Source organism: Musca vetustissima, unplaced genomic scaffold (genome assembly GCF_032173495.1).
Source record: "Musca vetustissima isolate MV318-11 ecotype Yass unplaced genomic scaffold, APGP_CSIRO_Mvet_v1 utg13924, whole genome shotgun sequence".
Lineage (NCBI taxonomy): Eukaryota > Metazoa > Arthropoda > Insecta > Diptera > Muscidae > Musca > Musca vetustissima.
The window spans coordinates 5,030-77,118 of NW_026874053.1; the positions used below are offsets into that span (position 1 = coordinate 5,030).

Sequence of the window (72,089 nt, forward strand, 5' to 3'; positions counted from 1 at the left end):
AAACGCAGCTGAGCTTCAATCCACAACGATTTGAAATATTTATTGGTATTTACTTGGGAGATTGACTGGTGGCGGTTCTTTTTTCTTTGTCGAGTGGTCAGCACACGAGTTTTGAATTTTGGCTTTTTTTCATCATTTTATTGTTGTTGACGTTTGGTGTGTCAACAGCGATTATTTTGTTTTTAAAACTAAATAAATATTTAATTATTTATTTTATTTTGAAGTAGTTTTGGTTTTTCGTCAGCCACTATGGTTGCACAGTGTTTTGAACTGAGAGCAAAAAAAAAAATATGTATAAACCAGTGAGCGGAGCAGTATAGTCGAACGGGGCCGACCATACGATACCCTACACAACTACCACGGAACTCTAACTTTCTGCGGATTTTTATTCCGAGCCTGGGCAATATTTCTTGATATTTGCACTCTTTTTACCGATTATAGATCAACAACACCAATTTCTAAGCCTAGCATATTTTCCAACATTTTTTTCCTCAAGTGATTTTTTATGCCATAAAATAAAAAATTTGTCACTTTAGGTTTTGGTTGATTTGATCCTCGATATTGACCGATCATCATCTAAACAGGCGCTCTAAGTATTTGGTCAGATCCCCTTCACCTTGTAAAATATGTGATGTGCTGCATATAATAATTGCCTCTAGAGCAAATAGAAAATCTGACAAAATTAAAGTTTTCTGTTCATTGCACCCCCTGAATGAAATCTCGACTTCATCGAAAAGTATAGGCGTCGTCCTTGACCATAATCGGAACTTCATGTACAATTTCAAAACGATCAACGCGACATTTCCGTCCTCCAATGGAGTAATAGTAATACTATGCACATAGTCACCTTTACCTATCAATTTGAAGGTCAACAACTCCTCATGATATACTATCAATTTCTAGGGTATATGTCCTTCAGGAGCAAGTATATACGCCCCAGAATAAAAATTTTGTAATTTTTCCCAGAAAAAGTCAGGGTCCATTTGACCCGCTAAATATTGACCGATCTTTATCAAATCAGGAATGCTTATTCTTTGGCCCTATCCCCTTCTCCATGTAAAATTTCACGATGTTCGGACCATAACTGCGGCCTCCGGATCGACCTGAAAACCGACAAAAATTACGTATTTGGTCCATTTCATCCCCTAAATATTAAGCGATTTTTACCAAAAACAATAGGGGTTTTCATTGGGTCGAACCCATCTTATATGCAAAATTTCGTGAAGATTGGTCCATAACTGTGGCCTCTATCGTGTTTACAAATTATAATGGACAGACGAACGGACGGACAGACACACATGTCTACATCGATTCAGCTAGTCGAGATATGACGATCGGTATACTTAAAGGTGGGTCTAGGACTAATACTTCGCGGCGTTACAAACTCTTGGGGCTGCACAAAGCTATAATACCCTGACAACATAGTTGTGTGGGGTATACAAATTGCTCTTAAAAATCATAAAAAATCCACCACCATAACATTGATAGTTGTTCAACAGTTTATAAAAATATTTTTTTTTTTTTATTTTTGGCGAAATTTTTATTTTATTTATTTTTTTATTGTTTTCTCATACCCACTGTTGGTCAACATTTGCCCACAGTAGTCGCAACTTAAAGCTTCTTGACGTTGTTAAGATGTTTGTTAGTGGCCACCATTTATCTTCAGCCATGATATGGCGTTTTATAATCGTTTAACGATATTTACTTATCCGATATTGTAGTTAATTTTCGTCTACGACTTTTTTGAAGTATCTAAATGCGTTTATGACAACAAGTTATTTAAGCCTGGCTAAGACATAGATTTTTGAAAAATATTTTTTTGTAGTCTAAAGCTTTCGTTAGGAGTATGTGAGGCGTGGATTTTTTACAAAATATTTTCTCAAGATGTATATGAAGTGTTGATTTAAAGAAAAAAAATATTTTTTCAAGGAATGTATGAGGTGTAAATTTAAAAATATATATATATATATATATATATTTTCTTTCAAGGAATATATCCTCATATATTCCTTGAAAAATATTTTGTAAAAAATCCACGCCTCATATATTCCTTAAAAATATTTTTTGTTTTATTTTTAAATTCATTTATATTTTTTGTAGTCTGACGAAGTTGTGGATTTTTATACCCTACACAACTATGTTGTCAGGGTATTATAGCTTTGTGCAACCCCTAGAGTTTGTAACACCGCGAAATATTGGTCCTAGACCCACCTTTAAGTATACAGATCTTCATATCTCGACTAGCTGAGTCGATCTAGACATGTGTGTCCGTCCGTCCGTCTGTCTATTATAATCTGTCTATTATAATTTGTAAAAACGATACAGGCCACAGTTATGGACCAGTCTTCACGTATGTATGTATGTAGGATGGGTTCGGCCCAATGAAGACCCCTATTGTTTTTGGTAAAGATCGGATAATATTTAGGGGATGAAATGGACCAAAAACTTTATTTTTGTCTGATTTTCTGATTTCTCCAGAGGCCGCAATTATGGCCCAAACATCGCGAATTTTTACATGGAGAAGGTGATCGGGCCAAAGAATAAGCATGCCTGTTTTCATAAAGATCAGTCAATATTTAGGGGGTCAAATGGATCCAGACTTTTGTGTGAAAAATTACAAAATTTGTATTCTATAGCGTATATAGTTACTCTTGAAGGGCATAGACCCGATAAGTTGATAGTATATCCAAGAGGAGTGGTTGGCCTTTAAATTGATACCAATTAGATTGCCTTATGTACTCTGATGTGGGAGTTACACGTAAATATTTTCAGGAGCTTACGTATTCATATATTATTTAGTAAACCATTATCACACTGCAGGGCGGACTTAGCGGTGATCGTTTTGAAATGTTCCATGAGGTTCCAGCTATGGTCAAGAACAACGCCTATAATTTTCGATGATGATCAGATACTAATTTTGGGATGAAGTGAAACGAATACTTAGTTTCTATATATTTTTTGCTGTTGATCTCTAATCGGGCAAGAGGGTGCAACTATCACGAAATATTGCCCACACTCGGAATAAAAATCCGCAGAATGTTAGAGTTTCGTGGTAGTTGTGTAGGGTATTGTATGGTCGGCTCCGTCCAACTATACTGCTCTGCTCACTGGTTTAAAAAATATTTGTTGTAGTCTAACGATGGCATGGATTTTTTTATAAAAATAAAAACTTGCTGTGTTCTAACGAAGACGTCGATTTTTAAACATTTTTTGTTAATCTAACAAAGACCATGTTACTTTTTTTGCAGTAAAAAAATATATTTTTTGTAGTCTAACGAATGCGTGGACTTAAAAAAAATAGGAATATGTAAGGCGTGAATTTCAGGTGTAGATTTAAAAAAGTATATATATTTTTTATAGAATTCATGAGGCGCAGATAAAAAAATAAGGAATATGTATGGCGTAGATTTTTAAAATAAATTTAAAGGAATTCATTAGGTGTGGATTAAAAAAAAAATAGTTTTAAGGCGTCCTTCCCTTTCCTTCGCCAAGACTCTCTGCCCATCCCAGTAGAAAGTGTCTTGCAGACAACATCAACGAATCGTGTAAGACAATGGCAATTCCTTGAAGACACTTTGCAGACAACAACGTGAAATCGTTGACGAAATGTTCACACAAGTGTCGCAGTATTCATGCAAGACAACTTGGACGACAGGGTAAGCGATATTGTCGTTGACAACAACTTCGGCGACTAAACTATGCATAGAATCACTTTCTGAGGCGATGTATGCATGTCCGCCCGTCTGTACGCCTGTCCGCCTGTAGAAGGTAAATTGTAAACAAAGTACAGGTCACAATCATGATCCGAATTGGATGCATTTTGGCACAGGTCACTTATTTGGCCCAAGAACGAACCCTATTGAAATTGGAAAAAATCGGTTGAGATTTAGATATAGCTCCCATATATATTTTCGTCCGATTTAACGTAAATGGTGTACCAAAGTCCCTATATATCTTTTGATTTGCACGAAATTTGGCATAGAGTACTGAATTAGGTCCACAATGTGATGTGTGCCAGGTTTCGAGAAAATCGGTTCAGATTAGGATATAGCTCCCATAAATATTTTCGTCCGATTAAACGTAAATGGTGTACCAAAGTACCTATATATCTTTCGATTTACACGAAATTTGGCACAGCCTACTGAAATAGGTCTAGAATGATGTGTGTTAAGTTTCCTGAAAATCGGTCCAGATTTAGATATAGCTCCCATATATAGTTTCGTCCATTTTAAAGTAAGTGGTTCCTCAAAGACCCAAAATTAGGCCGATTGAAAGAAAATTTTGCTCAACGTACTGAAATTTCGATATAGCTTTTATATATATTTTCGTCCGATTTTTAGTAAATGGTGCATCAAACTACTCATGTTTATCCAATCGAATTGATATTTGCATTAAATTGATTTACATAATTTTGTTCCATTGTAGGAAGCAAATCTATATCTGACCAAATGAACAATTTATTATAAGTTGCAGAATATCGTGTTTATGGAATGTTGAATATACCCAAAGTGATGAAGGATATTATATAGTCGGCCCCGTCCGACTTTACTACTTTCCTTACTGGTATATACTTTCGGAAAGAATTTTCTATTTGTTTCGGTCAATGTTTCATAGTACACTCGATTCAGACTATTTCGTCAACGAAATTGTCATTCAAGAGAGTATTTTCTACTGGATGGGATTAGCTACACACACTAGTATATGTACATACTTATGTATTACTTTACAGACCGTTGGTACGCTTTGCTAACAGCAAAGTGGAAACCCAACATACCTCCTGATACAATGTTAAAAAAATAATAAAAGCTTTTATGTAAATCAAAAGCTTTTCTGTTGGTAATATATACGGACATTTGTGCTAAAGCCATTTTAATGTTGTATGGCCGTTACAAAATTTATATTTGAAAATAAAAAAAAAAACAATAAAAAATTAGATATATTTTTTTATTTTTCTCAAAATAAAAATTAACTTTATTACAAAAAAAATTTACAAAAAAGTTTATTTAGAAAATAAAAAAAATTAACTAATATCAACAATAAATATTTTTTTCCTTGTTTATTATTTAATGAGCATTTTTGTATTATTTTTATAATCTTAAATTCGTAACAAATCAAGTCTTTGCCTTTTTTTGGTGTGGTGGGAGGATGAGGTGGTTGACTGAGTTAGATGAGGCTTCTTCTATTCTTTGGGTAAATTACTGTCACTCTTCCCCCGACTATAGGGTCGTGAACTACCCAACATACGTTCCAATAGACTTTGTTTTGATTTACGTTTGGATGCCACTACCTCCTTGCACAAATCCATAAACACCTCGGCCACTTGATCCACATGATCCGCTGCAGATACTTCACTAAATTTACACTCGAAATCTTTGGCCAAGATTTCTCCCTCATCACGGCTGACCTGACGTAAATGCACCATATCGACTTTGTTGGCGACCAACTGGACCGGTGTATCCGATTGTAGATCTGATTTGGCACGTCTGATATAATTGAAACTATTGCGATCGGTAATGGAATAGACTAGCAGCAAACCATCGGCCCATTGTACCAGTTCAGCAGCATTGGGAAATTCGTCATCAGTCTGTGGGCAAGAAAGAAATGAAAGAGAGAAAAAATATGAGTTTTTATTTTGCACATGACATCATGTCGCCACAAATGGGGTTAAGGTTAAAGGGTGAATAAAATAAAAAAACAGAACACTTAAATATGTGTAAGGGCACACATATACACACAGACATATCGTGTTTTTGTTTGCTCACTTCATTCCAAACGAACAATTTGTTTGCCGTGTCAACACATCCGGCCTTGGAAAGGACATAACACATGGATAAAGGGAAAGTGATGATATATATTTATCATTTTTAACAATATATCAGTGGTGACGATATGTTGCGATTTTTAATTATAAAAATAACAAACAAGGCGTATACTTAACGGCAATAGTTATACGCACCAGAGGCCAACAAATGTTTGTCACATTGTGTGGATTAAGAAATTATTTTTTTTAAGATTTTTTTCAGAAATATTTATTTTAAATAATATATACTATATACTAAAAAAGTATTTTTTAAGAAATATATAGGGAGCAATATTTTTGAAGAATATTTTTAAGAACTATATAAGTCGTGTATTTAAAAAAAAAAAATTTTTTTTGAAGAGTACCTAAACGTATATTTTTTTATTTTTTTTTTTTTATGAAAATCTAAGGCATGGATTTTTAATGTGAATATTTAAACAAATGTTTTTTTAAGAAAACCTAAACAATTTTTTTTAATAAAATCCCAAGGTGTGAATAAAAAAAAAATTTATAAAAACATCCTTTCTTAACTGACCCACATTGTTTTAAGTGGTGTTGTTGTTGTTAATTTTAATGGTTACCTAGGTGTGTGTAAGTGTAAATGTCGATGTCATTGAAAATGTGTGGTCAACTGACAATATCCTGACATAATAACAATAAAAATTGTGACACACATACACTCAAATGAACACATACGAAATGAGAATAATGAAAGTGTTAATTGTTGCAAAGGACCTTGCTACAAATATTTGCAGTATCAACATGGGGTAAATTAATATAATTGTGAAGTCAGCAAAATAAATATGTAATCTGGAAACGAAGAGGGATTCTTGTGAGGTGACAGATACTTATGAATAAAACCAGTAAGGAAAGTAGTAAAGTCGGACTGGGCAGACTATACGATACCCTTCACCACTTGTGTAGACTCTAGACTTAATTCTGTACGTTGTGCCAAATTTCGTGAAAATCTAAAGATATATAAGGACTTTGGTACACCATTTACATAAAATCGGACGAAACCATATATGAGAGCTATATATAAATCTGAACCGATTTTGCCCAATTTCAATAGGGTTCGTCCTTGGGCCAAATAGATGACCTATGCCGACGTTCATCCAAATCGGATCATAAATGCGACCTGTACTTTGTTTACAATTTAACATGGACAGACAGACGGACGGACGGCGGACGGACAAACATGGATAAGTCGACTCAGAAAGTGATTCTATGCATATTCTCAAAAGGAACTATGTGTCTATCTCGTTTCCTTTTGCCTGTTACAAACATATGCACAAAGACATAAAACCCTGTACCACAGTGTGGTGAAGGGTATAAAATCAATATCTCCTTAAAAATATTTTTGAAAAATCCTCGCCTCTGTCTACTCCTTAAAAATATTTTAAAAAAAATCCACGCCTCTGTCTACTAATTAAAAATAATTTTAAACCAGTGAGCGGAGCAGAATAGTCGGACGGGGCCGTCCATATGATACCCTACACAACTTCCACGAAAATCTAACTTTCTGTGGTTTTATATTCTGAGCTTGGGCAATATATTGCGATATTTGCACCCTCTTGACCGTATAGAGGCCACCAAATAGTACTAATATTCAGTACAGCCCATCTCATTACTTGTCCAGATTCCTTTCAACGTGGGTTGTGTAGTGATGTTGGGCTTTCATTTGTGGCCCATAGATCAACTCGAAAAAAAACAAAAAATGAAAAATATGTCGGTCCACTTCATCCTAAAATTTGTATCTGATCATCACGGAAATTTAAAGGCGTTGTCCTCGACCATACCTGGATCCTCATGGAAAATTTCAAAGTGATCAGCGCTATATTTTCGCCCTCTAGTGTGGTAATGGGTTTATAATAATACATATATGAATACGTAAGGCCAACCACTCCTCTTGGATATACTACCAACTTCTCGGGTCTATCTATGTACTTCAGGATTAAATATATACGCTGTAGAATACAAATTTTGTCATTTTTCACACAAAATGTGTCATTAAAACAGGCATGCTTATTTGTTGGCCCGATCCCCTTCTCCATATACAATTTCGCGATGTTCGAGCCATAATTGCGGCTTCTGCTGCGACCAGAAAATCGAAAATCATAACTATTTGGTCCATTTCATCCCCTAAATATTAACCGATCTTTACCAAAAACAATAGGGGTCTTCAATGTCCCACATGCAAAATTTCGTGAAGATTGGTCCATAACTGTGGCCTGTATCGCGTTTACAAATTATAACGGACAGACGAACACACATGTCTAGATCGACACAGCTAGTCAAGATATGACGATCGGTATACTTAAAGGTGGGTCTAGGACCAATATTTCTTGGCGCTACAAACTCTTGGGGCTGCACAAAGCTATAATATCCTGACAAAATAGTTGTGTGGGGTATAATAAATTGTCGGTCCATTTCTTCCCAAAATTATTATCTGATCATCATTGGTCCTTGACAATACCTCGTTCCCAATGGAAAATTTCAAAGCGATCAGAGCTCTATTTCCGCCTTCTAGTGTGGTAATGGGTTACTAAATAATATCTCAGTACGTAAGAACATGTAAATATTTAAGTGTAACTCCCACATCCGAGTACATACATATCAATTTAAAGGTCAACCACTCCTCTTGGATATACTGATATAACTTCTCGTGTCTATGTCCGTCAGGTGTAAATCTATACGCCATAAAATACAAATTTTGTCATTTTTCACACAAAAGTCAGGGTCCATTTGACCCGCTAAATATTGACCGATCTTTATTAAAACAGGCATGCTCACTCTTTGGTCCGATCACCTTCTCCATTTACAATTCCACGAAGTTTGGGCCATAATTGCGGTCTCTGGAGCGACCAGAAAAACGGACAAAAATTAAGTATTTCGTCCATTTCATCCCCTAAATATTACCGATCTTTACCAAAAACAATACAGGTCTTGATCGGCCCGAACCCATCCTTCATGTAAAATTTCGTAAAGATTGGCCCATAACTGAGGCCTGTATCGTGTTTACAAAATATATAATGGACAGACGGACGGATGGACACACACGTTTAGATCGACTCAGCTAGTCGAGATATGACGATCGGTATACTTAAAGGTGGGTCTAGGACCAATATTTCGCGGCGTTACAAACTCTTAGGGCTGCACAAAGCTATAATACCCTGACAACATAGTTGTGTAGAGTATAAAAATCCTGGCTTATGGCTACTCCTTAAAAAATATTTAAAAAAATATTTTTAAAGTTACTACATGCAAATTATTTTTAAGAAATTCACTGCTTCAGCAGGCTGCAATTTTGTTTGTAAAATTCAAATTACTTAATTTCCAAAACCTCTCCCACCCTCCCCCACCCCTAACATCGCCTATTAAATTCCTGGAAATACATAGTTAATATTGAAAAAATAGAATTGAAAATTCCACACCACCAGTTTCTCATTAATTTTAGTCATTTAAATAAAAATTAATTCACGCGCAATAGTTAATTAAAATGTCATTTTCATAAACGGCTACTATCAATGAACTAATTTAACGGATTTATGGCCTCCAACTAAACTACTTAAAATGGTGTATGGCACAGTAATAATTATTCACCCTCCTCCAAATAGCCTCGATTAGGTTACCCATGGTAACAAGGAATTTAGTAATACATAAAAAACGCACATCCATACACATTGTGTGTGTGTATTTATTTATAATAAAGGGCGCCAATGGTGTTGATATATTGGACACACACACACATACATATCCTGCTTACCTTGGGACATGTGTCGAGTAATTCAAACAGCACCGGTTCACCATCAACCAAAGCTTCATGTTTGTATCGATTTTCTGGAATTAGTAACGCAATCCGGTCATGGAATAAATACAAAAAAATGTTTATTACATAAATAAATATTACATAGATTATTATAAAAATAGAAAACAGTGGAGAGATATTCACCATAAATCCGCATAATGGATAAAAGTAGCAAAAAAAGAAAAAAAACAAAGTTAGCTGCAGCAGTAATGGGTTAGTGAGGTACAGGACATAGCCGTGCGAAATAGTTTGCACACAGAATTAAAAACAAAACCAAAAAAAAAATGAAGCGAAAAAAATCCAATGGAGGTTCCTGGAAGCGAGAGGCGCTTCATACATGCCACTTAGGGAATATTAAACAAAAAAAAAATAAATAAATAAACGGAATAAAAACGAAATAATTGTCACGTAAACTCGTATGTGTGGCAAGGACATTTACCCACACATCGTTAACACACACACATACAATATTTAACGCAAATTTTAAATTCTTGTTAGTGGCATATACTTCACATACATTGCATTTTAAAAGGATATAAAATTTTATTGTAAAAAATGCTATAAAATATTTAGAGCTTGCAAGCGACACTAAAAAACCCGATTTTTTTCTTTAGTTTAAGCGTGACGATGTTATGGATAAATTGTTTCGATTGGCCCACCTGTTTGATGATCATATTCGCCTATATAACGTTTGGTTAGAAATCGAACAATAAGAGCTGGAAAGATGGTAAAAGAAGTAGGGATGATAAGTATTTTTGAAATTCTTTTCAAAAATCCAGTAAGGAAAGTAGTTAAGTCGGACTGGGCCGACTATATGATACCCTTCACCACTTTGGGTGTATTCTACATATGTAAACTAACAGACGTCGCCTGTTCGAAGGAACATTGACGTGAAATTGGACGAACTTAAATATGTGACCGACTAACATCAATTCCTAGACATGTCATTAATTTATATTAATTTCAGTACGTTGTGTCAATCGGCCTAGCTATGGGTCTTTAGTGCACCATTTATTTCAAATCGGACGAAAGTATATATGGGAGCCATATCTAAATCTGAACCGATTTTCACGAAATTTAGCACACAACATTCTGGACCTAATTCAGTACCTCATGTCAAATTTCGTGTAAATCGATAGATATATAGGAACTTTGTAGCCCCATTTATCTTAAATCGAACGAAAATATAAATGGGTGCTATATATGAATCTAACCCGATTTACTTGAAACTTGAAACATGTTATTCAAGACTCAATTCAGTACACTATGCAAAATTTCGCGCAAATCGAAAGATATATAGGGACTTTGGTGCACAATTTACATAAAATCGGACAAAACTATATATGGAAGCTATATCTAAATCTGAACCGATTTTCATGAAAGTTAGCACACATCATTCTGGACCTAGTTCAGTACCCTATGCAAAATTTCGGGAGCTATATATAAATCTGAACCGATTTTCTTCAATTTCAATAGGGTTCGTCCTTGGGCCACATAAGTGACTTGTGCCAAATTTCATCCAAATCGGATCGCAAATGCGACCTGTACTTTGTTTACAATTTAACATGGACAGACGGGCGACCGGACAGAGGGACATGCGTAAATCGACTCAGAAAGTGATTCCATTCATATTCTCAAAAGGAACCATGTGTCTATCACGTTTCCTTTTGCCTGTTACAAACATATGCACAAAGCCATAATATCCTGTACCACAGTGTGGTGAAGGGTATAAAAACGAACTGTTGGTGAGGATTTAATTATTTTTATATAAAAAAACGTGGTTTTTTAATTATATAAAAACATTTTTGGATTTCTCAAAAATATTTTAAAAAATTGTAGCGTGGATTTTGAAAAAAAAATATTTTTTCAATGACCTTCTATTTAATAATTAATAATTTTTTAAAGATATTTTTACCGACTTTCTATTGGCGTGGATTTTTTAAAAACATTTTTTGAACGGAGTAGGGGATGATAGATTTCAAGTAAAATGGCAAAGTCCCTCTTTCATCTCAATTGTGGACACTGACTTCCGAGTGGTGCCATCTGGGGTAGCTATTTTCATCACCCGATGAAATAGTGAGCTAATATGTGCCGCGAGTTCACCCATAAGAACTATAAAAAAATTGGTTAAGGCGTCGGAAAACCAAACCTAGTATGAAAAAGCAAGGAAAGAAAAAAACAAACCCACCTAATGTTGACGACCCTCGCAAACGTATAAAGGACCACGTTCTGCGAATCTGCAATGTGTGCACGTTGTACAGAACAGGCGCAGTGTTCGCTTTTGCGGATGTATTAAAGAAGTACAAAGCCGATATTATTGCCTTACAGGAAATGCGATGGAATGGGACTGACGTAAGTAAATCAGATGATTACGCCCTGTATTATAGCTGCCATGAAACGAAACATGAATTTGGCTACGGATTTATGGTTAAGAGGAGAATAAAAGACCTCGTATGCAGGTTCACTCCAGTAGATGAGCGAATTGCTATAATCCGTATAAAAGCGAAGTTCTTTTACATCAGTCTGGTTTGTGCCTATGCTCCGACCGAAGATAAAATTTAACAGACCAAAGACATATTTTACGAGCGCCTAAAAACAGCATATGACAGCAGGGAAAATATCTTTGGCACCACCGTTGGAAAATTCAGCTTCCATGAAGAAACATCAGACAAAAACATGGTACATGGGTCTCTCCTGATCAAGTAACGAGAAATCAAATCGATCATGTTGTGATAGACGGAAGGCATTCATCCAGTGTTTTAGACGTCCGATCGATCCGTGGAGCGAATATCGATTCGGACCATTACCTTGTGGCAGCCAAGGTATGCACCCTTCTTAATGTAGCAGCAAAGGTGCGATCTAATGTAACACGGAAATTTGACGTCGAAAAGCTGCAAACACAACAGATAGCAGAAGCCTACTCCGCTCAACTTACCCACCTGCTTGACGAAAGCACCCCTTGTCCAGATAATAATATAGAAGCACAATGGCAGAGAATTGTCCACTCCCTACAAACTGCAGCAAAAGCAACACTTGGGTACCAAAGACCACCATCAAGAAATCCGTGGTACGATCAGGAGTGTCGTAATGGTATTGATATGAAAAACGCAGCGTATAGGCAACTCTGCAGACAGCAGCAACACGTAATGAGATGGAGAATTATCGGGAGAAAAGGAAACGTATTTTCCGAAAAAAGAAGAAAGAGCAAGAAAAACGTGAGCGTGGGCTAATCGAGGTGTACAGGAGTCAGAATGAAAATTCTACCAACGGGTAAAGCACCAAACCGAAGGCTTTGGTGCAGGCACATCCTCCTGTAGAGATAAAGAAGGAAACCTGGTGACAGATACAAACAGCGTGCTGAGGATCTGGAAGGAGGATTTTGAAAAACTTCTGGTATCAAATAGTAGCGGTGAAGAGGATACCCCAGAACCAATAAGGGATGGCGGTATAGAGTGTATACCACCTAGCCAGGATGAGGTCAGAATAGCAATCAATTGGCTGAAGAATAATAAAGCAGCAGATGTCGATTGGTTACAAGTCGAAGATGCTGGTAAGGAGCATGCATCAGCTGATTGGTACAATCAGTTAGAAGAATGCATGCCCAATGATTAGAACATCAGCATCCTGTGTCCAGTGCACCAAAAAGGAGACAAGACGATATGTGCCAACTATAGAGGAGTAAGTCTCCTTCCCATCGCCTATAAAGTGATATCCAGCGTACTGTGTGAACGACTGAAGCCAATGCGGCTTCAGACCTGGCAAATCCACCATTTACCAGATTTTCACACTGCCCCAAATCCTGGAAAAAACCCACGAAAAAACCATCGACACATTTCACCAATTCCTTGACTATAGAGCCGCATTCGACAGCCCTATCCGTTCAGAGGTGTATAAAGCCATGTCTGTGTTTGGCATTCCTGCAAAATTAATACGGCTATTCATGATAACTTTAACTGGCACAAGATCAGCAGTTAAAGTCGGAAAGGACCTCTCGTCGTCCTTTAATACCGAACGAGGATTCAGACAAGGTGATAGTTTGTCAAGTGACCTTTTTAACATCCTGCTGGAAAAGTTCATACGGGAAGCAAAATTGAATAGAAAAGACACTCTGTACATCAAACAATACATGTTACTCGCCTACGCCGATATCATCGACATAATGGGTCGAACATTGAGAGCGATAACAGCCACCTTTGAACAAATTGAGAAGTAGTCTGCCATAGTGGGTATGGCAGCAAACGGCGAGAAGACCAAGCTTATGGTATCAAAGCGCAAGACGTTCAGTAGACTCGGATCAACTGTGGAACTTGAGAACTTCGAGGTGGTCAAAGATTTTATATACCTTGGTACCGCCATAAATGACATCAGTTTTGACATTCAGAGAAGGATAACAGATGCTACTATGGTCTGAGCAAACAACTCAAAAGCAAGGCCACCTCCCGCCATACCAAACTCACACTCCACAAGACGCTGATAATACCCATGCTGTTATATCGATCTGAAGCATGGGTACTTACGCAAACAGATGAGGCAACTCTTGGAGTGTTTGAGAGAAAAATTCCCCGAAAGATCTATGGGGATGATCTGCGTTGACGGTGAATATCGCCGTCGAATGAACCATGAGTTGTACCAGCTATTCTCTGACATCGACATTGTTAGACATATTGAGCTCCAGCGACTACGTTGGCTAGGTCATGTTGTGAAAATGGATGAAGATGCACCAGCCCAGAAGGCATATAAAAGCGAACCAACTGATGGTTCATGCAGAAGGGGAAGGCCACGAATAAGATGGAAAGATCAAGTGGAAGACAACATTGCCGAATATGGTCTTTCAAATTGGAAAAACTGCGCAAAAGACGGACACGCCAGGAAATCTTTTTTAAGCTTGGCTTATGGAACGAAAGTTCTGTCACAAGCCAGCTAAGTAAAGTACGTTTCAACGACCTTCTATAGGCGTGTTTTTTTAATAGTCATTCACCAATCTTCTTATGGGCGTGGTTTTTTTTAATACCTAAAGAAATTAATTTTTAAAAATCTGCGTCTATTTTGTTAGTATTTGACAGAACCACACCTTTATAGTACTTAAAAAAATAAAATTATTTCAAAAAATCCAAATTTGTATTTGGAATATTTTTTTAACTCCATTCATGTAAAATTTTCTAATGTTTCACAATTTTTTATTCATTACGACAATTAATATATTTATCGAATGAATTGCATTTATTCGTTTCATTTTTGTTGACCTAAATTCCGGCAAAATGACTAACCCCACCCAATGACCCTCGTAAGCATATAAATTAACAACGACAAGAACACCACCAGAAAAAATGAGGTCAACTAAATACTGGGTAATAAAGGAGTAAAAAATACAACAACAACAACGGAAAAAATGACAAAGTAACAGCAGACGGCGACGTCTGGTTCGAAATAGAAAACAAAAATTGGAAAAAATGCACATTGCCAAGTTTGAAAAAAAAAAACACCAACACCGCACAATATGCAAGTCGGGCCCACGACAATCCCACACTCGCTCGCGCACACACTCACACATCTACAGCAACAATGTAAAAAAATGGTAACTACTACTTAGTTAGTTGGCCTTATCCAGGCGAGAGTTGTAAAAACTTTGCTTAGAAACAATCATGTTAACAATATTGAAGTTTCCCATGAGACCATTTCAGACACCATGACCACCTACCCTCTTCCACATGTTCATGGAACGGGGATCCATCAGCGTTAGGTATGCACCTTAATGTTGCGTGTTCGATGGCAACATTGTATGTTTACACGCTACATTGTTTCATGTTGTTTTTCTTTTTGTAAAGGGGTTGTTGCAATATTTGCGACACCGGTCAAGGGGACAACCACCCCCTGACCGGCTTGCCGACATGCATTCAACTTTAATTTTTTTAAGGCACCGGTCACGTTTGTTATTTTTTTTTTTTTGTCCTGCTGACACCTGATTGCATGGAACGACCAATCACATACACTTGCCGGGCCCATGTTACTTGCAACATTATTTCGGTGTGTGTGTGGTTTTATTTATAATAAAAGCAATTTGTGTGTGGCAACCATCCCCCTCTCGCTTTGCTATGAAAATTTCTATTTGTAAAGCTATTTTCTAACTGTCGAGCTGGCTAATTCTATTCATATTTACACATTAAGATTTTTCACCCTATATAAGGCACATTGTCGAGAATAGTTTATAGCTTAGGGCGACGGAAATGTCCATTAAGTTGATGGCCATAACTAATTAAGTCCCACGCGAATCGTATTTGTCATAAATTATTTTTTTATTAAAGATTTATTTATTATCGTCCTACACATTCCTGATCAACATATGGATGAGAAACAATCCCGACAGTTCCTGGCGAAAAGGAAGTGAGATAACAAGAAAAGCCGGGAAATGCTTATTGTACACAATTTTAAGGGGATTTAAAAAAAAATTAACAAATAATAATATTTTTTAAAAATATTTTTTTTTTGGATTTTTTAAAGAATATTTTTACAACGTCCCAATAAGGCGTGGATTTTTAAAGGATTTTTTTTCAACGTCCCAATAAGGCGTGGATTTTTTAAAGAATATTTTTTCAACGTCCCAATAAGGCGTGGATTTTTTAAAGAATATTTTTTCAACGTCCCAATAAGGCGTGGATTTTTTAAAGAATATTTTTTCAACGTCCCAATAAGGCGTGGATTTTTTAAAGAATATTTTTTCAACGTCCCAATAAGGCGTGGATTTTTTAAAGAATATTTTTTCAACGTCCCAATAAGGCGTGGATTTTTTAAAGAATATTTTTTCGGAGTACCAATAAGGCGTGGATTTTTATACCCACACAACTATATTGTCAGGGTATTATAGCTTTGTGCAACCCCAAGAGTTTGTAACGCCGCGAAATATTGTCCTAGACACACCTTTAACCCGAGCTGTGCTAGAGTGACCATATGGTCACACTCATAATACGATCAATAAATCATCTCAAAAGCCTATACCCGAGCAGTGCTAGTGTGAACATACGGTCACAGCCGAAAAATTGATCATGTCGATTATCCTGATAAGAAAAAAAGATACAAATCAATTTTTTTGAATTCAGTGGGCCACAATCTAGAGACGCTGAAAATTTCGTCCCACAATTCGATAAAATAATAATTACAGCACTACTCGGGTTAAGTATACCGATCGTCATATCTCGATTAGCTGAGTCGATCTAGTCATGTCTGTCTGTTCATTAGAATTTGTAAACACGATACAGGCCACAGTTATGGACCAATTTACACGAAAATTTGCATGTAGGATGTGTTCGGCCCAATGAAGACCCCTATTGTTTTTGGTAATGATCGTTCAATGTTTAGGGGATAAATGGACCAAATATTTACAAAGGCCGCAATTATGGCCCGAACATCTCGAAATTTTACAAGTAGAAGGGAATCGGGCCAAAGAATAAGCATGCCCATTTTTGATAAAGATCGGTCAATATTTAGCGGGTCAAATTGACACTGCATTCTGTGTGAACATTAAATAAATTTATATTCTCGAGTGTATAGATTTACCCCTGAAGGACATGGACCCGAGAAGTTGATAGAATATCCAAAAAGAGTAGATGGCCTTTATATTGATACCAATTATATTATCGTATGTACTCGGATGCGGGAGTTACACTTAAATATTTACAAGTGTTTACGTATTCGTATATTGTTTAGTAACCCATTACCCCACTAGAAGGCGAAAATATAGCGCTGATCCATGAGGATCCAGGTATAGTCAAGGACCACGCCTTTAATTTATGATCAGATAATAATATTGGAATGAGGTGGACCGAAAACTATTTTTTTTTTTGTTTTTTTTTCGAGTCGATCTATAGGCTACAATTGAAAGCGGAACATCACACAATGAAGGGAATCTAGACAAGTAATTAGAGGAGCTGTACTGAATATTAGTAGTATTTATTGAACTCTAGTCGGTCAAGAGGGTGCAAATATCGCGAATTATTGCCCAATCTCAGAATATAGAACCATAGAAAGTTAGATTTTCGTGGAATTAGTTTAGGGTATCATGTGGTCGGCCCCGTCCGACTATACTACACCGCTCACCCTTTTTAAATAACATTTTTTCGAAATTTCAATAAGACGTTGATTTTTATACCCTTCACCACACTGTGGTACGTGGTATTATGTCTTTGTGCTTATGTTTGTAATAGGCAAAAGGAAACGAGATAGACACATGGAAATTGGGAAAAAATCGGTTTAGCTGTAGATATAGCTCCCATATATATTTGCGTCCGATTTTATATAAATGGTGCACCAAAGTCCCTATATATCCTTCGAAATTTGGCACAACGTACTGAATTAAGTTTAGAACGATGTTTGTTAAATTTCCTGAACATCGGTTCAGATTTAGATTTAGGTCCCATATATATTGCGTCCGATTTTATGTAAATGGTGCACCAAAGTCCCTATATATCCTTCGATTTGCACGAAATTTGGCATAGCGTACTGAAATAAGTGTAGAAAGATGTGTGTTAAATTTCGTGAAAATCGGTTCAGATTTAGATATAGCTCCCGTGTATATTTTCGTCCGATTTAAGGTAAATAGTGCACCAAAGTCCCTATATATCCTTCGATTTGCACGAAATTTGGCACATCGTACTGAATTAAGTCTAGAACGATGTGTGTTAAATTTCGTGAAAATCGGTTCAGATTTAAAAATAACTCCCATATATATTTTCGTCCGATTTTATGTATATGATGCACCAAAGACCTGTATATTCTTCGATTTGCATGAAATTTGGCACAGCGTACTGAATTAAGTCTAGAACGATGTGTGTTAAATTTCGTGAAAATCGGTTCAGATTATATCCGTATATCCTTCGTATTGCACGAAAATTGGCATAGCGTACTGAATTAAGGCTAGAACAATGTGTGTTAAATTTCGTGAAAATCGGTTCAGATTTAAAAATAACTCCCATATATATTTTCGTCCGATTTAAGGTAAATAGTGCACCAAAGTCCCTATATATTCTTCGATTTGCATGAAATTTGGCACAGCGTACTGAATTAAGTCTAGAACGATGTGTGTTAAATTTCGTGAAAATCGGTTCAGATTTAGATATAGCACCCATATATATTTTCATCCGATTTTATATAAATGGTTCACCAAAGAACGTATATATCCTTCGATTTGCACGAAAATTGGCATAGCGTACTGAATTAAGGCTAGAACAATGTGTGTTAAATTTCGTGAAAATCGGTTCAGATTTAAAAATAACTCCCATATATATTTTCGTCCGATTTAAGGTAAATAGTGCACCAAAGTCCCTATATATCCTTCGAAATTTGGCACAACGTACTGAATTAAGTCTAGAACGATGTTTGTTAAATTTCCTGAACATCGGTTCAGATTTAGATTTAGGTCCCATATATATTGAGTCCGATTTTATGTAAATGGTGCACCAAAGTCCCTATATATCCTCCGATTTTCTCGAAATTTTGCAAAGCGTACTGAATTAAGTGTAGAAAGATGTGTGTTAAATTTCGTGAAAATCGGTTCAGATTTAGATATAGCTCCCGTGTATATTTTCGTCCGATTTAAGGTAAATAGTGCACCAAAGTCCCTATATATCCTTCGATTTGCACGAAATTTGGCACATCGTACTGAATTAAGTCTAGAACGATGTGTGTTAAATTTCGTGAAAATCGGTTCAGATTTAAAAATAACTCCCATATATATTTTCGTCCGATTTTATGTATATGATGCACCAAAGACCTGTATATTCTTCGATTTGCATGAAATTTGGCACAGCGTACTGAATTAAGTCTAGAACGATGTGTGTTAAATTTCGTGAAAATCGGTTCAGATTATATCCGTATATCCTTCGTATTGCACGAAAATTGGCATAGCGTACTGAATTAAGGCTAGAACAATGTGTGTTAAATTTCGTGAAAATCGGTTCAGATTTAAAAATAACTCCCATATATATTTTCGTCCGATTTAAGGTAAATAGTGCACCAAAGTCCCTATATATCCTTCGATTTGCACGAAATTTGGCACAGCGTACTGAATTAAGTCTAGAACGGTGTGTGTTAAATTTCGTGAAAATCGGTTCAGATTTAGATATAGCTCCTATAATATTCGTCCGATTTTTTGTAAATGGTGCACCAAAGACCTATATGTACTTCGATTTGCAAGAAATTTGGCTTAGCGTACTAAATTATGTCTATAAAGATGAGTGTTAATTTCCGTGATAATCGGTTCAGATATAGCTCCCATATATATTTTCGTCCGATTTTATGTATATGGTACACCAAAGACTTGTATATCCTTCGATTTGCACGAAATTTGGCACAGCATACTGAATTAAGTCTAGAATGGTGTGTGTTAAATTTCGTGAAAATCGGTTCAGATTTAGATATAGCTCCCGTGTATATTTTCGTCCGATTTAAGGTAAATAGTGCACCAAAGTCCCTATATATCCTTCGATTTGCACGAAATTTGGATTTATAAGTAAATGAAGAACTCAAAATATGGCCCAATGCACAAAATATAGTGAAATATGTTTAACCTAACATGTGATAAGTTTCGATGAAATCGTTTTAGATTTCGATATTTTGCTTTAAATTTATTTACATAATTTTATCCCATTGTAAGAAGCAACTCTATATCTGACCAAAATTTAGTATAGGTTGCAGAATGAAATGTTTAATTTCATGTTAATGGAATCTGTTGAATATACCCAAAGTGGTGAAGGGTATCATATAGTCGGCCCCGTCCGATTTTACTGCTTTCATAACTGGTTTTAAATAAGGCGTGGAATTTTTAAATAATATTTTTTGGGGTCCCAATCCGCCCACGCTTCCCAATGAGGATGAATTTTTTAAAGAATATTTTTTCAAGGCCCCACTAAAGCGTGGATTTTTCAAGGAATATTTTTTTGGGGTCCCAATAAGACGTGGATTTTTTAAATAATATTTTTTTTTTTTGGGTCCCGATAAGGAATATTTTTTCAAGTAGCCCTAACAGGTGTGGCTGTATTTTGCATTTTATATTGGGTATTTGTAAATCTCTCCATAAAAAATATTCCACTCTACCAGATGTTTACATTTTGTTTCATATTATTATAATAATATTCTCTGTTTACATTCATGTAAAAGCCAATCAAATGCCATAGCCCCAGGCAATCGAAGAAATTTATTACACATCTACATTGAGTTGTTAAATGGCGGCGCTATTACGCCACCATTGGCGATTAATCTGTCAATCTATGCATTCACGCTTTGCACAAAAAAAAAAAAAAAATAAAATAAAAAAACAATAACAACATAACAGAATTCTAAACTGAAAATGAGAAAAACAAATTGTGACACTTCACCTCGCTGTTAATTCCAAGCATTAGCCGCCGGTGATTTATAGCCGTCCCTGCTGCATTCTTGTGGATATCATAAAACAATTCTGACACTATTGTGGATCTACTTAAAATTTTTGTTACTTGTCTAGTTGTTGTTGTTGTTGCTGATCTCTCCCACTGATTAGGCCCCTCTCTCTCTTGTCTTTCACACTTCTTGCGATTACAACACCCATTTATGTTTCACTGCCAAATTTCAAGGATGATTCGACGAAAAGTGGCATCGCTGATATGGCTAGCGGGTGGCCGGCTGGCTGGCTGGCTGGTTGGCTCGATCGCTGATCTTTCAAATGATAAACATTGGGGTATGTCTGTCTGCCAGTCGGTTTAGTGATTATCGCAATAATTACACGTTGCTTTGGTTTTTGGTTATTTCTTTTGGCTTTGTTCCTCGGGTTGTTGTTGTTATTTCTTCGGTGTTCTTACATTCGATGCGATTTGTTTATCTTTTTGAAATTTATTTCAAATGAACACATGATTTTCGTTTGTTTTGTTTTCAATTCTTGTCGATTTTTTCGTTCGTATATTTTGTATTTTGGATAAAGCCAAACAAAAATGTATTGAGGAAGAATGGACAAATTTATATGTCGATTATTTTTTGTTCAAACTCCAATTTAAAATTTTTGGAAAATAAGGAATTGGTTTTACGTTGCACATTCAAAATAAAAAAAAAACAGTCGATACACCGAGGTGGGGGAGGTTTTTTTATGTTCTGAGAAAATTGAATACCAGAATAAATATCTAAAATCAAGCGGGACTCAGTGGAACCTTTAAAAAATGCTATAATAAATGCAAGCTTAATATTACCTTAAAAAATCGTTGCGTTTTGGATAGCATGAAAAAATATTTTTTAGAAAAAGCCACGCATTTGGATAGCTTGGAAAAATATTCTTGAGAAAAAGTTACGCCTCTGGATAGCTTGAAAAATATTCTTTGGAAAAAGCTACGCCTTTGGATAGCCTGAAAAAATATTCTTTAGAAAATCCACGCCTTTGATAACTTTAAAAATATTCTTTAAATAATTCACACCTTTGAAAAAATATTCTTTAGAAAAAGCTACGACTGAAAAAAATATTCTATAGAAAAATCTACGCCTTTGGATAACTTGAAAAAAATATTCCTTAAAAACCCCACGCCTTTGGATAACTTCGAAAATATTCTTTAAATATCTGCACCGCTTGAATATCTGGATAGCTTGAATAGGTATTCTATAAAATATCCACGCCTTTGGATAGCTGGAAATATATTCATAAAACCAGTAAGGAAAGCAGTAAAGTCGGACTGGGCCGACTATATGATACCCTTCACCACTTTGGGTATATTCTACGTATGTATCCCAACAGACGTCACGTGTTTGTTATATATCTATATCTGACCCGATTCCAGGGAAACTTGCCATACTAATTTATATTACTTCAGTACGTTGTGTCAATCGGCCTACCTATGGATCTTTTCACGAAGCTTAGCAACATCATAGACTTATACTTATCATTTATAGAATGATAAGTATAAGTATATGATGTTGCTATACCAAAATTCATGCAAATCGAAATATATATAGGGACTTTGGTGCACCAATTACATAAAATCGGACGAAAATATATATGGGAGCTATATCTAAATCTTAACCGATTTTCCTGAAGCTTAGCACAAATTATTATAGACTGAATTCAGTACGCTAATCAAAGGATATAAAGCGACTTTGGTGCACTATTTACCTAAAGTCGGGCGAAACTATATATGGGAGCTATATCTAAATCTGAAACGATTTTCACGAAACTTGGCACACATCATTCTAGACTTAATTCAGTACGCTGTGCCAAACTTCGTGCAAATCGAAGGATATATAGGGACTTTGGTACACCATTTACATTAAATCCGACGAAGATATATATGGGAGCTATATCTATGCTAAATTTCGTGCAAATCGAAAGTTATGAAGGGTCTTTGGAGCACCATTTACCTTTAATCGGACGAAGATATATATGGGAGCTATATCTCGATTTTCACGAAACTTAATATTAATCGGCAAACGAAAGAAGATATATATGGGAGCTATATCTAAATCTGAGCCTAACAAATGAGCTGTGCCAAATTTCATCCAATTCGGATCATAAATGCGACCTGTAGTTTGTTTACAATTTAACATGAACAGACGGACGGACATGCATAAATCGACTCAGAAAGTGACTCTATGCATATTCTCAAAATGAGCCATGGGTCTATCTCGTTTCCTTTTGCCTGTTACAAACATATGCATAAAGACAAAATACCCTGTACCACAGTGTGGTGAAGGGTATAAAAATCCATGCCAAAATGGAACATTGAAAACATTTTGTTATAAAATCCTGGTCTATTCTTGACAAAATTCACGCTTTAATGGGACCTTGATAAATATTTATAAAAAATCCAGTATGTTGTGGGACCTATTACAAAAAATCAGCACATTACCATGAAAAATATACGCCTTAGTAGGACTTTGACAAAATATTCTTTTAAAATCCAGGTCTTAATGGAAAGCGATTTCAGAATTGTATTCGGTAATCGACGTTTCTTTTCTTAAAAATATACGACCTATTACGGCAAGTTTGCTTCTTTGAACTTCTCACCACATCACATTTTTCCATTAAGGAACCGTTATTAGGCATTCCAGAATTTATGATTATATATCTTTTAAAAAAAAATCTAACCTTCAAATGGGGATAGTTTCTACAACTACAATAATTTGTTTTTCATAGTTTTATAATTGGGTTTGCTTCAATAAAATAAAAAAATAACATTCGCATTAATAAATTTTCATATATAAAAGGTGTGGGCGTTTGCGATATCAAAGACATTTGTCGAAAAATTCATTATGAAAATTACAACAACAAAAATGGAGGAGAAAAAACCAAATCAGCCGAATATGATGTCCATACATGCATATCAAAGACCATCATTCATTCCTCCCCCAGTGAATTATATTAGAGTGTAACGAAATGGGCGTGTGACAAAAAATAACAGAATATTAAGAAAAGAAACCTACTGAAAACACCCAGACCACTTTAAGTCGCTCTTCTATTTGTATGTGAATAAAATTTATTGGTAAGAAAGTATTTCCGGAGAGATCTCCTTCTTGTGAATTAGCAATAGTGAATGGATGTAAATTCAATTGGACAATTTCAAATATTCAACTTAAATATATTTATTACACAAACATACTAATAAGAAATTGTATTAAGATTATTATGAAAACATGTTTAGCGTCGGGACATTCTAATAAGCTCAAATCAGCAGAATAAATATTATAAAGCGATTAATAAAAAAACATATGCCTTGCTTTTTTATTTCATATTTGTGGTCATTTGAACATCAATCCATATGTTAATATTTAGAACAGTCAATGACTGATATGTTTTGACAGTAGAACACGCTACATCACACTTGAAAAAAAAATGCCAAGCTCTTAAAAATTCGAAAAAAAAACTTAAAAAAATCAATATTCCACGCCTCCAAACAAAAATAAACCGTAAGGAAAGTAGTAAAGTCGGACGACTATATGATTTAATCTCAAGCAGACACCCATTGATTACTTAGTTTACAATTAACATGAATATCTATCTCTGAACCGATTTCACGGAAACTTGCCAGAGGTAAATTTATATTAACTTCAGTACGTTGTGTCAGTCGACCTAAACCCTACGAAATTATATATGTATGTAAATCTGAACCGAAACTTAACACACATCATTCTAGACTTAATTCAGTGCGCTATGCCAAAATCCGTGCAAATCAAAAGATTTGCAGGGACTTTGGTTCAATTTACCTAAAATCGGGCGAAACTATACATGGGAACTATATCTAAATCTGAACCGATTTTCACGAAACTTAGCACACATCATTGTAGGCTTAATTCATTACGCTGTGCCAAATGTCGTGCAAATCGAAAAATATTTAAGGACTTTGGTACACAATTTACTTTAAATCGAACGAAAATATATATGGTAGCTATATCTAAATCTGAACCGATTTTCACGAAACATCACGTACGTCATTCTAGGCCTAATTCAGTACGCTATGTCAAATTACAGGCAAATCGAAAGATATTTAGGGATTTTGGCGCACCATTTACCTGAAATCGGACGAAAATATATATGGGAGCTATATCTAAATCTCAACCGATTTTCACAAAACTTCACGTACGTCATGCTAGGCCTAACTCAGTACGCTATGCCAAATTTCGTCCAAATCGAATGATATACAGGGGTTTTGGTACACAATTTACCTTAAATCGAACGAAAATATATATGGGAGCTGTATCTAAATCTGAACCGATTATTACGAAACGAAACATACGTCATTCTAGGCCTAATTCAGTACGATATGCCAAATTTCGTCCAAATCGAAAGATATACAGGGGCTTTGGTTCATCATTTATATTAAATCGGACAAAAATATATATGGGAGCTATATCTAAATCTCAACCGATTTTCACGAAACTTGGCACACATCATTCTAGACTTAATTCAGTAGGCTTTACCAAATTTCGTGCAATTCGAATGATTTTCAGGGACTTTGGCGCACCATTTACCTTAAATCGGACAAAAATATATATGGAAGCTATATCTAAATCTGAACCGATTATCACGAAACTCCACGTACGTCATTATAGGCCTAATTCAGTATGCTATGCCAAATTTCGTCCAAATTGAAAGAAATACAGGGACTTTGATTCATCATTTACATTAAATCGGACAAAAATATATGGGAGCTATATCTAAACCTCAACCGATTTCCACGAAACTTAGCACACATCTTTCTAGACTTAACTTAGTACGCTATGCCAATTTTCGTGCAAATCGAGATATATATATGGACTTTGGTGCACCATTTACATTTAATCGGACGAAAATATATATTTGTTCACAAAAATACATTGACGGACGGACATGCATAAATCGACTCAGAAAGTGATTCTATGCATATTCTCAAAAGACACTATGTGTCTATATCGTTTCTTTTGTCTGTTAGAAACATATGCACAAAGACATAATACCCTGTACCACAGTGTGGTGAACCACGCCTTTAAAAAAAATGTTCCACGATCTCAAAAAAATATTGGAAAAAATTCACGCCTTTCAGAAAAATATTCCACGTTTTCAAAGAAATATTTAAAAAATCCACGCCTATTATAAACCTTGAAAATATTTTTAAACCAGTGAGCGGAGCAGTATAGTCGGACGGGGCCGACCATATAATACCCTACACAACTTCGACGAAACAATAACTTTCTGTGGTTCTATATTCTGAGCTTGGGCAATATTTCGCGATATTTGCACCATCTTGACCGACTAGAGGCTAACAAATATTAAAAATATTCAGTACAGCCCTTCTAATCACTTGACAAGATTCCCTTCACCGTGGGTTGTGTTGTGATGTTCGGCTTTCAATTTTGGCCTATGGATCGACTCGAAAAAAAAAAACACAAACAATTATGTTTTCGGTACATATCATCCCAATATTATTATCTTATCATAAATTAAAGGCGTGGCCCCTGATCATACCTCATGGAAAATTTCAAATTAAAGGCGTGGTCCTGGACCATACCTGGATCCTCATGGAAAGTTTCAAAGCGATCAGCGCTATATTTCGGCCTTCCAGTGTGGTAATGGGTTACTAAATAATATCTGAATACGTAAGCACATGTAAATATTTAAGTGTAACTCCCACATCTGAGTACATACGACCATATAATTGGTATCAATATAAAGGTCAACCACTCCTCTTGAACATACTATTAACTTCTCGGGTCTAGGACCTTCAGGTGCAAATATATACCCCATAGAATACAAATTTTGTAATTTTTCACACAAAAGTCTGAGTCCATCTGACCCGCTCAATATTGACCAAACTTTATCAAAACAGGCAGGCTTATTCTTTGGCTCGATACCCTTCTCAATACCCTTTCACGGTGTTCGGGCCATAATTACGGCCTTTGGAGCGACCAGAAAAACGGACAAAAATTTAGTATTTGGTCCATTTCATCCCTTAAATATTAACCGATTTTTTCCAAAAACAATAGGAGTCTTCATTGGGGCAAACCCATCCTACATGCAAAATTTCGTGAATATTGGTCCATAAATGTGGCCTGTATCGTGTTTATAAATTATAATGAACGGACGGACGGACGGGCACACTTGTCTTGATCTAATCAGCTAGTCGAGATAAGACGATCGATATACTTAATGGTTGATCTAGGACCAATATTTCGCGGCGTTACAAACTCTTGGGGCTGCACAAAGCTATAATACCCTGACAACATAGTTGTGTAGGGTATAAAAATCCAAGTCGATTATAAAACTTTGAAGAATATTTTTTAAAAAATCCACGCCTTGTATAAACCTTGAAAAAAATATTTTAAAAAAATCCACTCCTTTGTATGTCCTTAAAATCCATTTATAAAAAATTGACGCCTTTGGTAAACCTTGACAATACTTTAAAAAAAATCCACTCCTTCGCTGAGGACTGAAAAAAAAATATTTAAAAAAATCACGGCTTTGGTAAATCTTTAAATACAATTTTTAAAAAATACACGCCTTGGTAAGTCTTAAAAATATATAAATATTTTTTAAAAATCCTCTGAAGTGAAATAGGTTTCCAAACAATCGACCTCTGTCGATATTTAACTCATTCTCACGAGGTCCCCAAAAAAAGCAGAGAAATGAAGTCATATACTAGATTTTCGTTTTCCAAATAACGAAATGCCATGTTTTCGGCTCATTATGTTCACCTTTGTATAGCGGCGGTTCATCATAAAAAATTAGAAAAAATTCAAAACCAAAACAGATATCAAAAGTTCCTATATGAAATCCAATAAAACACACAACTAAAGAAAAACTACTTCTATATACATACCGCTTTTGCCAACACCAGGCGCTCCAACGACCGCAATTTTCAATTCGGTTAAAGTGGATTTCTTGCGTCGAATACCACGGGTCGTCATTTTGGCGGCGGCAGGATGGCGGGTGGTGTGGAATGAAGATTATTAGATTTTCTTTGGGATGTTGTTGTTGTTATCTGATTAGTTGTTCTGCTGTTTTCTTTCTTTCTTTTGTGGAGCAATGAAGAAGAAGGCGGGTGGTGTTCGAGTGGGGTGGAGATGGTCGTTGGCGGTAATAAATGCGGTAGAAAACTATGCGAAAAATTTTCCGATTTTATTTTGTTTATTCTATGGGATTATTTATTTATTTTAATATAGTTACGTTGAGGTTGAGTCTGTCAGTCCGTTCGACAAATAGCCAACCAATGTGTGGGGTGTTGTGGTAGTGGGATTTTTTTTTCGAAAATATGTTTTTGTTTTTTGGTTCGGAATATAGATATTTGGCTTAAATGATTAAGTGGTAAACGGCACGCACTTTTTCCAAACTGTATACGAAAAAATTGTTGTTGTTGTTATTTTGTTATTATTATTTCATTGTTTGTAAACAGTTAAAATATTTTATGTTCGCACACACATACACACGATTTTTTTTTTGTTTACAAAATTTAAGTATTTATTAATTGCAGCTGATTATTTTTTGTTTTGCATTAAAACAAAACAATTTCAAAATCGTTGTTAAATAATTTAATTGTTTTGTGGTTTATTATTTAAAACAAATGCACACACACACACTGACACATTCAATGGACACTTAATTCTACTGCCACCATCACCACCTCTTTTGATGCTGACAAGACACATGGATGCTCACGATGCTGCTGATGATGGGATTGGCATGGATCGGGAAGAAGACACAGGCAGGCAGGCAGTCAGCCAGACAGACAACAGAAATTAACGAATAAAAACCATTTAAAATAAATGCCAAAAAACGACACTCATATACACACACACGAAACACTAATGAAAATTCTTTATTTCAGTCTTTTGTTTCAAAATTTTCAATGTCAAAATATTTCGTTTATTTTTTGATTTTTTTTGTTGGACTAAGGAAAAGCCGACAAAATTTGTTATTGTGAATGCCACAGACAGATCAGACAGTCCAAGTAAATGAAGAGAAGAAAGGTGGCGACAATGGAATAAATTTCAGATCTTTTTTTCAATTTTGAGATTTGATGGATTTTTGTAATAAAGCACAATTGTTTTTTTAATTCGAATTGTTTCCCTTTTTTAATTGTCTGGTTTAAAATGGATTATTTTAATTTTAAATATATTTTTATTAATTTTTTTAATTGAAATTAATTATATTTTTAATTTCAAATTTTTTTTTCCGCTTTTCACAATTTTAATATCGTTATTCTCCAATCAAAAAAAAATCCATATTTTTTTAAATATATTTTGTTTTTCACTTTTTTTTCAATATTATTTTTTGAAATCAAAAATTATTTTTCTTCATTTCTTTTAATTATAACATTTTATTTATTTTAATTTTATTAATTATTATTAATTATTTTTTTTAATATATTTTTTTCAATCCAAAACAATTTTCAATTTTTCTTTTATTTTATTTTGAAGCAAAATCGAATTTTCTTTTTGGTTCGAATTAACAACGCTATTTTCCTGTTTTGTATTTACGAGTATGTGTATTTCACCGTTTGCAGATTTGTACTAAAAACTGATCGTTGAAGATATTCTGTTTAAGAAAAAAATAAAATAGACTATAGACAAAATCACACGCAGACACCGTCACACACACACACACAGACATAAAATTGAAAATTCATTCAGCTTTTTACGCTCGCCAAAAGGTACCAAACGATCAGTGGGATCACCAGCAAAAAGAACTAAAACATTAAAATGTTCATAGTAGTTGACTGCTCTCTTGGTTGTGTGTGTGTTTGGCACAGTGGCAGGAAATCGATTAAATTTAAAAAGGAATTGTTCCAGGATTTTTTTACAAATATATTTTCAATGTTTATAGACAAAGGTGAATTTGTTTAAAAATAAATAGCCATGAACTTTTATACCCTACACAACAATTTTGTCGGGGTATTATAGCCTTGTGCAGCCCCCAAAGTTTTTAACGCCGCGAAATATTGGTCCTAGACCCACTTTTAAGCATACAGATCTCGAATAGCTGAATCGATCTAGACATGTGTGTCCGTCTGTCCGCCTGTCCATTATAATTTGTAAACACGTTACAGGCCACAGTTATGGACCATTCTTCACGAAATTTTGCATGTAGGATGGGTTCGGGCCAATGAAGACCCCTATTGTTTTTGGTAAAGATTAATATTTAGGGGATGAAATGGATCAAAAACTACATTTTTGTCATTTTTTCTGGTCGCTCCAGAGGCGGCAATTATGACCAAAACATCGCCAATTTTTACGTGGAGAAGGGGATCGGTCCAAAGAAAAAGCATGTCTGTTTTGATAAAGATCGGTCAATATTTAGCGGTTCCTGACTTTTGTGTGGAAAATTACAAAATTTGTATTCTATGGCGAATATATTTACTCCTGAAGGACATAGACCCGCGAAGTTGATAGCATATCCAAGAGGAATGATTGACCTTTAAATTGATACCAATTATATTGTCGTATGTACTCGAATGTGGGAGTTACACCCTAATATTTACATGTACTTGCGTATTCATATATTACTAAGTAACCCATTACCACACTGGAGGGCAGAAATATAGCACTGATCGTTTTGAAATGTTCCATGAGGTTCCAGTTATGGTCAGGGACAACGCCTATAATTTTCGTTAATTTCGGTTTTTGTTTTTTTAGTAGATCTATAAGCTAGAATTATAAGCCGAACACCACAACACAACCCACGGTAAAAGGAATCTGGACAAGTAATTAGAAGGACTGTACTGAATATTAGTAATATTCGGAAAATATATCAGTGTAAGGAAGAGTGCTGTTGACTTCTAATCGGGCAAGAGGGTGAAACTATCACGAAATATTGTCCAGGTTCGGAATAAAAATCCGCAGAAAGTTAGAGTTCCGTGGTAGCTGTGTAGGGTATCGTATGGTCGGCCCGTCCGATTATACTACTCCGCTCACTTTCTTATTTTTTTTTATACCCTCCACCACATTGTGGTACAGGGTATTATGTCTTTGTACATATATTTCTAACAGGCAAAAGGAAACGAGAATATGCATAGAATCACTTTCTGAATCGATTTATGCATGTCCGTCTGTCTGTCCATGTAAAATTGTAACCAAAGTACAGGTCGCATTTTTGATTCGAATCGGATGAAATTTGGCACAGCCCGTTTATTTGGCCCAAGGACGAACACTATTGAATTTGGGAAAAATCAGTTCAGATTTAGATATAGGTCCCACATATATTTTCGTCCGACTTTAGGTAAATAGGGCACCAAAGTACCTATATAACTTTCGATTTGCACGAAATTTGGCATAGCGTACTGAATTAAGTCTAGAACGATGTGTGTTAAATTTCGTGAAAATCGGTTCAAATATAGATATAGCTCCCATGTAAATTTTTCGTCTGATTTTAGGTAAATAGTGCACCAAAGTTCCCATATATATTTCGATTTGCACGCAATTTGGCATAGCGTACTGAATTAAGTCTAGAACGATGTGAGTTCATGGAAATCGGTTCAGATTTAGATATAGCTCCCATATATATTTTTGTCCGATTTAATGTAAATGGTACACCAAAATACCTATATACCTTTCGATTTGCACGAAATTTGGCATAAGGTGCTGAATTAAGTCTGGAACGATGTGTGTTAAATTTCGTGAAAATCGGTTGAAATTTAGATATAGCCTCCATATATATTTTCGTCCGATTTTAGGTAACTAGTGCACCAATGTCTCCATATATCTTTCGATTTGCACGAAATTTGGCATAGCGTACTAATGTAAGTCTAGAGTAATGTGTGTTAAATTTCGTGAAAATCGGTTCAGACTTAGATATAGATCACATACATATTTTCGCCGATTTAAGGTAAATGTTGCATCAAAGTCTCCACATATATTTCTATTTGCACGAAATTTAGCATAGCGTACTGAATTAAGTCTAGAACGATGTGTGTTAAATTTCGTGAAAATCGGTTCAGATTTAGATATAGCTCCCAAATATATTTTCGTCCGATTTTAGGTAAATAGTGCACCAAAGTCCCTATATATCTTTCGATTTGCACGAAATTTTTCATAACGTACTGAATTAGGCCTAGAATGACGTACGACAAGTTTTGTGAGAATCGGTTCTGATTTAGATATAGGTCCCATATATATTTTCGTCCGATTTTAGGTAAATAGTACAGCAAAGTCTCCATATATCTTTCGATTTGCACGAAATTTGGCATAGCGTACTGGATGAAGTTGATATGTGTTAAGTTTCGTGAAAATTAGTTCAGATTTCGATATAGCTTCCACATATATTCGTCCGTTTTTACATAAATGGTGCACCAAACTCCTAATATTTGTCCGATTAACACGAAATTTTGCACAACGTATCAAATTGAGACTTGAATTACGTTTTTGGGTTCTGTTTCGAACGGGTATCTGATGCAGACGACTCTAAATCTGCCCGTTTGAAATTAAATGTATCAGAGGTTGCAAAAAGACATGAGTAAATTCCTTCGAGGGAACATTGACATGAAATTGTAAGGATACATATGTACAATATACCCAATGTGGTGAAGGGTATCATGAAGTCGGCCCAGTCCGACTTTACTACTTTCTTTATCAAAGTCTCGGATTTGCTTTCAAAAGGTTTCAAATCTTTCCAAAGGCATCGATGTTATAATTTTCTTTATTACTAAAACAAAGGAATGGATTTTTTTAAAAATATTTTGATTTAAAAATTTTTTTTTTAATTTTTTTGAAAAATATCAAAGAAAAATCTAATCACCGAAACACTGTGTCACACACCATGATTGTTACTCGTTGTTCTATCATTGTTTTTCTAGTTGTTGTTGTTGTTATTGTTTTGTATCATTTCATTATCTTAGCTATGTTTTTTTTTTCAATTTGAAATCTATTTTTAATAGATTAAGAGAGAGAATGCAAATCGTGTTTTGTTTTTGCCGTTCAGTTGTATCTTTGTTAGCAAATAATTAGCGGTGGCAGGCATTCTCTTCAATTCGATTTTTCCACAATTTCAATTACCGAATAGAATTTATGAGATTTTCTACAATGGAATTTCCCATTTTTTTTACACATACAACATATTTTATGTTGAGAACTTTTGTTCGTAAACGCTCAACACTCACAGGGAATATTCATTAGAATATTTTGAATTTTTTGCATTTGTTTTTGTTGCGTGGTGTTCTCACATCTCTTAAGAGATCTCGTTCCGTACACACGGTGCACATTTGTTTATATTTTCTTTAAATGTAGGGTTGCCAAGGTAATTAAAATGATGCGAAGTTGGGGAATTGTCCCATCCCCAACTTTGAATCACGCGTGACAATGCAAAAATCAGGGTTTACGTTTTTTTTTTTTTAATATTTGTCAAAGGAAAATATTTTTTCCAGGCTTATCGAAGGAGTGAATTTTTAAAAAAAGCCTTTTTATAGACCATACATATATTTTTTTATAGACCAATTATTTTTAAACCAGTAAGGGAAGTAGTAAAGTCGGGCTGGGTCGACTATATGATACCCTTCAGCACTTTAGGTATATTGTACGTATGTGTCCTAACAATTGCATGTCAATGTTCCTTCGAAGGAACGTACTCATGTCTTTCTGCAACCTGTGGTAAATTTAATTTCATTCGGGCAGATTTAAAGTCGTCTGCGTACCATTCGGGCAGATTTAGAGTCGCCTGCGTACCAAGGGACAAATTTATGGAAAACGATTTATAGCAAAGTTGATACACGCTATTCGGTACACCGCACTGTTATGGAAGCTATGGCTGCATCTGCACCAATTTCAACGACACGCAATAACGTCATTCAAGTCCCAATTTGATACGTTGTGCAAAATTTCGTGTCAATCGGACAAACATTAGGAGTTTGGTGAACCATTTATGTAAAATCGGACGAATATATATGTATATGTGGGAGCTATATCGAAATCTCAACCGATTTTTCCGAAACTTAGCACACATCATTCTAGACTAAATTCAGTACGCTATGCCACATTCCGTGCAAATCGAAGGATATATAAGAACTTTGGTGCACGATTTACTTAAAATCGGACAAAAATATATATGGGAGCTATATCTAAATCTGAACCGATTTTCACGTATCTTAGCATTCATCTTCTTGACTTAATTCTGTGCGCTATGCCAAATTTCGTGCAAATCGAAAGATATATAGGGACTTTGGTGCACCATTTTCATAAAATCGGACGAAAATATATATGAGAGCTACATCTAAATTTGAACCGATTTTCCCGAAAATTAGCACTTATCATTTTGGACTCAATTCATTACCCTCTGCCAAATTTCGTGCATATCGAAGGACATAAAGTGATTTTGGTGCTCTATATACCTAAAATCGGACGAAAATATATGAGCTATATCAAAATCTGAACCGATTTTCACGAAATTCAACACACGTCTTTCCACGCTTAATTCAGTACATTATGCCAAATTTCGTGCAAATCCAAGGATATATAGAGACTTTGGTGCACAATTTACCTTAAATCGGACGAAAATATATATGGGAGCTATATCTAAATCTAAACCGATTTTCACAAAACTTAGCATACATCATTCTAGGCATAATTCAGTACGTTATGCAACATTTCGTGCAAATCGAAAGATATATAAAACCTTTGGTGCACCATTTACATTAAATCGGACGAAAATATATATGGGTGCTATATCTAAATCTGAACCGATCTTCATGAAATTTAGCACACATCGTTATATACATAATTCAGTACGTCGTGCAAAATTTCGTACAAATATAAAGATATTTAGGGACTTTGGTGCACCATTTACCTTAAATCGGACGAAAATATATGTGCGAGCTATATCTAAATCTGAACCGATTTTCATGAAACTTAGCACACATCATTCTAGGCATAATTCAGTAAGTTATGCAAAATTTCGTGCAAATTGAAAGATATATAGGCCCCTTGATGCACCATTTACCTTAATCGGACAAAAATATGTGTGGGAGCTATATCTAAATCTGAACCGATTTTCACGAAATTTAGCACACATCGTTATATACTTAATTCAGTACGTTGTGCCAAATTTCGTACAAATGTAAAGATATTTAGGGACTTTGGTGCACCATTTACCTTAAATCGGACGAAAATATTTGTGGGAGCTATATCTAAACCTGAACCGATTTTCACGAAACTTAACACACATCTTTCTAGACATAATTCCGTACGCTGTGCCAAATTTCGTGCAAATCGAAACATATATATGGACTTTGGTACACCATTTACAGAAAATCGGACGAAACTTTATATGGAAGCTACATCTAAATCTGAACCGATTTTCACGAAACTTAGCACACATCACTCTAGAGTTAATTCCGTACGCTGTGCCAAATTTCGTGCAAATCGAAAGATATATAAAGACTTTGATGCACAATTTACATAAAATCGGACGAAACGATTTTTCCCAATTTGAATAGGGTTTGTCCTTGGGCCATATAAGTGACCTATGCCAACTTTCATCCAAATCGGATCATAAATGCGACCTGTACTTTGTTTACAATTTAACATGGACAGACAGACAGACGGACGGACGGACATGCATAAATCGACTTAGAAAGTGATTCTATGCATATTCTCGTTTCATTTTGCCTCTTACAAACATATGCACAAAGACATAATACCCTGTACCACAGTGTGGTGAAGGGTATAAAAATCCACGCCCATGTAGAGACATAAAAAACTATATTTTTTTTCAGTTCTCTTCTCAAAATCCAACCCTGTAACGTATCAACCACCATATTGGTATACACCAAATTTTATATAGGCATATCTTTAATACATAAAATTATATATTTTTCCATTTGTTTATAATAAAACTGTTTAGTTTATTAAAATTTTTTATTGCCATTCTAGCCACACAATCAAAAATTATACGGTCATTACCAGCATTCAAATAAATATTTATTTATATGCGATAATTTTCGAATCGTGAATAAAAGACATTTCAGACTATGGCCCATATCAGATCAATTTTCATTTTTTTTTTTGTCGATTGTATTTTAAAATAGTTTAATGAAATTAAATCAAAGTGAACGAGAAAATGAAAGAAATTTAAACTGACAGAAATTACTGACACAAATGGTCGGCAAAATGCTAAATCAAAAGCAAAAGAGACTAACTTTCAATTGAAAAAAAAAATTAAATTGAAAAATATTATTATTAATATAGACAAAGGTATATAAGTTCAATAACACAAGCATTGAACATTTTTTTATTATTTAAGTCCTTTTGCATTTTATCCCATGCAATAAACATGCCTGTCTGTCTATCTGCTGTACATCAATACATATCTATTTATTTATGTATTTGCATATATGTATGTTTTGTGTACATATTCATGTCTACAATTAAAAATTTTGTTTACATCCATTGTTGGATTGGAATTGTTTCAATGGTGGCAGTGGTGGCGGTGGATCGTCCTTCCTGTCTGCTGCTATTACATCTGTCTGTATGTCTGACAATACAACCAGCTGTACGCACAGCTGCATTTGTTAAACACTTGGAACTTAACAGACTTAAAACATAGGATCACAAGACTGTTGGTATACCGTAGTCCTTTTATACCCTTCAATACTATTTAAAAAAATCAACGACTTATTTTTAATATAAACTTTAATTTTTTTAAAAAATCCCTTACAGGTGTTACCAGCTTTTTAAAAATAAATATTAAAAAAATGCACGCTTTTTCCTTGAAAAATGTTGAAAATATGTTACCCTTCACCAGGGATGGCCCGTGTGACGAATTTTCTAAATTTTTTTTGAGAAGAAAATTTTTAATTTTTTTTTATTAATTTGAGTAAAGCATGCGTAATTTCCAAATTGATTAATGGAAGTTGCTATTTTGTCAAAAACCTAATGGATTTGGGTAGGTTTCCGACGTTTCTGACGTATGTATTATACGTCGGAAATGTATGTCATTTACGTCACTGTTTCTTACAGGCCATCTCTGTCCTTCATATAACATATTTTAATATCTACAATATCCTGTAGATAGAACAGACATAGAATCTTTGGAGGACCATTGAGATGGAATCGGGCGAAATTATATGTGCTATCTAGATAGATATTTGAACCAATTGAAAAAACCCATACGAATTCCATTCTGAAATCAATGAAAACTTGCATGCTTGGATTCTTTGGAGTACCATTTGTATGAAATCGAGTAAAATTATATATGGGAGGTATATATATAAACTCGTGGACCTAATTGAGCAACCATTGCATACACCATGTGTTTTTTGTTATCATTCTATATTCAATTTAATACCCTCAGCCGAATTTCGTGTAAATGGAACATAGGCCCCTTGGTGCACCATTTACATAAAATCGAACAAAAATATATATAAGACCTTTATCAAAATCTGAACCGATTTCAACAAACCTTATCACACATCATTATACCCTACACAACTATGTTGTCAGGGTATTATAGCTTTGTGCAGCCCCAAAAGTTTGTAACGCCGCGAAATATTGGTCCTAGACCCACCTTTAAGTATACCGACTAGCTGAGTCGATCTAGACATGTGTGTCCGTCCGTCCGTCCGTCCGTCCGTCCGTCTGTCCATTATAATTTGTAAACACGATACAGGCCACAGTTATGGACCAATCTTCACGAAATTTTGCATGTAGAATGGGTTCTGGCCAATGAAGACCCCTATTGTTTTTATTAAAGATCGGTTATTATTTAGGGGATGAAATGGACCAACTACTTAATTTCGGTCGGTTTTTCTGGTCGCTCCAGAGGCCGCAATTATGGCCCGAACATCGCAAAATTTTGCATGGAGAACGGAATCGGGCTTAAGAATTAGCATGCCTGTTTTGGTAAGGATTGGTCAATATTTAGCGGGTCGAATGGACCCCGACTTTTGTGTGAAAAAAATTCTATGGCGTATATATTTGCCCCTGAAGGACATAGACCCGAGAAGTTGATAGTATATCCGAGAGAAGTGACCTTTAAATCGATACCAATTATATTGTAGTATGTACTCGGATGTGTGAGTTACACTTACATATTTACAGGTGCTTACGTATTCAAATATTATTTCGTAACCCATTACCACACTAGAGGGCAAAAATATAGCGCTGATCGCTTTGAATCCAAGAATCATGAGAATCCAAGTATGGTCAAAGACAACGCCGGTGATGATCAGATAATAATATTGGGATGAAGTGGACCGAATCCATCTATAGGCCACAATTGAAAGCCGAACATCACAACACAACCCATGGTGAAGGGAATCTGGACAAGTAATTAGAAGGGCTGTACTGTAATATAGCGCTGATCGCTTTGAATCCAAGAATCATGAGAATCCAAGTATGGTCAAAGACAACGCCGGTGATGATCAGATAATAATATTGGGATGAAGTGGACCGAATCCATCTATAGGCCACAATTGAAAGCCGAACATCACAACACAACCCATGGTGAAGGGAATCTGGACAAGTAATTAGAAGGGCTGTATTAGTAATATTTGTTGACCTCTAGTCGGTCAAAAGGGTGCAAATATCGAGAAATATTGCCCATGCTCAGAATATAGAACCACACAAAGTTAGATTTTCGTGGATGTTGTGTAGGGTATCATATGGTCGGCCCCGTCCGACTATACTGCTCCGCTTACTGGTTTTTTTTTTCTCAATTGCATTCGCTATGCAAAATTTGGCTCAATTGCACAAATATTGGGAGTTTGGTGCATCATTCACATAAAATCGGATGAAACTATATATGGGAGCTATATCTAAATCTGAACCAATTTCCACAAAACTTCGCAGACATCGGTCTGGACCTAATTCAGTACCCTGTGCAAAATTTTGTGGCAATTGGACAAATGTTGGGAGTTTGGTGCATCATTCATAAAAAATCGGACGAAATTATATATGGGAGCTATATCTAAATCTTAACCGATTTTAACAAAACTTCGCAGACATCAGTCTGGAGCTAATTCAGTAATCTGTGCAGAATTTTGTTCCAATAGGACCAATATGGGGAGTTTGGTGCATCATTCACAAAAAATCGGACGAAACTATATATGGAAGCTATATCTAAATCTGAACCGATTCCAACAAAATTACACATACATCAATCTGGACCTAATTAAGTACTCTGTGCAATATTTTGTCCTAATCGAACAAATATAAGGAGTTTGGTGTATCATTCACAAAAATTCGGACGAAACTATATATGGAAGCTATATCTAAATCTGAACGGATTCCAACAAAACTACGCATACATCAATCTGGACCTAATTTAGTACTCTGTGCAAGATTTTGTGGCAATCGGACGAAATTATATACCTTAAACTGAACTGATTTATATCTTAATCTGAACCGATTTTAACAATACTTCGCTGAAATCAGTCTGGACCTAATTCAGTACCCTGTGCAAAATTTTGTGGCAATTGCACAACTATTGGGAGTTTGGTGCATCATTCACATAAAATCGGATGAAACTATATATGGGAGCTATATCTAAATCTGAACTGATTTTAGCAAAACTTCGCTGACATCAGTCTGGACCTAATTCAGTACTCTGTGCTAAATTGTATCCCAATCGGACAAATATTGGAAGTTTGGTGCATCATTCACATAAAATCGGACGAAACTATATATGGGAGCTATATCTAAATCAGAACCGACTCCAACAAATCTACGCATACATCAATCTGGACCTAATTTAATAATCTGTGCAAAATTTTGACTCAATCGGACAAATATTAGGTTTTTGGTGCATCATTCACAAGAAATCGGACGAAACTATATATGGGAGCTATATCTAAATTTGAACCGATTCCAACAAAACTAGACATACATCAGTCTGGACATAATTCAGTACTCTGAGCAGAATTTTGTTCCAATCGGACAAATATTGGGAGTTTGGTGCATCATTCACAAAAAATCGGACGGAACTATATCTAAATCTGAACCGATTTCAATAGGGTTCGTCCTTGGGTCAAATAAATGAACTGTGCAAAATTTCATCCAAATTGGATCATTATTGCGACTTGTACTTGTACTACAAGAAAAATCTACGCTGAAAAGGAAAGTTCTAATGTAATGCCAAATGTCCGAACCTTGGCACAGTTGAATTTAATTTAGATGCAATTTCGCAGCAATAGTCCACATGTAAGCCACATTGCCCAATATGCCCGATGAGCCGCTTAACCAACGGCGAAACGCGTCGCATAGTGGTGGGAATGTAGTATCTCTCTGGCTTTCCTTTTCATTGCAACTCCGATCATGTAGCTCATCTCGAAAGATAAATTAATAAAAAAAGACTTGTAATTTGTTCACAAAAATCCACAGTTACGGACCAATCTTCACGAAATTTTGCATGTAGTCGGTCAAGAGGGTGCAAATAGGGCTCAGAATGTAGTACCACAGAAAGTTTGATTTTTGTGGAAGTTGTGTAGAGTATCATATGGTCGGCCCCGTCCAACTATACTGCTCCGCTCATTGGTTTTAAATATACAGCTTAAAAATATTTTTAAAAATCATTACTAAAAATAAGTATTATAAATATTTATAGACATTGAAAAAAAATATTTTTAAAAAATCCACGCTTGAGTATAGATCTTCAGAATAGTCCTTAAAAAAATATTTAAAAAATTCTACGCTTCAGCATAGACCCTGAAATAATAATTTTTAAAAACGATTTGAAAAATCTTGTTTTTTTTTTTTTCTTTAATAATATTTTTCAAAATTTCACGCCTATAATTTTTTTTTAATTCTTGTTTTGAGTTGTGTCAATACGGCCTGTTGATTGTATTGTAGTACGTCGTACATATTCTCATTATTCCACCACACACAGTTGAGAGGAAGAGTTCACATGAACTCATTGAAACCAAAAGCATTTCAGTATAAATTCCATAGTCTACTTTTAGGCGCAAATGTAAATCAATGTGAATTCATTGTTTCTATGTGTTGTATGCTAATGGAGTGGCGGTATTCTTCCTCAAAGCCGTTCCATATTCAGCATCAAAAATGTTGGTGGAAATAATTCTCTTTGGCTTTGTCAGTCATTGTTTTTCGCCCTCTTGTCCTTTCATTTCACATTCATGCAGTCGTAAATGTTGTGCATGTATGTGCTGTGTAGAGTGGTGTTAATGTCTCCTTTACCGCACCACTACCGAGTGATGTTAACGCGGTGGTACTAACTTCCGCTTTCATTCAGTTCATGCGTAAGCCTGATTGCGAAGCAGCCGTTGTCTAACTGTCTGTCAGTCGGTCGGGTCGGTCTGTTCGAAATGTATGCAAATTAACAAAGTTTTATGGAAGTCCTTTTTTTGGCCCGGCCGGGTGGTGCAGCAGTAAAATTTGGTTGTTGGTCTCTTGGTGGTTGAATTACCCCAAAAGCAGTTTGGTAAAGGAGGGACAGGAATGGAGTTATTGCCGTAAATCAGGTGCATGGTGTCTGGGTGTCTGTGCGTTTTGTTATCTCCATAATAGAAGTGCGTGCGTGCATTGTGCCATTGTCTGTCTGCATTGCTATGCCATATTTTTCGAAAGAAGTGAGAGTTAAATAAAGGTGGAATAGAGAGAATAGGGAAGAGGAGAATATGACAATATTAATGGGATTTCAATGTATGCTTAGAGGGCTGTATTGTTGGGGGCTGTTTGGCCAACTACAAATCCGACTAGTAATTAAGTAGTATTCAAGTGGATTTTCTGTTCGGGAGAAAGTTTTATCGGCAGCAGAAATGCCTTGAAAACTTTTAACATTTGCCGCATAGTCAGTCATTCAGAATGAGAGATGGGTTTAGTCTCAATTATGCTCAAATGTTTGTCAGAGATAAAAATGTACATAATTGTCGCTTTGTGGTTTTACAAATTTTAATTGCAAAGATTTGGAAATATTTCAAGTTATTTAAAGTAGAAAAGGTAACATTTCTTAAAAAAAATAAGATTTTAATATTTAAAACAGGTATGCAAAATCCACACCTTTAGAAGAGTATTTGAAAAACATTTAGTTACTTGAAAAACCAGTGAGGAAAGTGTAAAGTCGGACGCGGCCGACTATATGATAACCTTCACCACTAACCACCACTAACAGGACTATTAACATGAAATTGGATAAAATAAAATATGTGATATATATCTAAATGTGAATCGACTTGATCAATCGACTTCATACAAATATCAATAGGTTATCCGTTGGGCTATGTCTGTACTTCTAGAAAACGCAACTACGTTATTCTATGCTCAATTTTGTACGTTGTGCAAAATTTGATGTCAATCTGACTAACATGAGGAGTTTGATGTCCAATTTACTTAAAATCGGGCGAAAATATATATGGAAGTTATATCTAAATATGAACCGATTTCAACGAAACTTGTCACAGGTTAGGTTATATGTACTAAATTCAGTACGTTTTGTTCCTATCAGCCATTTATTGGATCCTTGGTGCGTCAATTACTTAAAATCAATCTATAATATAAGGAAGCTATATCTAAACCTCACCCGGTTTTCACGAAACTTGGCACACATCAGTCTGGTCTAAATTCAGTACGCTATGCCCAATTTCGTGCAAATCGAAAGATATATAGGGACTTTGGTGCACCATTTACATGAAATCGGACGAAGCTATATATGGGAGCTATATCTAAATCTGGACCGATTTTCACGAAACATGGCACACATCACTCTACGCTCAAATCAGTACGTTATGCCAAATTTCGTGCAGATCGAAAGATATATAGAACGTTTGGTGCACCATTTACCTTAAATCGGACGAAACTATATATGGGAGCTATATATAAATCTGGACCGATTTTCTCGAAACATGGCAGACATCATTCTAGGCTCAATTCAGTACATTGTACCAAATTTCGTACAAATCGACAGATATATAAGGTTCTTAGTGTACCATTTGCCTTAAATCGGACGAAACTATATATGGGAGCTATATCTAAATCTGAACCGATTTTCAAGAAACTTAGCACACATCATTCTAGGCCTAAGTAAGTACGCTGTGCAAAATTTCGTACAAATCGAAAGCTATTTACGGACTTTGGTGCACCATTTACCTTAAATCGGACGAAAGTATATATGGGAGCTATATCTGAATCTGGACCGATTTTCACGAAACATGACACACATCACTATACGCTCAAACCGGTACGTTATGCCAAATTTCGTCCAAATCGAAAGATATATAGGGACTTTGGTGCACCATTTACATGAAATCGGACGACGCTATATATGAGAGCTATATCTAAATCTGGACCGATTTTCACGAAACTTGGCTGACATCATTCTAAGATCAATTTAGTACTTTACGCCAAATATCGTGGAAATCGAAAGATATTTAAGAACTTTGGTGCACCAATTACCTTAAATCGGACGAAAATATATATGGGAGCTATATCTAAATCTGTACCGATTTCCTAGAAACTTAGCACACATCATTCTAGGCCTAAATCAGTACGCTGTGCAAAATTTCGTACAAATCGAAAGCTATTTACGGACTTTGGTGCACCATTTACCTTAAATCGGACGAAAATATATATGAGAGCTATATCTAAATCTGAACCGATTTTTCCCAATTTCAATAGGGTTCGTCCTTGGGCCAAATGTCTGAGCTGTGCCAAATTTCATTCAATTCGAATCATAAATACGACCTGTACTTTGATTACGATTTAACATGGCAAGACAGACGGACGGACATGCATAAATCGACTTAGAAAGTGATTCTATGCATATTCTCAAAAGGAACCATGGGTCTATCTCGATTCCCTTTGCCTGTTACAAACATATGCACAAAGACATAATACCCTGTACCACAATGTGGTAGAAAACCAGTGAGCGGAGAAGTATGGTCGGACGGGGCCGACCACATGACACCCTACACTATTTCCATGAAAATCTAACTTCCTGTGGTTCAATTTCTGAACATGGGCAATATTTCACCCCCTTGACCGACTAGAGGTCAACAAATATGACTAGTACTCAGTACAGCCCTTCTAATTACTTGGCCAGATTGCCTGCGCCTTGAGTTGTGTTGTGATGTTCGGCTTATAATTGTGGCCTATAGATCGACTCGAAAAAAAACACAAAAAAATTAAGTTTTCGGTCCTCTTTAACCCAAAATTATTATCTGATCATAGGCGTTATCCTTGACTACAACTGGAATCTCATCGAAAATTTCAAAGCGATCAGCGCTATATTGTAATCACCTGTAAATATTTAAGTGTAACTCCTACATCTGAGTACATACGGCAATATAATTGGTAGCCATTTAAAGTTCAACCACTCCTCTTGGATATACTATGAACTTCGGGGGTCTATGTCCTTCAGGGGTAAATATATACGCCATAGAATACAAATTTTGTTATTTTTAAAAAAATAAGGTCCTATTTGAACCGCTAAATATTGACCGGCATGCTTATTCTTTGGCCCGATTCCCTTCTCAATGTAAAAAATTCGCGATGTTTGGGCCATAATTGCGACCTCTGGTGCGATCAGAAAAACCGAAGAAAATTAAGTATTTGGTCCATTTCATTCCCTAAATATTAACCGATCTTTACCAAAAATAAGAGGGGTCTTCATTGACCAGAATTGGTCCATAACTGTGACCTGTATCGTGTTTACAAATTATAATGGACAGACGAATGGACGGACACACATGATCTAGATCGACTCAGCTAGTCGATATATGTATATCGGTATACTTAAAGGTGGGTCTAGGACCAATATTTCGCGGCGTTACAAAATATTGGGGCTGCACAAAGCTATAATACCCTGGCAACAAAGTTGTGTAGAATATAAAAATTCACGCGTTTAAAAAAACCTTGGAAAAAATATTTTTTAAAAAACTCAGATCTACCAATTTTTTATTAACCAGTAAGGAAAGTAGTAAAGTCGGTCTGGGCTGACTATATGTTACTCTTTACCACCTTGGGTATATTGTACATATGTATCCTAACAGACGTTGCGTTTTTGTTATATATCTATATCTGAACCGATTTTAGGGAAACCTGCCAGAGACTAATTTATATTACCTCAGTACGTTGTGTCAATCGGCCTAGCTATGGATCTTTTTACGAAGCCTAGCAACATCATTCTAGCCTTAATTCAGTACAAAAATTCGTCCAAATCGAAAGATATATAGTTACTTTAGTCCACCAATTACAAAAAATCGGACGAAAATATATATGGGAGCTATATCTAAATATAAGCCAATTTTGACGAAACTTTGCACACATCATTCTAATCTTAATTTAGTACGCTATGCCAAAATTCGTGTAACTGGAAAGATTTCCAGGGACTTTGGTGCACAAATTACCTTAAATCGGATGAAAATATATGTGGGAGCTATATCTAAATCTGAACCGATTTTCACGAAACTTTGCACACATCATTCTAGACTTAATTCAATACGCTATGCCAAAATTCGTGGAACAAAAAATTTCCAGGAACTTTTAATGGACAATTTACCTAAAATCGGGCGAAACTATATATGGGAGCTATATATAAATCTGAACCGATTTTCATGAAACTTGGCACACATTGTTATAGATGCAATTCAGTACGCTATGCCAAATTTCGTGCAAATCGAAAGATATATAGGGACATTGGTACGTCATTTACATTAACTCGCACGAAAATATATATGGGAGCTATATCTAAGTCTGAACCGATTTTTCCTAATTACAATAGGGTTCGTCCTTGGGCCAAACAAATGACCTGTGCCAAATTTCATCCAATTGGGATCATAAATGCGACCTGTACTTCGTTTACAATTTAACATGGACCGACGGACGGACATGCATAAATCGACTCAGAAAGTAGTTCTATGCATACTCTCAAAAGGAACCATGGGTCTATCTCGATTATTTTTACATGTTACAAACATATGCACATAGACATAATACCCTGTACCACAGTGTGGTGAAGGGTATAAAAATAAAAATTCCACGTCTTTCAAAAAATAACCCAGATCCGCCCATTTTTTGTTTGAGTTTAGAAACACTGTGCCTCATATTAATAATAATTTCCATGTGGTGTTTATTGTATGAAAATAAAAGTATGGTGTGGGGAATTTCACATACAGTGTCATTCATGACTATTCCAACACTAGATGTCGCCCTACAATAGAAAATAGGGGTTAGACACAAAACGCTATTTTTCTTGTTGTTGTTTGGCTATCTGCGAAGCAAACGAAAGCAGAAGAAAATACTGGTGGTACTGTGCCGTGTTAATGTTGGCCGATTCAATTTTAGTTGAATTTTGAATTTGGCGCAAGTCGGACGTGTGTGCGAACGTTGCGGTCGATACTTGTATTGAACGAAATTTTTGTTTTGGTCAAAACATTTCAGTTTCAGTTTTTTGGCTAATAAGAAACAAGAAGAACACAAAAAATAAAATTACAAAAACAAACGAGTGTTGTGTTTGGTGTTGTTGCTGTTGTAGCAGATTGAGAATATTTCATCTCTTTCGAATAGTGGTCGTTTGGGTGTTCTTAAAATAAGAATTCAAAAATAAAAGGTGAATTTTGAAAACCAGAAACCAAAAAAAAAACAACGACGAAGAAGAAGATTTTTTTCTTTTGAATTAAAAGAAGAAATCACAAACATCATAGAATAGTGAAAAATAACTAAAAAACAAAAGCATAAAATAAGATATATGTATTTATGTGAAAATTAGCTCACAATATTCAAAATATTTGTGTGTGTTATTCTGATGGACTAATTTTGAAATACGAAATTAAAGAAAAAACAACTACTACAAATGATTTGTGATTATTATAAATGATTTGTGATTATTGACAACGAAAAAAATGCATAAAAATAATATGGAATTATATTGAAAACTAAATAATTGATTTTTATGTATAAAAAATTAAATAAATATTTAAGAAAATATTGAAATTTGGTATGCGTAAATGAAAAACAAAAATATATTATTTCTGTAAAAATGCTTAAAATAAAAATTTAATATTTTCAAGCTATAAATGCCTGACCTTCTCATGTCGATTTCAAAATCTACATATATTTTTTTTTTTTTATTTTACATACACAAAAAATTCTTGGAACTGAGTGACAGAAACATAAGCCCGCCTAATTAATGGACCGCATCACAAAAGCGAAGGAGAACAAGAATGAAACATATTTTTAGGTAGCACATGTTGAGCTAAAAGGGTTATGGTAAATGGATTTTGGAATCATGCTAAAAGGGGGACAACAACTGCAAACAAAATATAATAAAATATTGGATTCATAGAAAAAAAAACGTCCTCAGTAATAGGGGAGTTATTTTTTTCTAGGACGAAACTATTTTTTGAAGAGGCCTATTTTTTATTTGTATACCCTACACAACTATGTTGTCAGGGTATTATAGTTTTGTGCTGTCCCAAAAGTTTGTAACGCCGCAAAATATTGGTCCTAGACCCACCTTAAGGTATAGCGATCATCATATCTCGACTAGCTGAGTCGATCTAGACATGTGTGTCCGTCCGTCCGTCTGTCCATTATAATTTGTAAACACGATGCAGGTCACAGTTATGGACCAATCTTCACGAAATTTTGCATTTAGGACGTGTTCTGCCCAATGAAGACCCCTATTGTTTTTTGTAAAGACCGTTTAATATTTAGGGGATGAAATGGACCAAATACCTAACCTTTATCGGTTTTTATACCCTTCGCCACACTGTGGTACAGGGTATTATAGCTTTGTGCATATGTTTGTAACAGATAAAAGGAATCGATATAGACCCATGGTTCCTTTTTAGAATATGCATAGAATCACTTTTTAAGTCGATTTATGTCCATCCGTCTGTCCATGTTAAATTGTAAACAAAGTACAGGTCGCATTTATGATACGAATTATATGAAATTTGACAGAGATCACTTATTAGGCCCAAGGACGAACCCTATTGAAATTTGGAAAAAACGGTCCAGATTTAGATATACCTTCCATATATATGTTCGTCCTATTTAATGTAAATGGTGTACCAATGTCCCTATATATCGTTCGATTTGCACGAAATTTGGCATAGCGTAATGAATTAGGTCTAGAATGATGTGTATAAAATTTCTTGAAAATCGGTTCAGATTTACATATAGCTCCTATATATGTTTTCGTCCGATTTTATGTAAATGGTGCATCAAAGTCTCTATATATCCTTCGACTTGCACGAAATTTGACATAGCGTTCTGAATTGAGACTAAAATGATGTGTGTGAAATTTCATGAAAATCGGTTCAAATTTAGATATAGCTCCCATATATAGTTTTGTCCGATTTTATGTAAACAGTGCACTAAAGTCCATATATATCGTTCAATTTACGCGAATTGAGTCTAGAATGATGTGTGGTAAGTTTCGGAAAAATCGGTTGAGATTAAGATATAGCTCCCACATATATATATATATATATATATATTCGTTCGATTTTACATAATTTGGTGCACCAATCTCCTAATGTTTGTCCGATTATCACGAATGTTTGCACAACGTATCAAAATAAGACTTGAATGACGTTATTGGGTTTTGTTGAAATTGGTGCAGATGCAGTCATAGCTTCTATATGTATTTCGGACGGGTGTTTGATTGATATTAAATTTTTAACAGTTCGTCGTAGCGAATAGGGTGTACAAAATTTTGCAATAAATCGTTTTCCATAAAATTGTCCCATGGTAGGCAGACAACTCTAAATATGCCCGAATGAAATTAAATTTATCATAGGTTTCAGAAAGAGATGAGTATGTTCCTTCGAATGAACATTGACATGCAATTGTATGGATACATATGTACCATATATACCCAAAGTGGGTATCATATAGTCGGCCCAGTCCGACTTTACTACTTTCCTCACTGGTTCTGGTCGCTCTAGAGGCCGCAATTATGATCCGAACATCGCGAAATTTTACACGGAGAAGTGGATCGGGCCATAGAATAGGCATGTCTGTTTAGATGTAGATCGGTGAATATTTAGCGGGTCAAATGGACCCTGACTTTTGTGTGAAAAATTACAAAATTGGTAGTCTATGGTGTATATATTTAATCCTGAAGGACATAGACACAAGAAGTTGATATTATATTAGAGGATTGGTTGACCTTGTAATTGATACCAATTATATTGTCATTTGTACTCAGATGTGGGAGTTACACTTACATATTTACGGATGCTTTCGTACTCAGATATTATTTAGTAAACCATTACCATACTAGAGGGTGGAAATATAGCGCGGATCGCTTTGAGAATTTCCATGTGATTGCAGTTGTGGCCTAGTACAACGCCTATAATTTTCGGTGATGATCAGATAATAATTTTGGAATGTGAAGTAAGCCGAAAACTTAATTTTGTTCTTTTTTTTTTGAGTCGATCTATAGGCCACAATTATAAGCCGAACATCACAACACAACGGTGAAGGAAATCTGGACAATTAATTAGAAGGGATGTACTGAATATGAATAGTAGTGGAAGTGATGCAAAAGTGGTATAGGTTGGTAATGTGGTATAGTCACTTTTTTTGTAAACTGAAAATTTTAGAATAACTGAAACATGTTCTATAGTTTGCTGTTCTCAAAAAAATAAGATAGCAATGACCTGTTTAATTTATTTAAATCACGTTGAGAATCAGTACCAAAAATAAAATTTTTCATGAAATTGACTTTTTTTCGGTTGAAGTTTAAAAATAATTTTTTGTTTTACGGATGTACTTTAATCGTTATTACTAAAGCATTAAAATAATCAGTATAAACTAAAAATCAAATAATATGCGCGATTGCACCACATAATCACCAATTTGGAAAAAAACTAGACATTTCTTCAGTAAACACAAGTGTAGGTAATGTGGTATACCTTGATTCTGCATGAAAAAAGGCCAGCACTAGACAAAATCTCATTACTATGTGAAACATTTGTACTCTACAAGAGTCTACCATGAATCACAAGAATGAAATACAAAGGCTATGAGTTTTAACAACTTCTCCATACAAAAATTAAATATTGACATGTGTAGACATTATTATATAATAAAAATTTAAGTTCCACTCAACGTATCCGTTAAAAATCTTAACAGACATAAATCTCGAGCTAATTCGCATTCATTAAAAACAATAAATTATATAAGATATCAATTGGAAGTGAAAATTATACTATACCACATTAACATCATGTGGTATACCACATTACCTGCACTTTTTTTAAAATCACTTTTTATGGGATTTCAAATATTTTCTCAAATATCTCTTAAATTGTTAGAATAATATTATTTTCAAATTGATACATGGAAAGACAACACATGTAGCATGTTAAGTGCAAAATTTCAATTTAATCGGATAAAAAATAAAAATTTGGCAATCTAAAAACAAATGGGTATACCACATTTGCATCACCTCCTATAATATTCGGAAAATATGTCAGTGTAAGGAAGAGGTGCTGTTGACTAGAGAGAGCAAATATCAGGAAATATTGCCCAGGCTAGGAATAAACATCCACAGAAAGTTTTTTCTTTGCCTAACCTAGGGTATGGATTTTGTAAAAAGTATTTTTCGTAACTTTCCATATGTTGTGGATATTTTAAGAATATTTTTCGTAGCATTGCCATGAATTTCTGTAAAATTGGATTTTTAAGAAAATAGTTTTTCTTACCTAACCACTGACCAATTTTTTTTGTGTTCAAACGTTGGATTTTCTATGACCAGAAGCTAATAATCTTTCTTAAAAAATCACAAATTTTCAACGACCCTAATATATATATATATATATACAGTGAGTGTAATAAGTATTTTGCCTCAATAAAAATTTGAAAAAAATCCAATATATACGTCTAAAGCCAGCAAACTAAAGATGTAAAATGAATTATGTATGGAGGAGTACGTTTGTGGACATATTTAGATCGTATTTCTGCAAGATTCACAGCGTAAGACCTATTGGTCTCGAAGATATCGGCCGAAATATATAACAATATTAAATCAAATACTGATGGAGAATGTATTGAATGTAAATGTGAGAAAATAGCCACGAAAAAATGCCGTGATGTAATGGAATCGTGGTCAAATCGCTTATAGTATGTGGTTAACCGCAATTGTAACTATAAAAAGACCAAACGTGTTCAATGTAACATTTTTTTTCTAAACTAATAATAAAAAGCAAAATACTTTTTTGTGATAAACATTTTTGGATTGTTATATATTTCGGCCGATATCTTCGAGACCAATAGGTCTTTCGCTGTGATTCTTGCAGAAATACGATCTAAATATGTCCACAAATGTACTCCATCATACATAAGTTATTTTACATCTTTGGTTTGCTGGCTTCAGGCGTATGTATTGGAATTTTTTCAAATTTTTATTGAGGCAAAATACTTTTTACACTCACTGTATATATTGTTTTTTTTTTTTGATAATAAATTTTTAATCGTCTAAATTTCTATAACAATATTTCATAATTTTCCTCCAAAGATTGATATCATCAGCGTTTGCCATTTTTCCCCACCAAATCAATGGTGTGGTGTTGCAGAACAAATTTAGTCTCTGTCGCCTTTTCGAAATGTATGCCCCAATAGCAGCAGAAAAAAAATAAAACTGTGCCAAATTATTGTCAAACTTTGTGAGTCATTCCCTGTGTAACCCAAAAAACAAAAACAAAAAAACTCGAAATTTTGTACACTTTATGCCAAAGTGTATTAACACGAACAAACAACAACTAAAAACCCACAAACAAAACTGCAATTGACAAAAAAACGAGCAACGAACCGACGTTGTTGCATTTGCATGTTGCACGATGAGGCAATCGTCAGACCCAAGCCCTCTTTCCAATGCAACCAATGTGGAAGGCACAACAACAAAACATGACAGCAGAATATTGCGTTTCCCTAATAAAACACCAACAAAACTTTCATCTTCAAGATAGTTCCTCCATAAAAACAAAAGTTTCTGTTCTTCACTATTTTTTTCCTCTTCCCGGTGTGGAACTTAGAATGTCCTTGAATAGTTTGTGTTTTTGGTTATTACATTTTATTCTCTTGTTTTTAGTTTTGCTTCCCCACTTTGTTCCTCCAATTATTCCACACACACACTCAGCATTGCTGTCCTTGCCCCATTGTCCCGGAGACTGCATGTCGGATGCACCACACGATTATTAAACAGGATTCTCAATGCTATCGAAGAAGTAAATGGTATGAAGTCATCCTCCACATATTTTTTGTTATTGTTGTTGTTCTCCTCTTCTTTCCATTTTTCACTTGCATTTCATTGATTACATCATTTTGTGGTGCATGGTGTGCGTGTGTGAGTGTACACAAGAAGAAGAATAGGGAGATGAAGAAGTATGCATCGAATAAATTGCACTTTCATTTGCCGCAAATAAACAACAAATTTCGTATTCATTGACAGCGATATTTGGGGTGAAGACAAAAACCGCACCAACAAAAACAACAACAATTTAATTGAATTAAATCTCATAGAATGAAAGAAAAACAACAACAACTTGACTCAAATTAAAAAGTTCATTGAAAATGTTCTTTTTATTTTTGGTATGTCATAGCTAAGAGACAAAGGTTCTCCATTGAAAATAAAAGATTTCAGGACTCCAGAGAAGAAATTCCACGGACCTGCAAAAGGGTCACTAAATTTACAAGATCTTAAGTAGAATGGCCAATTAAAACCAGTATAGAAAGTAATAAAGTCGGACGGGCCGACTATATTATACCCTTCACCACTATGGTTATATTAAACAGATGCATCGGAATAGACGTCGAAACAGAAATCGATTTAAAGGAAATATCTATCGTACAACAGTTGAATATTTGGAACCCAATTAACACGAAGTCGGTCCGAAATTTATGTAGGTTTTGGGTCTTTTTACTTAAAATCGGACGAAACTATATATGGGAGCTATATCTATGTATATTCGAACCGATTATAACAAAACATGACACACGGTAGGCTATATTAACTTGTTGTTCAAATTTTGTTCCATTCGGTTTAAATTTGATTCTTTGGTGCCCAATTTACCTTAAATCGGACGAAAATATATATGGCAGCTATATCTAAATCTGAACCGATTTTCAGGAAACTTAACACACATGATTCTAGACTTTATTTAGTACGCTATGCCAAATTTCGAGCAAATCGAAAGATATATAGAGATTTTGCTGCACCATTTACATTAAATCGGACGAAAATATATATTGGAGCTATATCTTAATCTGAACCGATTTTCATGAAACTTAACACATATGATTCTAGACTTAACACAGTAAGCTGTGCCAAATTTCGTGCAAATCGAAAGTTATATAGGGACTTTGGTACACCATTTACTTTAAATCGGACGAAAATATATATGGGAACTACATCCAAATCTGAACCGATTTTCAGGAAACTTAACACACATCATTCTAGTCCTAATTCATTAGGCTGTGCCAAATTTTGATGCACCATTTACCTTAAATCGGACGAATATATATATATATATATATATATGGGAGCTATATCTAAATCCGAACCGATTTTAACGAAACTTAACACACATCATTCTGGACCTAATTCAGTACATTATGCCAAATTTCGTGCAAATCGAAATATATATGGGGACCATTTACCTTAAATCGGACGAAAATATATATGGAAGCTATATCTAAATCTGAACCGATTTTCAGGAAACTTAACACACACCATTCTAGTCCTAATTCATTACGCTGTGCCAAATTTCGTGCAAATCGAAAATATATAGGGACCGTTTACATTAATTCGGGCGAAAATATATATGGGAGCTATATCTTAATCTGAACCGATTTTCCCCATTTTCAATAGAGTTCGTCCTTGGGCCAAACAAATGAGCTGTACCAAATTTCATCCAAATCGGATCATAAATGCGACCTTTACTTTGTTTACAATTTAACACCAACAGACGGACGAGTGGACGGACGGACATGCATAAATCGTCTCAGAAAGTGATTCTATGCATATTCTCAAAAGGAACTATGTGTCTAGCTCGTTTCCTTTTGCTTGTTACAAACATATGCACAAAAACAGAATACCCTGTACCATAGTTTGGTGAAGGGTATAAAAATCTACATCTTAGATTTCCATTTCAAAATATTTTTTAAAAAAATCTACGCCTTAGATTTCCACGCCTTCCGATAATCATAAATAAATATTTTTAGAAAATTCAGGTCTTATTATTAATTAAAAAAAGCCATGCCTTCCGATAAACTTAATGAAAAAAAAAACAGTGAGCGGAGCAGTATAGTCGGATGGGGCCGACCATACGATACCTTACACAACTAGCACGGAACTCTTACTTTCTGCGGATGTTTATTCCGAGCCTGGTCAATAGTTCGTGATATTTGCACCCTCATGCCCGATTAGAGGTCAACAGCACCTCTTCCTTACACTGACATATATTCCGAATATTACTAATATTCAGTACAGCACTTCCTACCCCAGATTCCCTTCACCGTGAGTTGTGTTGTGATATTCGGTTTTTAATTGTGGCCTATTTGTTTAGGTTTTTTAAGTTTTCGGTCCACTTCATCCCAAAATTATTATCTGATCATCACCGAAAATTATAGGCGTTGTCCATGACCACAACTAGAATAGCATGGAAAAGTTCAAAGCGATCAGTGCTATATTGCCGCCCTCTAGTGTAATAATGGCTAACTAAATAATATCTCAGTACGTAAGCACCTGTAAATGTTTAAGTGTAACTCCCAGATCTGAGTACATACGACCATATAATTGGTATCAATTTAACGGTCAATAACTCCTCTTGGGTATACTATCAACTTCTCGGGTCTATGTTTTTCAGGAGTAAATATATACGTCGTAGAATACAAATTTTATAATTTTTCACACAAAAGTCAGGGCCCAATCCCCTTCTCCATATAAAAATTCACAATGTTTGGGTCATAATTGCGGCCTCTGGAGCGACCAGAAAAACCGATAAAAATTAAGTATTTGGTCCATCTCATTTCCTAAATATTAACCGATCTTTACCAAAAACAATAGGGTCCTTCACTGGGCAGAACCCATCATACATGCAAAATTTCGTGAAGATTGGTCCATAACTGTGGCTTGTAACGTGTTTACAAATTATAATGTACAGAAGGACGGACGGACACACATGTCTAGATCGACTTAGCAAATCGAGATATGACGATCGGTAAACTTAAAGGTGGGTCTAGGACCAATATTTCGCGGCGTTTCAAACTCTTGGGCTGCATGTTTGAGCCATAATTGCGGCCTCTGAAGCGACCTGAAAATCAGACAAAAATAAAGTATTTGGTCCATTTCATCCCCAAAATATTAACCGATCTGTATCAAAAACAATAGGGGTCTTCATTGGCCAGAACCCATCCTACATGCAAAATTTCGTGAAGAATGGTCCATAACTGTAGCCTGTATTGTGTTTACAAATTATAATGGAAAGACGGACGGATGGACGGACGCACAGATCGACTCAGTTAGTCGAGATATAATGATCGGAATACTTAAAGGTGGGTCTATGACCAATATTTCGCGGCGTTACAAACTCTTGGGCTGCATGTTTGAGCCATAATTGCGGCCTCTGAAGCGACCTGAAAATCAGACAAAAATAAAGTATTTGGTCCATTTCATCCCCAAAATATTAACCGATCTTTAACAAAAACAATAGGGGTCTTCATTACCCAGAACCCATCATACATGCAAAATTTCGTGAAGATTGGTCCATAACTGTGTATCGTGTTTACAAATTATAATGCACAGACGGACGGATGGACGGACACACATGTCTAGATCGACTCAGCTAGTCGAGATATAATGATCGGTATACTTAAAGGGGAGTCTAGGACCAATATTTCGCGGCGTTACAAACTCTTGGGGCTGCACAAAGCTATAATACCCTGATGTTTATAATGCATATATATAATATATATATATATTTTTTTTTTTGAAGAATCCATCCTCTTGTACCTTTCAAAATTTTGTGTTTTTTGAAATACTTCCACAACATGGTCTTTCTAATTCCAACAAATTTATTCATTTTCTCTATATTTGGAGAAAAATGCTATATTTTCTTCATGGCCAATTGAAGCGACACAATGACCCCCATCACTTACCCTAGTGTTTCCGGGCAACTTACAACATATTTTTCCATTTCCTTACCTAAAAGAAAAGAAAAAGATAAAAATTAAAAAAAAAAATAAAGCATATGTTTATGTTACGGAAAACTTAAAAAAATTTAACTCTAGCCAAATATCCATTTCGAATCAATTAAATATTTGGTTTAAAGTTTTTCTCAACATTACAACACAAAAAACAATTAATTTGTTTACATCGATCAACCACATTACAAAAAAACAAAAAAGAACTGCCAAGAGCAACATAAAAAACACACAGAAATAAACAAAACTAAAAACAATAACAATTTAGTGTCAGTGTGTCTGTTTGCTTATACTTGACGTTGGTTTTTTTTTACCGTAATTTATTATTCGAAAAAAAAAAATTCAAAGATTTTGTAACCCTGTGTGGTTACAATAATTTATTTTGGGACGGGGAGATCGTGCACACACCCAGCACTCCCCCTCCTCAAGTAGGGTGTAACACACGCCAAACACTTAAAGCAATTTGGAAAAAAATATTCAAATGCATTAAAATTTAGAAAAAGAAATGCGAATGAAACTAAAAATAATTTCAAATTAAATTGAAGAAAATTGTTATGGAAGATTAAGACGGAAGAGGTATTCAAATCGGTTGACTTCAGTCTTTCTTGAAATGCTTGAAGATTGCATTCGTGGAAGAAGAAATGTTTTGAATGGAAAACAGCCTGGGAAAAAAATATATGCTTAGATTTTATTTTTCAAAACAAAAATATTTGTTAATTTTATTTTTTAATTTTTTTAATTTCATTTTTTTTTAATTTTATTTTTATTTTTTTTTTAATTTTTATTTTATTTTTTTTAATTTTTTTATTTTTCTATTGTAAACTTCTACGATTTTTTTGTGTCTGCCAAGAAGTTCCAACTCAAACTTCTTCTCCCTCCCCTCGTTAGAACATCAAAGGTAAAAAAAAACTTTGCACATAAATACGCACTTCGAAGTTATGCATACACTACGATGCGTGCCATTCCTTGTGTGAAATTTTAAGGGTAGCTTTTTCGAATAAATTACTTAATATCCTTCTGACCAAACACCGGTTGTATGATAAAAAGGACACTCCTGTTTTACCCCCACTCTCCGCTTCCTCTTGCATTTTTCTAATTGCGTTGCAGGATATGTTCGACGGCTGCAAAAAGAAAAATAAGGGTGGTTCTCAGGAGTGTAACCTTTCAGGAATGTAAATGAATTCGAATCCGAGACGCATGGTATGTTTGACAGAAGCTTCCGTTATTTGTTGGTTTTTAATTGTAATCATCAGCGTGCTTTTGATGCCGGCCAGACAGTCGTGTTAAAGTTCTAAGGGAATTTATTTTTTGTTTTCGGGGTAAATTTGATTAACTGCATTCCATTAAAGTTTCCTTTTTTCTTGAAGAGTCATGTATAGAAATGTGATTTTGTTATGGAGGGTTGAAATTTGGATTAATAGAAAAAATAAATATATTAAGGGGGTGATAGTTTTTCTCCCTCCATTAAGCTCACGAACCATAAGGACTGTCATGGAATGAGGTTAGAAGGAAATCAGTATGGGTGCAGCTTGTATTTTTTGAAGGTAGATTTTTTGAAAATTTATATATTTTTTGAAAGAAAATCGAAGGCGTCCATTTTAATTTCATATATAATTTTTAAATAATGACGTAGAATTTGTAAAAAATATTTTTGAAGGCTAATCCAATGCGTAGATTTTTTAAAAATACATTTTTAAGGGAAATCAAGGGTGTGGATTTTTTAAAATATTTTTTGAGGGCGCTTTTTTAATTTTTTAAAGTGAAATCAAAGGCGTAGATTTTTAAAAACTTTTTTTGAAAGAAAATCAGAGACGTAGTTTAAATAAAATTAATTTTGAAAAAATAAATAAAACCTGTGAGCGGAGCAGTATAGTCGGACGGTGCCGACCATTTGATACCCTACACAACTTCCACGAACATCTAACATTCTGAGCTTGAGGTCAGCAAATATTACTAATATTCCGTACAGCCCTTCTAATTATTTGTCTAGATTCCCTTCACCGTGGTTTGTGTTGTGATGTTCGACTTTCAATTGTGGCCTATACATCGACTCGAAAAAAAAAGTTTTCGGTCCACTTTATTCCAAAATTATTATCTGATCATCATAGCAAATTATATTCGTTGTTCTTGACCATAACTGGATCCTCATGGAAAATTTCAAAGCGATCAGCGCTATATTTCCGTCCTCTAGTGTGGTAATGGGTTACTAAATAATATCTGGATACGTAAGGACCTGTAAATATGTAAGTGTAACTCCCACATTCGAGTACATACGACAATATAATTGGTATCAATTTAACTTCTCGGGTCTATATCCATCAGGGGTAAATATATAAGCTATGGAATATACATTTTGTAATTTTTCACATAAAAGTCAGGGTCCATTTGACAGGCTAAATATTGACCGATCTTTATCAAAACAGGCATACTTATTCTTTGACCCATGTAAAAATTCGCGATGTTTGGGCAATAATTGCGGCCTCTAGAGCAATCAGAAAAACAGACAAAAATCAAGTTTTTGGTCCATTTCATCCCCTACATATTAACCGATCTTTACCAAAAACAACAGCGATCTTCATTGGGCAGAACTCATCCTACATGCAAAATTTCGTGAACATTTGTCCATAACTGTGGCCTGTATCGTGTTTACAAATTATAATGGACAGACGGACGGACGGACACACATGTCTAGATCGACTCAGCTAGTCTCGATATGACGATCGCAATACTTAAAGATGAGTCTGGGACCAATATTTCGCGGCGTTACAAACTCTTGGGGCTGCACAAAGCTATAATACCTGTCCGTCTGTAGATGTTAAATTGTAAACAAAGTACAGGTCGCATTTATGATCCGATTCGAATGAAATTTAGCACAAGTCACTTATTTGGCCCATTTAAAGTAGTCCGATTTAAAGTAAATAGAGAACCAATGTTGCTATATATCTTTCGATTTGCACGAAAATTGTCATATTGTACTGAATTAGGTCCAGAATGATGTGTGCCAAGTTTCGTGAAAATCGGTTCAAATTTAGATATAGCTCCCATATGTAGTTTCGTCCGATTTTAAGAAAACGGTGCACAAACTCCAAATATAGCCCGATTCCCTTCTCCATTTAAAATTTCGCGATGTTCGAGCCATAGTTGCAGCCTCTGGAGCGGCCAGAAATAGTTTCGTAGTTTCGTCAGATTTTAGGTAAATGGTGCAGAAAATCCCAATATAGCCCGATTCCCTTCTCCATGTAAAATTTTGCGATGTTCGGACCATAATTGCAGCCCCTAGAGCGACCAGAAAAACCGACAAAAATTAAGTATTTGGTCTATTTCATCCCCTAAATATTAACCGAATTACCAAAAACAATAGGGATCTTCATTGGGCAGAACTCATCCTACTTGCCAAATTTGTTCGATTGAGACAAAATTTTGCACAGAGTACTGAATTAGGTATAGAATGATACATGCCAAGTTTTGTTGAAATCGATGCATATATATATAGCACCCATATATATTTTCGTCCGATTTAAATTAGATGGTGTACCAAAATGCCTATATATCCTTCGATTTGCACCAAGTTTGGGATAGCGTACATAAATAGGTCTACAATGATGTGTGTAAAGTTTCCTGAAAATCGGGTCAGATTTAGATACAGCTCCCATATATATGTTCGTCCGATTTAAGGTACACGGACGAACATAAGTTACACGAAATTCGTTATAGGGTACTGAATTAGGTCCAGAAGGATATGTGCTAAGTTTCGAGAAAATCGGTTCAGATTTAGATACAGCTCCCATATATAGTTTTGTCCGATTTTATGTGAATGGTGCATCAAAGTCCCTATATATCTTTCGATATGCGCGAAATTTTTCATGGCGTACTCAATTGCGTCTGGAATGATATGTTCCAAATTTCGAGCAAAACGAGTCAGTTATATGTATAGCACTCATAAATATTTTCGTCCGATTTAAGGTAAATTGGGCTCCAAAGTCCCTATATATCTTGCGACTTGCACTAAATTTGGCACAGCGTAATGAAATTAGTCTGGAATGATGTGTGTTAAGTTTTGCGAAAATCGCTTCCGATTTAGATATAGCTCTCATATATATTTTCGTCCGATTTAAGGTAATTGGTGCATTAAACTCCTTATATATATCATTCTATTCGATGAATGTTGGTATACCGTACTTAATTAAGTTATATATACTGATGTGTGTTAAGTTTCGTGAAAATCGGTTCAATGTTCAACGTTCCAAATACCCAAAGTGGATAAGGGTATCATATATTCGGCCCAGTCCGATTTTATTACTTTCCTTACTGGTTTTGTAGATTTATTCTAAAATTATTAATGTGATTTTTTTTGCATGAACAATATTTGGATTTTATTTGTTTTTATAAGATGACCCATTGATCCCCTCTCTCTCCGTTTCGAGACGATAACATCCGTTCTAATATACAAAATAGAACATTTGCATTTGAATACCAATTGCGTTTTCTTGTCACCACAAATCATGTAGTCACGTTCCACGATGTTCTACGAAATGAAAGTGTGATGTGCGATGGGGATTTTTTTTTTCTTTCAATTGCAATACTAAAATGGCAGTGCGCATGTGCAGCCTACCATTCGGAGACAATCATTTTGTTAGTGCAACACCACCGGCTAATAACGGATTTATTTGCTATGCACGGGAGAACATTACGCGAATTGATTGTTAATTAATTTCTTTTTTTGCATTTCGCTGGACATATGTAACTTAGTAGCTACGGATTCTCAGGCAAAAGTCTGAGAATGGTATTTAACACTAGGAGGGGTTGTTCGAATCCACTGAACTCCAAATTTGTACTACATAAACCACAACGGTTATTTGTATTGTTGTGGTTGTTGTTATTATTGTTTTTGTATCTGAAGAACAATTGTAAACAAATTTCCAAACGCTTTTTTTTTGGGTTAGTCGAGAGACAGTGTCACTATTTTCAGTGGCATTTTGTTGTAGACATGTCTATTTGTTTTCAATTAGTTGGAGGTGCGGTGTGGAGGAAGAAACTGAGAAACTGTTATTGTTTGCAATTGTTAGTTGTTGCTGTTGTTATTGTTGTTGTTTAATTAAATGCTGTGAGACACACCCTTGTGACCTAATCTGCGGTCAATTAATAAACACAATTTTTTTTCAATTTGCCCCAAAAATTTTATTTTAGAATCATCCATTTTCTATAGAAAAAAATCGCTGGCATGAGTTTTTCCCCACAAATTATTTACTAAAAATCGATGAATGTTATGGCTTTGTGCAGCACCAAGAGTTTGTAATGCCGCGAAATATTGGTCGTATACCCACCTTTAAGTATATCAATCGTCATATCTCGACTAGCTGAGTCGATCTAGACATTTGTGTCCGTCCGTCTGTCCATTATAATTTGTAAACACGATACAGTCCATAGTTATGGACCAATTTTGACGCAATTTTGCATGTAGGATGGGTTCTGGCTAATGAAGACCCCTATTGTTATTGGTAAAGATCGGTTAATATTTAGAGGATGAAATGGACTAAAAATTTTATTTTTGTCTGATTTTCTGGTCGCTCCAGTGGCCGCAATTATGGCCCAAACATGACGAATATTTACATGGAGAAGGGGATGGGGCCTGTTTTGATAACGATAGGTCAATATTTAGCGGGTCCAATGTATCCTGACTTTTGTGTGAAAAATTACAAAATTTGTATTTGTACCCCTGAAGGACAAAGACCCGAAAAGTTGATAGCATATCCAAGAGGAGTGGTTGTCCTTTAAATTGATACCAAATTTATTGTTGTGTGTACTCGGATGTGGGAGTTACACTTAAATATTTACAGGTGCTTACGAACTCAGATATTATTTAGTAATCCTTTACCACACTAGAAGAGAACGGAAATATAGCGCTGTTCGCTTTGAAATTTTCCATGAGGTTCCAGTTATGGTCAAGAAAACGCCTAAAATTTTCGGTGATGATGAGATAAAAATTTTGGGATGAAGTGGACCGAAAACTTGTTTTTTTCCTGTGAAAGAGCTGCAGCAGTCTTCTTCCTGTGGAAGAACAGCAAGTATTCTTCTTCCTATAGGAGAGCTGGAGGTCTTCTTCCTTCTAGAGAAGAACTGCAGGTATTCGTTTTACTGTGGAAGCGCTACAGGTATTCTTCTTCCTGTGGAATAGCTGCAGATATTATTCTTCCTATGGAAGAGCTGGAGGTATTCTTCTTCATATAAAATAGGTGGATGTATTCTTCCTCCTGTAGTAGAGCTGGGGGTATTCTTCCTCCTATAGCAGAGTTGCATGTAATTTTCTTCCTATAGGAATGCTGGATGTATTTTTCTTCCTATATGAGAGCTGGATTTCTTCTTCTTCCTAGAGGAGAACTGTAGGCACTCTTCTTTTTGTGGAAAAGCTCAAGGTATCCTTTTCCTGTGGAAGCGCTGCAGGTATTTTTCTTCCTGTGAAATTGCTGCAGATATTCTCCTTCATATGGAAGAGCTGGAGGTATTCTTGCAGATATTCGTCTTCCTATGAAAGAACTGCAGGTATTCCTCTGCCTGTGGAAGAGCTGCAGGTATTCCTCTCCTTTTGGAAGAACTGCACGTATTCTTCTTCCTATAGGAGAGCTGGAGGTCTTCTTCCTTCTAGAGAAGAACTGTAGGTCTTCTTCTTCCTGGAGGAGAACTGTAGGTATTCTTCTTCCTGTGGAAGAGCTGCTGGTATTATTCTTCCCGTAGAAGAGCTGCAGGTATTCTTCTTCCTATGAAAGAGCTGTATGCAATTTTCTTCCTATATGAATGCTGGAGGTATTCTTCGTCCTATAGGAGTGCTGGAGGTATTCTTCATCCTATAGCAGAGCTGCAGGTATTCTTCTTCCTGAGGAAGAGGTGCTCGTATTCTGCTTCCTGTGGAATAGCTTCCTGTGAAGGAGCTGCAGGCATTCTTCTTCCTATTGAGGAGCTGCAGGAATTCGTCTTTCTTTGAAATGGGTGCAATATTGCCCAAGCTCAGAATATAGAACCCTAGAAAGTTATATTTTCATGGAAGTTGTGTAGGGTATCATATGGTCGGCCCCGTCCGACTATAGTGCTCCGCTCACTGGTTTTTTAAATGTCTTCTTTATGAGTAGATTTTTTTTGTAAATATTTAAAGGAAAATTTTGAAGATTTTTTTCTGTAGAAAAAAAATTTCCAAAGTTTTTTTTTTATAACTCAGTTTTTGAAGTTCAAAAACCTCGTTAAGAGCTCCCCCAAGCGGAAACGTCATTGTTACCTAAATGATTGGCCAAAATACAAAGCAAAAAAAGAGGAACAAAATATGGAATTAATTACAGCAAATCCGTAGCTTTAGGTAGACCACCAAAATACCAAAAAAAAAAAACAAATTACATTTTAACAATGAAAACAAAATGTGATTTTATAAACTAACAAAAAACAACAATAACAACAACAAATTATGGAGATTTTGAATTTGATAAATAAAATATGAATATTACATTAGAGCAGAGTGGGTAGGTATAGAACAACATATGGGAACTGAAGTGGTGGCTGGGGGAAGGGGGCCATATATATATATATATATATATATATGGTTGGCAGACCTGTATCCAAATGTAGATGACATCATCCGCGTCATCATCATCACCATCCGAACACCGAACAAAACCAACAACATCAATGACATTTGAACACTATTTTTGTAGCCACACGCAAAATCGAAAAAAAATCTACTGACACCTTCAACAAGACAAAGATAGACGCCCGCTGTTTTGGTTTCGTTTCTTTTTTGGGGGGATTTTGGCATGATTGACTCGATTTTCTATATTTTTTTTTGGTTGCTACGGTTACAACAATCATAGACCACACAATAAAAAAACACCATATCTATGAATAAGGCAAAAACATAAAATATGTATATTAATAATATTAACAATATAAGCAGCTGAATGTATGAACAGCAGACCAAAACCCCAACAAACTATACCAAATACCATCAAAGTCATTAATAAAACAAAAAAAAAAACAAAAAAGGAAGAGGAAGAGGAAGAGGAGGAGAGATGTAGAATAACAACAAACTTAATGGCAAACTGACAGACAAACAAACAAAGTTTGGCTACCAACGGAACCAATGCAAATCACAACAACAACAACAATAGAGCCATAAAACTAACACACAAATTTTGGAATAACTTTATATGGGTCAAGAATTATTTAATTCTTCCAAAAAAAAAAAACCCTTCAATTCCCCCTTAACGTTATCCCTCATTATACCCTTCACCACACTGTGGTACAGGGTTTTGTGTAAAAACGAGATTGGCACATTGTTCCTTTTGAGAATATGCATAGAATCACACATTTTTGATTCAAATTGGATGAAATTTGGCTTAGGTCACTTATTTGTCCCAAGGACGAATTTTATTGAAATTGGGAAAAATCGGTTCATATTTAGATATAGCTCCCATACATAGTTTCGTCCAATTTTCAGTAAATGATATATAGGGACATTAGTGCACCAATGTCCCTATATATCATTCGATTTGCACGAAATTTGGTATAGGGTACTTAATTAGGTCTAGAAATATATGTGTTAAATTTCGTGAAAATTGGTTCAGATTTAGATACAGGTCCCATATATATTTTCGTCCGATTTTAGGAAAATAGGGCACCAAAGTCCCAATATATATTTTGATTTGCACGAAATTTGGCAGAGGGTAATGAATTGAGTCCAAAATCATAAGTGCTAATTTTCGGGAAAATCGGTTCAGGTTTAGATATAGCTCCCATATATATTTTCGTCCGATTTTAGGTAAATAGTGCACCAAAGTCCCCATATATCTTTCGATTTGCACGAAATTTGGCACAGCGTACTGAATTAAGTATAGAACTATGTGTGTTAAATTTCGTGAAAATTGGTTCAGATTTAGATACAGGTCCCATATGTAATTTCGTCCGATTTTAGGAAAATAGGGCACCAAAGTCCCCATATATCTTTCGATTTGCACGATTTGGCACAGCGTAATGAATTAAGTCAACAACTAACTACGTTTCGTGAAAATCGTCCAGATTTAGATAGAGCTCATACATATATAAAATCGGTTCAGATAGAGGAGAATATACGTTCTATATATATATATATTTTCTCCCCATTTTAAATACATGATGCACCAAGAACTCAAAATGTGGCCGATATGCACAAAACATACTGAAATTAGTATAACTTAACCTGTGACAAGTTTCGGTTTAGATTCGATATAGCTTTATAATTTTGTCCCATTGTAAGAAGCAACCCTATATTTGTCCTAATGACAAATTTAGTATATGTTGCAGAATAACATGTTTATGGATCCATTTTCATGTTAATGGTCCTTCAAAAATTCGACGTCTGTTAGGATTCATCTGTTGAATATAACCAAAGTAGTGAAGGTTATCAAACAGTCGACCGCGTCCGACTTTACTACTTTCCTTACTGGTATGAGCCTTTGGAAAAGTTTTGGAAAAAATATAATTTTTTTTGCAAGTTTAAAGTTTAATTTCCTTCCTTAATTTCAAGTCTAATATGTAGTATTCCCATTTTAAAATCGATTTTTTAAATTTGGTGTCTGGGAGCGTATGACTATTATTAATTACTGAATAGTTTTACAAAAATCCACATAACTAAAAAACTAGGGGCCCGAATTTTAAAATAAAACTAGGCATCGAAAGCTAACAAATTACTATAGCAGGTTATAATTCAATTATATATGATATGCAACCAAGAAATTCTCAATATTTACCCTTTTCTTGTGTGAAATTTAAAATAAATATTCAATACAAGAGATTTTCTTCAGATAGTTATGTCTATATTTGGCATTATATAGTAAAGTTTAATTTCATTCCTTAATTTCAAATATAATATGTAGATTCCCATTTTAAAATCGATTTTTCAAATTTGGTACATCGGAGCGTATGACTATTATTAATTACTGAATAGTTTTACAAAAATCCACATAACTAAGAAACTATGGGCTCGATTTTCAAAATAAAACTAGACATCGAAAGCTAACACATTACTCTAGCAGATTATAATTTAATTATATATAATATTCAGCCAAGAAATTAAAAAAAAATTAAAGTATAAATTGTATTTTCTAAATTAAGAAAAAATGACTATGACAAATATTTCATTTTTGAACTCATAAAATTTTCCGATTGAAGTCATCTACCAGCTAATTGTAAAATAAGTTATAAGTAACACTACCTTCTAAATCATCATATAGTCTTAGTAAGCAGTTTTTCCTCTCCATTCCTGGAACTATTAATTTTGTCGTTCGCTGACTCATACACAGAAAAAAAGAGTCCTTCCTTCCTCCCTTCCCTCTGCCATATCCATTTTACCAACTATCAAAGGAATGTAAACAAAACAAATAAAAAAGAAGATATTTCCTTAAAATTACACCTTACCCTTTTCCCTCAAATGAGCCTTTGGAAATTTTTTGGAAAAATTATAATTTTGAAGACAAAGCTTAATGTATTGATTTGTAGCTATTGAAAGCTATTTTTTGGACATTTCGTCCATCCAACTCGATTCCTTTAATATCCTTTTCGTCCTTGATTTATTGAACCGGACTGCAATTATCCCATCCTCCCCATATTTTGCTCATAAGATTTTAGTTGGGGTCGTCAAAGACGAGAAATCGATATTTTAACCCTGTCACTGGTCCATTCTCAATATTTCCCTTTTCTTGTCATATCGTGTGAAATTTAAAATAAATATTCAATACAAGAGATTTTTTTCAGATAGTTATGTCTATATTTGACATTATATAATAAAGTTTAATTTCACTCCTTAATTTCAAATATAATATGTAGGATTCCCATTTTAAAATCGATTTTTCAAATTTGGTGCCTCGGGGCGTATGACTATTATTAATTACTGACTAGTTTTACAAAAATCCGCATAACTAAAAAACTAGGGGCCCGAATTTCAAAATAAAACTAGACATCGAAAGCTAAGACATTACTCTAGCAGATTATAATTTAAATATATATGATATTCAAGCAAGAAATTTAAATATTCACGTATAAATTGCATTTTTTTAATTTAAAATTTGTCAACTCATAAAATTTCCCCTTTGAAGTCATCTATCAGCTAGCTGCAAAATCGCTAATAAATAACATTACCTTCGACATCATCATATAGTCTTAGTAAGCAGTTTTTCCTCTCCATTCCTGAAACTATTAATTTTGTCGTTCGCTGACTCAGACACAGAAAAAAAAATCGTTCCTTCCTCCCCTCTGCCATATACATTTTGCCAACTACCAAAGGAATGTAAACAAAAAAAAAAAAAAGAAGTGTCCTAGTTTTCGAAGAATTTTGTTGTCTATTTCCTTGAAATTTGTGCGCGCTCTTACTCCTGGCTGACTGACATACTAAACTATAAAAACAAAGACAAAGAAGAACAACAACAATAAAAATAACATGGAAATAAGTTTGGAATATTAATGGCCACAAAAAAAAAATGAAGGAGACAGACATTGAGGCGCAATTGTATGTTTTTTTCTTTTCGCCATGTCTGATCAGGAATACAACGCTAAGAAATAAAATAAGGGATGATGACTAAGTACGCAAATGACGAAGGATGTGTAGCTGAGCTGTCACAATTATATAGTACATGGGGCAGGACTTGTGTAAATGTTATAAGGATAACGTTACAACAAATGGAAACGGATATTTATTTTCAGAATTTATTCTGATGTTAAGAAAAATATCGAAAGCTATGCTATATATAAATCTGAACCGATTTCAAAGAATCTTGCCACAGATTAATTTATATTATCTTCAGTACGTTGTGCCAATCAGACAAACTTTGGGACTTCAGTGCACCATTTACTTACATAAAATCGAACGAAAATATATACGGGAGCTATATCTACATCTGAACCTATTTTCACGAAACTTAGCACATATCATTCTGGACGTAATTCAGTACGCTATGCGAAATTTCGTGCAAATCGAATGATATATAGGGTCTTTGGAGCACCATTTACCTAAAATCGGACGAAAATATATATGGGAGCTATATCTAAATCTGAACCGATTTTCACGAAACTTAGCACAAGTCATTCTAGTCCTAATTCAGTACGCTATGCCAAATTTCGTCCAAATCGGGTGATATATAGAGACTCTGGAGCACCATTTACCTTAAATCGGACGAAAATATATATGGGAGCTATATCTAAATCTTAACCGATTGTCACGAAACTTAGCACACATCATTCTAGACCTAATTCAGTACGCTATGCCAAATTTCGTGAAGATCGAAGAATATAAAGGGACTTTGGAGCACCATTTACCTTAAATCGGACGAAAATATATATGGGAGCCATATCTAAATCTGAACCGATTTTCACGAATTTTAGCACACACCATTCAAGACTTAATTCTGTACGATATGCCAAATTTCGTGCAAATCGAAGAATATAAAGGGACTTTGGTGCACTATTTACCTAAAATCGTACGAAAATATATATGTGAGCTTTATATAAATCTGGACCGATTTTCACGAAACTTAGCACACATCATTCTAGGCTTAATTCAGTTCGCTGTGCCAACTTTCGTTCAAATCGAAAGATATATAGGGACTATGGTGTACTATTTACCTGAAATCGGGCGAAATTATATATGGGAGCTATATCTAAATCTGAACCGATTTTCGCGAAACTTAGCACATATCATTCTAGGCTTACTTCAGTATGCTATGCCAAATTTCGTGCAAATCGGAAGATATATAGGGACTTTGGCGAACCATTTACCTTAAATCGGACGAAAATATATATGGGAGCTATATCTAAATCTGAACCGATTTTCACGAAACTTAGCACACATCATTCTAGGCTTAATTCAGTACGCTGTGCCAACTTTCGTGCAAATCGAAAGATATATAGGGACTTTGGTGCACTATTTCCCTTAAATCGGACAAAAATATATATGGGAGCTATATCTAAATCTGAACCGATTTTCACTAAACTTAGCACATATCATTCTGGACTTAGTTCAGTACGCTATGCCAAATTTCGTGAAAATTGAAAGAAATAAAGGGACTTTGGTGCACTATTTACCTAAAATCGGGCGAAATTATATATGGTAGCTATATCTAAATCTGAACCGATTTTCACAAAACTTGGTACACATCATTCTAGACCTAATTAATTACGCTATACAAAATTTCGTGTAAATCGAAAGATATATAGGGACTTTGGTGTACTATTTACCTGAAATCGGGCGAAATTATATATGGGAGCTATATATAAATCTGAACCGATTTTCACAAAACTTGGTACACATCATTCTAGACCTAATTAATTACGCTATACAAAATTTCGTGTAAATTGAAAGATATATAGGGACTTTGGTTCACTATTTACCTAAAATCGGACGAAAATATATATAAGAGCTATATCTAAATCTGGAGCGATTTTCACTAAACTTAGCACACATCATTCTAGATTTAATTCAGTACGCTATGCCAGATTTCGTGCAAATCAAAGAATATAAAGGGACTTTGGTGTACCACTTACATGAAATCGGACGAAAATATATATGGGAGCTATATCTAAATCTGAATCGATTTTCACGAAAGTTAACACACATTATTTTAGGCCTAATTCATTACGCTATGCCAAATTTTGTGCAAATCGAAAGATATAAAGAGACGTTGGTGCACTATTTACCTAAAATCGGACGAAAATATATATGGGAGCTATATCTAAATCCGGATGGATAAATCGACTTAGAAAGTGATTCTATACATATTCTCAAAAGGAACCTGTTACAAACATATGCACAAAGACATAATACTCTGTACCACAGTGTGGTTAAGGGTATAAACAATTTTAAATTTTACCAAAAAATTTTTCAATAATTTGGAGATATAAATTTATGAAAAAAAATGTTTTTTTTTTAATTTTAAAATTATGAGTTTCCAAAAACATAATTTTCTGAAATTAATGGCAAATCGTTTTTGATTTTTAACTGCTTACCCTAATCCCCACCATTCAAAACCGAACCAAATCAAAATCTTATTTCTTGAAAGACATCATATCACAATTATGGATTATTACCACACAAATCCCGAAGTTTAAATCCCATTTAAATCTAATTTTTATTTCTGCTATTCCATCGCATCGATGAAAGGCAATTTTCAGGCTAATTTAAAAATACCACAAGGCAAATCATTCCAAACTAATTTTGTATTTTTTCCCCCGAAAAAATAGATGAAAAAATATTCAGAGCCATTGAATTGTGTTCTGCTTGTTTGTTGTTGTTTATTTTTATTATGCTGGCATGTATTGTACTTCAAATGCCTCATCAAATGCTTCTCTTTATGCTGTCATCGGCTACTTCCTCCTCCATCTAACGAGAGATGTTCGCCGTCATCATCATCGACATTTTGGATAGCATCCCATTCTCCGACAATCAACAATAACGTCATCATCATTCACATTTAACAAGAGGCAACCGTCCTCCAGCCCCCTCCATACATCATCAGACGGAAACTTTAATGATACAACAACAACCATTACTTCACTAACAATAACAATAACAATAACAACATCAACTTGTGTGAGAATTTCCTTAATGGTCTAATACCTGGGCAAAACCAGTTTTAGAAATAGGAAGCCTAACTGACTCCAAGTTTCAGTACAAGAATGAAACTGATCGGAAACTGTATATGAAGGTATTTTTCAAAATCTGGACCAATGTTTCTGTCAAGAGGACTTTCGGTGCGATGATTTAAGCATTCGTCGAGAGATGTTCGCCGTCATCATCATCGACATTTCGGATAGCATCCCTTTGCCCGACAATCAACAATAACGTCATCATCATTCACATTTAACAACCGTCCTCCCGCCCCTCCATACATCATCAGACGGAAACTTTAATGGCACAACAACCTATACTTTACTAACAAAAACAACAACAATTTGTGTAAGAATTTCCTTAATGGTCTAATACCTGGGCATAACCAGTTTTAGAAATAGCCTGACTCCAAGTTTCTGTACAAGAATGAGACTGATCGGAACATTTATATGGAGGTATTTTTCAAAATCGGGAGCAATATTGACAAACTTTCTGCCATGAGGATGCGATGCTTTTTCGTTATTTTGACTCCCATCAGGGAGGGCATAATCAGGTCTTCATCCGATTTTAAGCAAATCAAGTTCGAAATACTTTAACCGATTTATATAGCAACCAAAAGAGAGAAGAAAAAAATTTTGTTTACATTTTCCTGTTGTTCGTCTCCTTGTTCGGAAGTTCTGCTTTTGGTCTTTGTACCATACTTGGAGGCTAGAAATCTTGGTCTTGGTTGCATCTCGTTGTTGTTGCGGTTCGAAGCTGGCCTTTCATGGAATAACTGCTTGTTTGGCCGTTTGACAATTGTCTTGTTGCTGTTGTTCTTGCTGCTACTGCAGCTGTCGTTGTTGTTATTGTTGTTGCTATTGTGTTGTTATTGTTATTTATTCGTTCATGAAATGATGATTTTGAACTTCAACTTGAAAAGAATGAAAACAGAAACAACAAAACAAACAAATTTTTTCAAAACATAACCTCTCTTTAAATGGGAAAGATGCAAAGAAAGGAAGAGGAAGAAAAACAAAAAAGAATACAAGAAATGTGAAACAAACAGGGTGAGATAAAAAAACTGCAACAAAGTCAAGCGCCATAATTTTTACACTTTTTTTAAAATTTTATTGAATGAAAGCAAAAATGTCAGAAATGGCGTCAAATTTTTGAATAAGCTTAGATTTAATCGAATTGGTCACCTTTGGCGCGAATTATGGCCTTCAAACGGCCAATGAAACCATCACATTGTTACTCAGCGGTATTTTGGCCAATTCCTGGTGAAGAGCTTGCTTGAGGTGATCGACACTTTGGTATTTTTTAGT

At 35.0% G+C, this 72,089-nt stretch overlaps 1 protein-coding gene across 2 annotated transcripts; it reads right to left on the reverse strand.

Annotated features, from left to right (window-relative positions):
* Nucleotides 1-5,179: 5,179 nt before the first annotated feature.
* LOC133330470 (ras-related and estrogen-regulated growth inhibitor) lies at nucleotides 5,180-28,034 on the reverse strand. 2 transcript variants are annotated; one of them, XM_061538911.1, is made up of 4 exons: nucleotides 27,902-28,034; nucleotides 10,268-10,324; nucleotides 9,567-9,640; nucleotides 5,180-5,584 (listed from the first exon to the last, which is right to left on the reverse strand). In XM_061538911.1, the coding sequence occupies exons 1-4, from the start codon at nucleotides 27,987-27,989 to the stop codon at nucleotides 5,180-5,182; spliced, it is 624 nt and encodes a 207-aa protein (XP_061394895.1). In that variant the 5' UTR covers nucleotides 27,990-28,034. The 2 variants fall into 2 exon arrangements, with proteins under 2 accessions (XP_061394895.1, XP_061394901.1); XM_061538917.1 differs by lacking the exon at nucleotides 10,268-10,324.
* Between the last annotated feature and the right edge of the window lie 44,055 nt (nucleotides 28,035-72,089).

Coding starts and splice junctions, on each gene's coding strand:
- LOC133330470 (XM_061538911.1), bottom strand. CDS start 27,989: ATGACGACCCGTGGTATTCGACGCAAGAAATCCACTTTAACCGAATTG. Junction 10,325..27,901: donor GCCTGGTGTTGGCAAAAGCG/GTATGTATATAG, acceptor CCATCTTTCCAG/CTCTTATTGTTCGATTTCTA. Junction 9,641..10,267: donor CGAATATGATCATCAAACAG/GTGGGCCAATCG, acceptor TACTAATTCCAG/AAAATCGATACAAACATGAA.